The 72,089-nt window shown below is 43.6% G+C and overlaps 1 protein-coding gene across 1 annotated transcript; it reads left to right on the top strand.

Annotated features, from left to right (window-relative positions):
* The first annotated feature begins 16,539 nt into the window (after positions 1–16,539).
* Positions 16,540–70,388, top strand: VCL1 (vacuoleless1 (VCL1)). The gene is made up of 15 exons (XM_086820196.1): positions 16,540–17,582; positions 52,453–52,743; positions 54,937–55,076; positions 62,957–63,062; positions 63,148–63,240; positions 63,338–63,427; positions 63,532–63,645; positions 64,196–64,303; positions 64,388–64,461; positions 64,570–64,624; positions 68,904–69,118; positions 69,207–69,336; positions 69,435–69,537; positions 69,640–69,737; positions 69,894–70,388. Exons 1-15 carry the CDS (start codon positions 16,809–16,811, stop codon positions 70,053–70,055), a joined length of 2,553 nt encoding a protein of 850 aa, XP_086676322.1. The 5' UTR covers positions 16,540–16,808; the 3' UTR covers positions 70,056–70,388.
* Positions 70,389–72,089: the final 1,701 nt, after the last annotated feature.

Raw genomic sequence — 72,089 nt, 5'->3', positions numbered from 1 at the left:
ATATACAATCAAAACATGGAAGAACACTTAGAACCTATGATCCAAAAGAGGAAACAGAATTGCACTGGTAGAACCATGAACCCATGTGCGGAAAACCGATCACCAACAAACAGAAGACTGCCACTATGTAGTATGCACACCACCATACTTAGAGATATCTTGAAGGCGAGATATGCGTGCATGCACAAGGGGGAGCAATGTGATGAGAGCCTTCTCCAAGCCAGGAAGATGAGGATGAAACAGACACCCCAGACCCCATGTAGTAAGCGCACAAGGAGATGAGACATACACGGCCATGCAAAAGAGAGGATACAAATACTCTTGTAACACAATAGATTTGGTGACATCACCAAGCCATGAGAACAACGACAGCCAACAAAGTCGACGATGCAACTAATGCATGATATGTAGGTGGAGCAACATGCTCAGAGATTGTTCGTCGACAAAAAAAAATGAAAAAGAAGAGAAGGATGCAAACACTCATCAAAGAACAAGAGGCCGGAGTCCCTCAAATGATTCAAAACCATTAACGCGAGTTCAACCATAGTGATGAATACACTCAACACATTTATATAATTAATCGACGGCCAAAATTTTGGTTTCACGTGCATTCAAGAAAAATATTCGTTATCTATACAGGATTAACCACAACCCCACCTCCCTACACATGGGCAAAGGAGGTGGGACTATTTCAAAATAACCACTCCTCCTGCAAGCGTGAGGAGGAGCCAAATCTCACATCTTCCAATGCAATTTTGAATTTGAATCTAAGAAGATCTTCTCTCACATCTTTCAATGAAATCTTTGTATACACGCTTACATACCTATAGATACACACACATATATATATTATGTATCTATGTGTATCTATAGGTATGTAAGCATGTATATATAAATAGTGTGCATGTGCATGTGTGTGTGTGTGTGTGTGTGAGGGGGAGAGAGAGAGAGAGAGAGAGAGAGAGAGAGATTACATGTAAGATGCATTTATTTGAGAGTGAGCGCACCTCACCACTCATCCCTACCATTAAAATTTAATCTAAAATTTAATTAATTAAAATTATATATATGTGTGTAAATCTATTTAAGTGTGTGTGTGTGTGTGTGTGAGAGAGAGAGAGAGAGAGAGAGAGAGAGAGAGAGTTTCTATGTGAGAGAGTGTGCGTGAAGAGAGAGAGAGAGAGTGTGTGTGTATGTGTGTGTGTGTGTGTACATGAGAGAGAGAGAGAGAGAGAGAGAGAGAGAGTGAGAATTTCTATGTAGGAGATAGTGTGTGTTTTCATTAGTGTATGTGCAATGTGTACATGTGTGTGTGTGTGTGTGTGTGAGAGAGAGAGAGAGAGAGAGAGAGAGAGAGAGAGATGACATATAATTTCTACGTAGGAGATAGTTTGTGTGGGAGGAGAGAGTGTGCATTTAGATTAGTGTATGTGCGGTGTGTACATGTGTGTGTGTGTATGTGTGTGTGTGTGTGAGAGAGAGAGAGTATATGCATGCATGTGTGTACATCTGCATCTATGTGTAGAATGTGCGAGAGAGTGAGCACACCTCACCACTCATCCCTACCATTAAAATTTAATTAATTAAAATTATATATATGTGTGTAAATCTATTTAAGTGTGTGTGTGAGAGAGAGAGAGAGAGAGAGGCTGAGAATTTCTATGTAGGAGATAGTTTGTGTGGGAGGAGATAGTGTGTGTTTTCATTAGTGTATGTGCGGTGTGTACATGTGTGTGTGTGTGTGTGTGTGTGTGTGTGTGTGAGAGAGAGAGAGAGAGAGAGAGAGAGAGAGAGAGAGAGTTTCTATGTGAGAGTGTGCGTGAAGAGAGAGAGAGTGTGTGTATGTGTGTGTGTGTGTGTACATGAGAGAGAGAGAGAGAGAGAGAGAGAGAGAGAGAGGCTGAGAATTTCTATGTAGGTGATAGTTTGTGTGGGAGGAGATAGTGTGTGTTTTCATTAGTGTATGTGCAGTGTGTACATGTGTGTGTGTGTGTGTGTGAGAGAGAGAGAGAGAGAGAGAGAGAGAGAGAGAGACGACATATAATTTCTACGTAGGAGATAGTTTGTGTGGGAGGAGAGAGTGTGCATTTAGATTAGTGTATGTGCGGTGTGTACATGTGTGTGTGTGTGTGTGTGTGTGTGTGAGAGAGAGAGAGAGAGAGAGAGAGAGTATATGCATGCATGTGTATACATCTGCATCTATGTGTAGAATGTGCGAGAGAGTGAGCACACCTCACCACTCATCCCTACCATTAAAATTTAATTAATTAAAATTATATATATGTGTGTAAATCTATTTAAGTGAGTGTGTGTGTGTGTGTGTGTGTGAGAGAGAGAGAGAGAGAGAGAGAGAGAGAGGCTGAGAATTTCTATGTAGGAGATAGTTTGTGTGGAAGGAGATAGTGTGTGTTTTCATTAGTGTATGTGCGGTGTGTACATGTGTGTGTGTGTGTGTGTGTAAGAGAGAGAGAGAGAGAGAGAGTTTCTATGTGAGAGAGTGTGCGTGAAGAGAGAGAGAGTGTGTATGTGTGTGTGTGTGTGTGTGTAAGAGAGAGAGAGAGAGAGAGAGAGAGAGAGAGAGAGGCTGAGAATTTCTATGTAGGAGATAGTTTGTGTGGGAGGAGATAGTGTGTGTTTTCATTAGTGTATGTGCAGTGTGTACATGTGTGTGTGTGTGTGTGTGTGTGTGAGAGAGAGAGAGAGAGAGAGAGAGAGAGACGACATATAATTTCTACGTAGGAGATAGTTTGTGTGGGAGAAGAGAGTGTGCATTTAGATTAGTGTATGTGCGGTGTGTACATGTGTGTGTGTGTGTGTGTGAGAGAGAGAGAGAGAGAGAGAGAGAGTATATGCATGCATGTGTGTACATCTGCATCTATGTGTAGAATGTGCGAGAGAGTGAGCACACCTCACCACTCATCCCTTCCATTAAAATTTAATTAATTAAAATTATATATATGTGTGTAAATCTATTTAAGTGTGTGTGTGTGAGAGAGAGAGAGACAGAGAGAGAGAGAGAGGTTGAGAATTTCTATGTAGGAGATAGTTTGTGTGGGAGGAGATAGTGTGTGTTTTCATTAGTGTATGTGCGGTGTGTACATGTGTGTGTGTGTGTGTGTGAGAGAGAGAGAGAGAGAGAGAGAGAGAGACGACAGATAATTTCTACGTAGGAGATAGTTTGTGTGGGAGGAGAGAGTGTGCGTTTAGATTAGTGTATGTGCGGTGTGTACATGTGTGTGTGTGTGTGTGTGTGTGAGAGAGAGAGAGAGAGAGAGAGAGAGTATATGCATGCATGTGTGTACATCTGCATCTATGTGTAGAATGTGCGAGAGAGAGAGAGAGTGAGATGGGGCAGACCTAGAGAGAGAGAGAGAGAGAGAGAGAGAGAGAGAGAGAGAGAGATGTAATGAGGGAGTGTGAGATCCCTGTTCCCCACCGATCAACGGATTCGGGGTACTAGCAGCGGAAGTAGCACATCATGCGTGGGTAGGGGTCTCACACTCGGGGCCTCGCCCACGGATATCCGGACAAGAGACTAATCCGTCGGTTTGTCCAAAACCGAAACTGGAAAAACTTCCTTTACTCGGAAAGCATGGGCGATTCCACCAGGATAACTCTTTACTCTAACGTAGTCAAGATCATTACGGATCAACTGATCTGACTGCACCTTTAACGGTACTTGGTCAATTCAAGGTAGAAACTTGCACTTGGATCATTGGGATCAACGCTTTTTTCCCCATCAAGAGGCACAGCCGTTGATTCCTATCCATAGAACAATTTCTATCCGAGATTTACTTTATCTATCGTAAAAACAAAGTTGAGTCTCGATTTATGGATCCATCAGTCCAGCCTAACCCCATCCGATCCCATGGGTTAGCCAACCGCCCAACCACTGTAGTGATGGGATCCAATTTGGAATTTGGTTAGGTTTTGTCCCGGGTACCAAGGAAAAGAGTTCCAAGGCCCCCTAGCCGGAATTTCATGCAAACATAAAACTAGCCACACCACTTACACACCCAATATGAAAATTGCCTTTTTCTTAGCATCAGCTAACTTTAAAACAATCCTTTAATGAAACCATAGTACCACTGATCACAATCTCCCAATTTATCCAGTTGATTCATAATTTCCCATCATTCCTTCATCAGAGTATCTATGGCATCATTGGCAACTAGAACGCTCACCACCTGTCCACACAGAGGCCGTTTCCATAGTTCCTAGCCCATAATACTCGGCAATATAATCACTTATCAAGATGGACTCTCGTTGAAGATCAGCAAGATCAACCAACAGATCCATATAAAAGAGCCATGGACTCATCCGTTGAGGACTAGCAAGGTCAGTCAACCAGATCCATGCCCGGTTTCACAAAACAACTCTTACTCCTTGTTCCAATATCTTCCTCGACGCACGCGTGGGTATCCTAGGCGACCCAGAGCCCAAGCACCGTATGGTCAGCACCCTCTAGGATCCTTCGCAGGTGACCTAGCGCTTCACTCATAGGCCGCTTCCTTGGTCCCTCATCCACCGTACCGGAAGCTCACCATTTTAATCGAACCGAGGCTGGTCAAGACCTCGGTCGACCTTGCTACGCGAGACGTCCTCCATTGACTCTCCGTCAGCAGTTGCAACTTTATCAGTTAGGTCTCCACGACCTTAATCACAAGACGGTCAAAATGCTTCCCCAGCATTCTTGACATAAAACAGCCATTTACAAACAGCATTTACAAACAGTTTACAAATACAGTTTCTATATTAACTCTCATTTTTCCACATTATCCCTCATTAATCCACATTACTTATTCCACATTCCATGTATATGTGTACTCATCCAATCACCTCCTTTTCCATCTCTTCACTTCAGGTTCCTTCACATCACATATCATATATTCACATCCATATCCACATCCATACATCCACATCCACATCCACATTCACATCCATACATCCACATCTACATGCTTATCTCCATTTTCACATCCTCATTTATACATCCACATCCCATATCCACATTCATACATACACATCCATATATCCACATCTACATCCACATACATACATACATCCACATCCACATTCCACATTCACATCTATACATCCACATCTACATTCACATTCACATACATCCACATCCACATTCCCATACATCCACATCTATACATCCACATTCCACATTCACATCTACATCCACATCTACATCCACATTTACATCTATGCATATTCATCTTCATGCATATATCCATTTTCATGTTCATACATCCACACTCCCATCTCCATATCCACACATCCACATACATACATCCATTTTCACATTCCCATTTATATAACCCCATATACTTTCACATCTAATCTTTTACATCACATCCATTCTCGCCCTATCACAACCCATATATATCTTATCCTATCACATACACTTCTTACCTCATCCCCCCATACACATCTTAATTCATCTTATCACATCCTAACTTATTTCATAAGCATCTTATCACCTCTTATCACACCTCTTATCACATCCTATCACTTTCCATACGCATCTTATCAATTCTTATCACATCTCATACACCTCTTATCACATCTTATCACATTTCATATCTTTTTTTTTTTTAAAGAGAATTCTTTTATTTGATATAAGATTTCTCTACACATTTATTTATACATAAATTCCATTTAAGGAGACTAACACTTTCAAAATTAAAATCAATCTTTTATGCATCTTCTTATGCATGATTTCAATTTGGTAGGGAATTATACTTTTAGAATAAAAGAATTTCTCTTATGCATCTAAGTTAAGCATAAAATCCATTTATGAGGAAAATCATACTTTTAGTATAAAAAGAATATCTTTTATGCATACCTATATGCATGAAATCCAATATGATAAAAGTAACACTTTTGATATAAAATTTTTTCCTTTATGCATACTTCTATGCATGAAAATTAAAAATGATAAAAGTAACACTTTTGATATAAAAATTTTTCTTTATGTATACTTCTATGCATGAAAATTAAAAATGATAAAAGTAACACTTTTGATATAAAAATTTTCTTTTATGCATACTTTTATGTATGAAATAAAAATGATAAAAGTAACACTTTTGATATAAAAATTTATCCATTATGCATACTTCTATGCATGAAAATAAAAATGGTAAAAATAACACTTTTGATATAAAAATTTATCCTTTATGCATACTTCTATGCATGAAAGTAAAAATGATAAAAGTAACACTTTTGATATAAAAATTTATCCATTATGCATACTTCTATGCATGAAAATAAAAATGGTAAAAATAACACTTTTGATATAAAAATTTATCCTTTATGCATAATATTAAAATTTAATTTCTCCATGATTATAATGAAATTCTTTCAATTAATCTAGGATGATGATTCCTAGAATATGGTAGGAAGTCCTCTTTTTATGCTTTGAATGAAAATTTTTTATGCATAATTTTTATAAAAATTTTGCCATAGCTCCGCTGCTATGACTGATAAATCTCAATTTTTCTAAGGGATAAAGCTTATCATTAAGAAAATAATTAAAATGATTCTCTAATTGGATCCTTAATCCATAATGGATTGAATCATCAATATACATAAACTAAAAGCATAAGAAAAAGCCATTAATTTGGCCTCAAGCATAGCTTTATCTTGGGTTAAGGAAAAGCTTTATGAAAAGCTTGATTTGGATTGAGAATGGGTCATGAGTATGACCATTTCTTGAGTGAGAGAGAGAATTTACATAAGAATCATTAGAATTTAAACATAAATGAAAATTAACTTCAATAGCATTTATTAAATTATGTAACTCTTCACTACTATTCAAACTTCAATAGCATTTAAAAAAAAACCATACCAATTAAACTTCTCAAGCTTGAGAGGGGTTGAGAAGAGAGAAACATTGAGAAATTATAGAAAGATGAATATTCACTAATTACCTTACAACTTGCTTGATTCTTTGTTCACGGTAGAGGCCCCCAACCAATCAATTGGTTAAGTATGTTGATGGAGCCACTAATGGGGATTGAAGAAAGAGGGAAGCTCCAAAAACTAGTGAATTATTAAATGAATTCACAGTTCTTGGCTTAGGTGGAGTAGAGTAACGATGCATAAACACTATATATTTTTCAACAAGGGTGAGGCTTCTATTTATAGGAAAAATTGAGCTCCTAACCAAAACAAACTGATTCTAGAATTTTCTAAATCAGTTTGGTCAATATTTGACCATTTTTAGGTCAGTTAAGCTAACTTTTTGGAACTAGACTTGAATGAGGAGAGAGGAGAGATGAAATATCTCAATTTTTATGAGTTTAAAACTCATTCAAGCATGTGAAATATGCACCTCCTTTAAAGAACTCCCCTTCCTTACATATGTCATATTTTTAATATTGCTCATAGTTTTTTACTAATAAACCTTGTACATTTTCAACTCTTCATCTTATGTGAAATATGCACCTCCTTTAAAGAACTCCCCTTCCTTACATATGTCATACTTTTAATATTGCTCATAATTTTTTATTAATAAACCTTGTACATTTTCAACTCTTCATCTTATGTGAAATATGCACCTCCTTTAAAGAACTCCTCTTCCTTACATATGTCATACTTTTAATATTGCTCATAATTTTTTATTAATAAGCCTTGTACATTTTCAACTCTTCATCTTATGTGAAATATGCACCTCCTTTAAAGAACTCCTCTTCCTTACATATGTCATACTTTTAATATTGCTCATAGTTTTTTTACTAATAAACCTTGTACATTTTCAACTCTTCACCTCATGTGAGCATTTACTCATTTTTGGGTATTTTCTTTTTACAAGTTGGATTTATCTCCTCCCTACACATGGATTGATGCTATTGGTCCATAGGAACCTTAATTGGACCATAGTCTAAAGATTTCTGAAAATCTAGACCCTTAGGCTAAGGTTCTTTATAGCTATTTTCAATTAATTCCAATTGCACATTGGAAAATTCTTTTCGAATTTCTGTTTCAGGGGAACTCATCTGAATTAGAAGAGATATTTTTCTATCCAAAAACATTCAAAATCTGAATATTCTCTCTCTAGAATATTTTTCTCTCTCTAGGCTAAAACAGATAGAAACAAGGTCTTTATATTTCTGAAGAGGGATTGATTACAGGGAAAGATACTAGACATCAAAAAGGGGGTGGGGGAGGAATCTTACATTCTACCCCACTTAAAAAAATGCGAGATGTCCTCATCTCGCAAACTGGGATAATTTCGCAAGATGCACGAATATGAGACTTAGAGAAAAATTTTAATCAAGATTAACCACCAAGATAAGTCTTAAAGAGAGCAAGATTCAAAATACGAACAAGATTTAAACTTTATTCATTCTCGGAACTTATACAGTAAAGATAGAGGAACTCTTTACACTTCCATAAGCCCGTCCATCATATGGTCACAAAAGCAGTCCTCACAAGCTGCACAAGTATAAGGTAACTCATCTATGGGAATGATTCTGTGGGTTATTGCTGCGCCTATCTCAGTGGTATGAGGTGTTCTAAGAAAAGGACCTCTGAGAGGCAAGCCAAAAACGGGGTAAAGGCATATCTTCTCATGAGGAAGAAAATACGCCAGTAAGAAGACCCGCTCAGAAAACCCAGGATGCCTTGATCTCATGACGCAGTAGTATCGGGGACCCAAACCCAAAGCTTCAATAACCATGGCCAAGCGGACATTGTTACGAAAGTGCTGCTGACCCCAGGGTGTTACCCTAGTTATGTCTTGATAGGTCCGCCATTTTGTCTGCGCTACAGAAGTTCCCAAGTGAGGGAAAAGTGAGCGCTCATACTGCTCTATAAAATCTTTCTTCACAGACTCCCTTGCGTCTTGAAGGTGAGAAATCATCATGGATAAAACTAATTCTTGTTGCCAAGCCACGAAGGAGATTAAGAAAGAAAGGAGATCGATGGAAGTAAGATTACTGTGAACGACAAGTAAAAGTTACGACTTATATAAAGGAAGGAGCTAGCGTAACTTAGAAGCCAACGATAACTTGCCACTGAAGTTTTACCGTCTTTCCATGATTTGGGTTTGGCACATTTTTCTATAGAAGGCATTCAAACTTTGAGATGAGGAGATAAAAGAAGCTCGTAAGCTAAATCACCTACTTTCTTTGGTCCACAATATCTGGGAGATAACTTCTTCCCAAGAGATAAAGAACTTCTTTTGGCGAATGAAGACCAAAACCTTGATATCCAAAACATCGATTCTCCTTCTGAACTCATTGTTCTGAATCTTAAAACAGGTGGGACTCTTGAGAAGTATTCAGGAAAAAGGTTCTTCCTTTTTTAAACAGAATCTTTCTTTTATTTTAGAGAGAGAATAATTATAAGATCAGAAAGAGAGATTCTTACTCCTGTATACCTCTAAGGCTGGGGGAGAATCTTACATTCTACCCCACTTGAAAAGTGCGAGATGTCCTCATCTCGCAAGGTAGAGGACAACTCTTTTTCTTAAGATCCAATTTATTCTGGGGTTCCTTATATTCTGGTCAACCCAACAGAATACGGGGATAATTATCCCTTATATAGAACTCATCATTAAATAACAATTCATTCAGATCATATCATTCATATCTTTAACACGATAATGGTCCATTAGTCTGAAAATTTTCCTTCTGAACATTCCTCCACAGGAATTTTAGTTAAGCAAGTTCTCAATCTGTCATCCCTTAACTTAATCTACCGTCTCAAGTGTTAACAGTAGCAATCTGACAGCACAATCCACTAATCTCATAGTGATTTGCTGAAATCATTATCATCATTCCAGTTATGAATATCATCACTGGGACTCGTCCCATTCATCCTCATTGTGGTTTCGCTCAGCTTATTACATTTCAACTAAATTTCGAAAATCGTCATTTTTCAATCAGAATCCAATTCAATTCATCAATTCTCAAACAGAATTAAAAATCATATCAACCACATTCGAAATCATCATCTGGATAGCATTAACGCTTATAATTTCAAGTCTTAGATTTACTCGTATATACTATCGGTAAAGAGCTGCAGTTATACCCTCGGTATATACGGATAGTCATGATACTCGAAACTATAAGGTAAATACCATCATGTCTAGGTCTCAAGCAAGTCAGGGTTCCATACAATTGCGGTACTTCCAATTGAAGACCCAATTACTAATTTACGAATTTCAATTTGAATTAACAATTTGTATGAATTATATCAAACAATTACAACCTTTTTGTGCGTCTTGATAAACTTTTGACATAATTTGCTCCTCAGTTGATCTTATTGGAGATCTATGACTTAAGTCTGATAAATAGATTTTTCTTTATCCGATCGTCCGTAAAAAAAAACATTTGTATATTTATATACAAGTTGCAATAATTACATAGAGTGGTTCGGCTCCAAAATTCAAAATCTCTTCGAGAGACGTATAAGACGACGGTACTGGGCCATAGTCATGCCCTGTTACATAAGTTCTCTAACTGCGAAGGAAATTATTATTTTCTCCTTAGGGATAAATCGACTAAGGAGTCTATAAATTTGACATGAAAGTCTGAAATTTCGAGGTGTCGAATGATATAGAATGACACCACGCACCATTTTCAGCTTTAACAGGATCATAGTCAATGAGAGATTCTGCCACAGCATTGTACGGCGGTTGCAATGAGCGTGGACATATTGCCCTGCAACCCACTTATGTTGTATTCTCTCCACTGGGGTAGGAAAATATAAATCCTTGAAATGGCGTGCAAGTCTTACTCGGCTTGTTTGAGTTGAAGCGGAAGAGATGAGATGCTCGAAGGCAAATGCAATCATATCTTGAGACTGGGTGAGGTCGGGAATACCAGATAAATGTGGAACTTCCATCTATAAAAACAATTTCTTTGATTAAAATTTCTTCATTAAAGAAGCTTACGGGATGAAAATACATTATGAAAATGCTGTTTCTGAATTCTTATTACCAATTTCAGATAAGAATTTAATTATCTTTATTAGCTTTCAAAAGCGGCTCTGATACCAACTGTGAGATCCCTGTTCCCCACCGATCAACGGATTCGGGGTACTAGCAGCGGAAGTAGCACATCATGCGTGGGTAGGGGTCTCACACTCGGGGCCTCGCCCACGGATATCCGGACAAGAGACTAATCCGTCGGTTTGTCCAAAACCGAAACTGGAAAAACTTCCTTTACTCGGAAAGCATGGGCGATTCCACCAGGATAACTCTTTACTCTAACGTAGTCAAGATCATTACGGATCAACTGATCTGACTGCACCTTTAACGGTACTTGGTCAATTCAAGGTAGAAACTTGCACTTGGATCATTGGGATCAACGCTTTTTTCCCCATCAAGAGGCACAGCCGTTGATTCCTATCCATAGAACAATTTCTATCCGAGATTTACTTTATCTATCGTAAAAACAAAGTTGAGTCTCGATTTATGGATCCATCAGTCCAGCCTAACCCCATCCGATCCCATGGGTTAGCCAACCGCCCAACCACTGTAGTGATGGGATCCAATTTGGAATTTGGTTAGGTTTTGTCCCGGGTACCAAGGAAAAGAGTTCCAAGGCCCCCTAGCCGGAATTTCATGCAAACATAAAACTAGCCACACCACTTACACACCCAATATGAAAATTGCCTTTTTCTTAGCATCAGCTAACTTTAAAACAATCCTTTAATGAAACCATAGTACCACTGATCACAATCTCCCAATTTATCCAGTTGATTCATAATTTCCCATCATTCCTTCATCAGAGTATCTATGGCATCATTGGCAACTAGAACGCTCACCACCTGTCCACACAGAGGCCGTTTCCATAGTTCCTAGCCCATAATACTCGGCAATATAATCACTTATCAAGATGGACTCTCGTTGAAGATCAGCAAGATCAACCAACAGATCCATATAAAAGAGCCATGGACTCATCCGTTGAGGACCAGCAAGGTCAGTCAACCAGATCCATGCCCGGTTTCACAAAACAACTCTTACTCCTTGTTCCAATATCTTCCTCGACGCACGCGTGGGTATCCTAGGCGACCCAGAGCCCGAGCACCGTATGGTCAGCACCCTCTAGGATCCTTCGCAGGTAACCTAGCGCTTCACTCATAGGCCGCTTCCTTGGTCCCTCATCCACCGTACCGGAAGCTCACCATTTTAATCGAACCGAGGCTGGTCAAGACCTCGGTCGACCTTGCTACGCGAGACGTCCTCCATTGACTCTCCGTCAGCAGTTGCAACTTTATCAGTTAGGTCTCCACGACCTTAATCACAAGACGGTCAAAATGCTTCCCCAGCATTCTTGACATAAAACAGCCATTTACAAACAGCATTTACAAACAGTTTACAAATACAGTTTCTATATTAACTCTCATTTTTCCACATTATCCCTCATTAATCCACATTACTTATTCCACATTCCATGTATATGTGTACTCATCCAATCACCTCCTTTTCCATCTCTTCACTTCAGGTTCCTTCACATCACATATCATATATTCACATCCATATCCACATCCATACATCCACATCCACATCCACATTCACATCCATACATCCACATCTACATGCTTATCTCCATTTTCACATCCTCATTTATACATCCACATCCCATATCCACATTCATACATACACATCCATATATCCACATCTACATCCACATACATACATACATCCACATCCACATTCCACATTCACATCTATACATCCACATCTACATTCACATTCACATACATCCACATCCACATTCCCATACATCCACATCTATACATCCACATTCCACATTCACATCTACATCCACATCTACATCCACATTTACATCTATGCATATTCATCTTCATGCATATATCCATTTTCATGTTCATACATCCACACTCCCATCTCCATATCCACACATCCACATACATACATCCATTTTCACATTCCCATTTATATAACCCCATATACTTTCACATCTAATCTTTTACATCACATCCATTCTCGCCCTATCACAACCCATATATATCTTATCCTATCACATACACTTCTTACCTCATCCCCCCATACACATCTTAATTCATCTTATCACATCCTAACTTATTTCATAAGCATCTTATCACCTCTTATCACACCTCTTATCACATCCTATCACTTTCCATACGCATCTTATCAATTCTTATCACATCTCATACACCTCTTATCACATCTTATCACATTTCATATCTTTTTTTTTTTTAAAGAGAATTCTTTTATTTGATATAAGATTTCTCTACACATTTATTTATACATAAATTCCATTTAAGGAGACTAACACTTTCAAAATTAAAATCAATCTTTTATGCATCTTCTTATGCATGATTTCAATTTGGTAGGGAATTATACTTTTAGAATAAAAGAATTTCTCTTATGCATCTAAGTTAAGCATAAAATCCATTTATGAGAAAAATCATACTTTTAGTATAAAAAGAATATCTTTTATGCATACCTATATGCATGAAATCCAATATGATAAAAGTAACACTTTTGATATAAAATTTTTTCCTTTATGCATACTTCTATGCATGAAAATTAAAAATGATAAAAGTAACACTTTTGATATAAAAATTTTTCTTTATGTATACTTCTATGCATGAAAATTAAAAATGATAAAAGTAACACTTTTGATATAAAAATTTTCTTTTATGCATACTTTTATGTATGAAATAAAAATGATAAAAGTAACACTTTTGATATAAAAATTTATCCATTATGCATACTTCTATGCATGAAAATAAAAATGGTAAAAATAACACTTTTGATATAAAAATTTATCCTTTATGCATACTTCTATGCATGAAAGTAAAAATGATAAAAGTAACACTTTTGATATAAAAATTTATCCATTATGCATACTTCTATGCATGAAAATAAAAATGGTAAAAATAACACTTTTGATATAAAAATTTATCCTTTATGCATAATATTAAAATTTAATTTCTCCATGATTATAATGAAATTCTTTCAATTAATCTAGGATGATGATTCCTAGAATATGGTAGGAAGTCCTCTTTTTATGCTTTGAATGAAAATTTTTTATGCATAATTTTTATAAAAATTTTGCCATAGCTCCGCTGCTATGACTGATAAATCTCAATTTTTCTAAGGGATAAAGCTTATCATTAAGAAAATAATTAAAATGATTCTCTAATTGGATCCTTAATCCATAATGGATTGAATCATCAATATACATAAACTAAAAGCATAAGAAAAAGCCATTAATTTGGCCTCAAGCATAGCTTTATCTTGGGTTAAGGAAAAGCTTTATGAAAAGCTTGATTTGGATTGAGAATGGGTCATGAGTATGACCATTTCTTGAGTGAGAGAGAGAATTTACATAAGAATCATTAGAATTTAAACATAAATGAAAATTAACTTCAATAGCATTTATTAAATTATGTAACTCTTCACTACTATTCAAACTTCAATAGCATTTAAAAAAAAACCATACCAATTAAACTTCTCAAGCTTGAGAGGGGTTGAGAAGAGAGAAACATTGAGAAATTATAGAAAGATGAATATTCACTAATTACCTTACAACTTGCTTGATTCTTTGTTCACGGTAGAGGCCCCCAACCAATCAATTGGTTAAGTATGTTGATGGAGCCACTAATGGGGATTGAAGAAAGAGGGAAGCTCCAAAAACTAGTGAATTATTAAATGAATTCACAGTTCTTGGCTTAGGTGGAGTAGAGTAACGATGCATAAACACTATATATTTTTCAACAAGGGTGAGGCTTCTATTTATAGGAAAAATTGAGCTCCTAACCAAAACAAACTGATTCTAGAATTTTCTAAATCAGTTTGGTCAATATTTGACCATTTTTAGGTCAGTTAAGCTAACTTTTTGGAACTAGACTTGAATGAGGAGAGAGGAGAGATGAAATATCTCAATTTTTATGAGTTTAAAACTCATTCAAGCATGTGAAATATGCACCTCCTTTAAAGAACTCCCCTTCCTTACATATGTCATATTTTTAATATTGCTCATAGTTTTTTACTAATAAACCTTGTACATTTTCAACTCTTCATCTTATGTGAAATATGCACCTCCTTTAAAGAACTCCCCTTCCTTACATATGTCATACTTTTAATATTGCTCATAATTTTTTATTAATAAACCTTGTACATTTTCAACTCTTCATCTTATGTGAAATATGCACCTCCTTTAAAGAACTCCTCTTCCTTACATATGTCATACTTTTAATATTGCTCATAATTTTTTATTAATAAGCCTTGTACATTTTCAACTCTTCATCTTATGTGAAATATGCACCTCCTTTAAAGAACTCCTCTTCTTTACATATGTCATACTTTTAATATTGCTCATAGTTTTTTTACTAATAAACCTTGTACATTTTCAACTCTTCACCTCATGTGAGCATTTACTCATTTTTGGGTATTTTCTTTTTACAAGTTGGATTTATCTCCTCCCTACACATGGATTGATGCTATTGGTCCATAGGAACCTTAATTGGACCATAGTCTAAAGATTTCTGAAAATCTAGACCCTTAGGCTAAGGTTCTTTATAGCTATTTTCAATTAATTCCAATTGCACATTGGAAAATTCTTTTCGAATTTCTGTTTCAGGGGAACTCATCTGAATTAGAAGAGATATTTTTCTATCCAAAAATATTCAAAATTTGAATATTCTCTCTCTAGAATATTTTTCTCTCTCTAGGCTAAAACAGATAGAAACAAGGTCTTTATATTTCTGAAGAGGGATTGATTACAGGGAAAGATACTAGACATCAAAAAGGGGGTGGGGGAGGAATCTTACAGGGAGGGTGAAAAGAGAGAGAAAGAGAGTGAGAGATAGAGAATAAAAAGTATCTTTTAATAAAATATAAATTAAATAGAAAACATATATGTATATGTGTGTATAAATGTGTGTGTGTGTGTGTGTGTGTTTCTATTTACATTTATATATACATACATACATATGTATATATATATATATGTTTGTGTGTGTGTGTGTGTGTTTAGATGTGTGTATGATATATCTATCTATATATTTAAAAGTGACCACAACGCACATTAAAATTTAATCAAAATTAATTAAATTATGTCGATGTTTGTATTTATATTTTTAAATACATGTATATATGTATAAGTATATGTGTCTATGTATAGGTTTATGTATCTAAAACATAATATTGTATATACTATATATTTACATGTGTATGTGTGCATGAGTGAGAGAGAGAGAGAGAGAGAGAGAGAGAGATTGAAAGAGAAAGAAAGAAAGATTTTATTAACGTCTTCCAAAAGACCAAACTCGGCCTATGAGACAAATCGGAGTACCTGTATGAGAGAGAGAGAGAGAGAGAGAGAGAGAGAACGCTTCTATGTGTGGGAGAGTGTTAGAAGAGAGAGAGAGTGTATGCATGTGTGTGTGTGTATGTGTGTGTGCGTGAGAGAGAGAGAGAGAGAGAGAGAGAGAGCAGGTGTGTATATGTGTGTGCATGTGTGTGTGTGAGAGAGAGAGAGAGCAGGTGTGTATATGTGTGTGCATGTGTGTGTGTGTGTGAGAGAGAGAGAGAGTTTCGACATTTGAGAGTGTGTGTACGTGACAGAGAGAGGGAGAGGGTCATGTGCATGTGCATGTGCATGTGTGTGTGTGAGAGAGAGAGAGGGTTGTAGAGAGGGAATAGTTCTTTTGTGGAACCTTGGTGGGCAGCAGCAAAGCGCGGGTGCAATACTAGTTAGCTATTAAATTAATATCGTCCCCGGGAAAAAGCAACAGCCTGGAGTCGGGAATCGGGATCACTCGGGCTGGTCGATTGACCCGAAGCAGTATCGATGGCAGTCTCCATAGCTGCAGAATGGCAGACCATGGGCAACAAGTTCTACCGGAAGCAGGAAGTTTACACTATGTGTTGGCAGAATGTAGACCTGAGCAGGCACAAGGTAGCCTGCTCTCGCTTTGGAGGTCCCATAGCCATCATCAGAGACGAGTCCAAGATCGTGCAGTTGCGCGCAGAGTCTGCTAGACCCCGCCTCCTTATTTTCTCTGCATCAGGTACCCTCCTCGCCTCTGCACCATGGGACCGCCCCGGTGGTAGACTCATAGGCCTTGGCTGGACAGACGATGAAACCCTGATCTGTATTGTCCAAGACGGTACCATCTTTCAATACAACATACATGGTGAGCTTCAAGACCAGCACATCACCATGGGTAAAGAATGCTGGGACCAAGGAGTTGCACAGTGTATCATATGGGGCCATGGCTTGGTCTGCCTTACAGAGAATAACCAGCTGTTTTCTATCCCAGATTTGCATTCTCCTCAGGTACAGAAGCTTGTAAACCCTAACCTCGATGAAGAGCCCCTTTGTATGCTTGTCGTTGAGCCCCAGCACACACAGACAGGCTATCTCGAAGTGCTCCTTGCAGGAACCTCATCTGTCCTCAGAGTAGACATAGATTCTGTCCAAGAACATGCTGTCAACTACGGACCTATTCAGAAGATGGCCCTGAATCCTAATGGTTCCCTTTTGGCTTGCTTCACATATGATGGACGATTGTTGGTTGTGAGAAGTGATTTTTCTCAGGTGTTGTCAGAATTCAATACAGAGGTGTGTGATCTCCCCCTCAGACATGAAATCCACATACTCAAACCCTTATCTCAATCTTGAAGTGAAAAGGAATGTATTATACATAAAAGAATGCATCATCATCCCGACTTTTCTTAAAAAGATGCAATTATTGACTGTTTTGCTGCAATCTATGATACTTGCGATTCTTCCCATTTTTTTGAAGTAGAAGATACTCCTGAAACCTGTAACCAATTTGTTTTCACAAGCAAACTGATGCATCTCATACTCATGCACGAGACCTTGAAACAATGAAGGTTTAGTGCATCCAATCTTATCCTTTGTGTGGCTTGCATAACATCCTTAGAAGGCACACATACACTAATTGTTGCATAGATATCTTGGTTTATACTGTATTAGGTAAACTGCCTCATTCTAAGCCGAGCATTCGTAAAGTCTAGATGATAGCCTTCTTGTCCCTGTCTTAAAACTGAGATTGCAATGTTTGTGTGCAGAAGTAGCCTTGATGGCTGCACATGTAACTTGCTGCAGGTGGTCACTTGTTGCTTGCTAGAGAGGGTGTTTGCAATACAGTTGGAGTTTGAGGATGAAGTAGGAAAGGGGGAGGTATTTTTAGCATCCCCAAATGACAGCCCAACCAGCCCTACTGTTTACTGCTCGCATGTATTGTATCCTCAATGTCTTGAATGATGGTTGACCTGTGTCATATGGGCAGCCGACCTCAGCCCCTGCTGATGTGGAAAAATTTACCCGAGCGATTGCAGATTGATGAGGGGCTTGTGCGGATAGTGATAGATGACCTTGATGTGCTTTGTGCCAGTGCATTGACTGCTTGGATAGGTTAGAGCCCCTAGATTCCAGAAGTACACAAGGTTGGATTTGGGAAACGTCACTATGTTGGTTCTTTTTGGTATTTTTGGTGTAGGGTTGCCCCCCGTTCTATGCACCGTTCCTCGGTGTGAAGGGCTGCAACCCTCGCCATCTCTTTGATCACTCGTTACCAGTGGTTCATATGGATACAAAAAGTTGACACCACAGTTGGCCAGGACAGGTAGCATGAGGGACGTTCGAAAGATCGCCATGCCTATTGTCGTGAAGATTCTTCTTGATATTATTATGGCTACATTAGGGAAAAGTGTCACTAGAGCAGCATCGAAGCCCTTGAGACAATCATCATCAGCTGTGCAAAAGTATGGATAGTCACACACGATTTTGACTACTATAAGTAAGACCCCTTCTAGTGGGGGAGTGATGTCGACCTTCGAGGAATTCAAGGAGTTGAAGGCTCTATTGTAGGATTTCTGTCACGCAATAGAGGATTAGCAGCAGGCTTCCTAAGAGGATTCTTCACAGCCATCGAGAGAGTTGGTCGTAGCAACAGAGGTGATTTCTCCATTGATAGCACCACATGAGGACATGTTAGTAGTTGTGGCTTCAGCATTGGAGGGAGGCTGAGAGGATGGAGTATTTTCTTAGTTGTATCACAGGGTGTATTATATATGCTTATATGTAGTGCTACATGTGAACATGCACTAACTCCAGGGGTGCTTTTGTCCTACGGGTTTTCCCCCTTGGACATTTGGTGTGAAAGGACACCTAGACTAATTTTATTTATATGCTTTGTACTTGTGGTTGTGTACACACAATCTTATCATTCTGATACATTCAGCATCGTGTGGCTCTCCCATCTCTCTCTCTCTCTCTCTGTGCCATACTGAGTATCCCTGTGCTTGACATAATTGAGAGAGGTGTACCCTCTATTAGAGGATGATGTGCTCCACATGCTTCATATTCTCATGTACTTCATGATGAGACTCACTTGTGCTAGTGCTTATCTGATGATCATTGTATCAGCCTCTACTTTGAGAGAGCTACGTTATTTGTACTTGTTTTGTTTTTCTTTTCCATGATGAGACATACCATGGATAGCATTGTATCACTTTGGTCTCATAGACCCATTGGGTCTTTAGGAGATGTTTAATATAACTTTCTTTCTTTGTTGTTTTCTATCTCCATTTCTTGCATGTTAGGATTAAGCCTAACTCAACAGTGGTATCAAAGCCCAAGGTTTGTCTTGCCTTGTTTGAGACCAATTTTTACATACAGAGTACACTCGTGCAATGCCCATACATGTCCGTATGTACTTGTGTGTCGTCCACACCCGACCATTCATCCTCGTGAGGCAGCTGTACCTGCCATTTGTACTACCTATAATGCCACGTTAGTACCTGTAGAATATGTACACGATTGCACTTGTAGAATCTGTACCAGCTATACCTATTGTGCCTTCACATTTTTGCAAATTTGGGGTTTTTGTGCGATTTCAGCACATATTGGGGCATTCAAACTTAGAGGTAACGGAATTACTTGTCAATTTTGCTTTTAGCTGTCAATTTCTCTTCCTATAGGACTTTCCTGCAATCAACTGCTGTGAAAAAGGCATCTTACAGCTTTGTGTGGTTTCCCAAGGGAAATTTGGCAAAAGTAGTAGAGACATTATGTTGTTGCCCAAACACATAAAGTAATGGCACAAAATGTAGGGATGTATTTGGAGTCTTGTCTCAAGAGGACAAGCTTGATGGTAGCAACTACTCCTTGTTCTATGGTTAAATTTTTTTTGGTGGATGGCCAATGGTCTATGGGGTTTTGTTGACAGTGATGATGCGCGTCTTGTAGCTATTGCACTTGCTATCCTAGACAAGGTGCACAACAGGCTCTAGCACTTACTCCTGCTACTCAAAGAATTAGTGGGTTTGTTATTACAGGAAGAGCAGCCAAGGAAGAACAAGTCTTCCGTTGTCATGTGCAGGCTATTCTCAGAGCTATGTTCTTGAAGGGCAACAAGATAAAAAACTAAAGAACCAGTGTAGAGCGAGATCGGGAGCATAAGTTGCTATTGTGGGTAGGGAAGGACTGGTGGAGGACAAGGGAGGGCTGTCGGCCAACGCATATTAGCTTTATGACGAGTAGGTTGCAACAACTCCACGAGTTTTGTCTAGGACCTGGCCGACTAGCAGTCGGCCAGTTCACGGGTAAATGCCAAGGCCTATAAAAGGCATGGATGCTCATCATTTTTGGTATTCAGTCCAGCCTTGGATTGAGTCCTAGATTTAGAGATAGATTAGGTATCATTACCTTTTCCAAGACAGCCTATGGTTGTAGGACTTGTACTACCTCTTTGTACTGAATGAATATACCGAATAGTCAGCTATCTCTCTCCTCTCTCTTCTCTCACTTCTATATGCGTTTTGCATCAGCATGTTCCAAGATGGTGTTTAGGGCTGAAAGAAGACTGCCAAAGCTTTTGCATGTGACATTGGTATCAGAGCAGTGCAACCGTGTCTTGATCTTTGGTGATGTTGTGACCAAGCAACATTCTTTCAACATCAGGCTTGGCAAGGATAAACACTGATTCAGTCCCAAAGGAAGGTGCACAGTCCAAGGAAAGGAACACAAGACATGGAAGAGATTCCCAGGAGGTTGGTTGGTGGTGTTCCACAACACCCAAGGGAGTGGCAATCCTGTGAGTTGGGTGTCACTTGGGGCACACCAGGAAAGGCTCTCAAGCAACAGTTTCAAGGGAGGGTGATCCTCCAAGGGGTGGAGTGAATTGTGAGAGTGCTAGGCTCAATACTCAAGAAAGAAGACCAGAGAAAGTGTTCAGGGATAGGGTAGGAATGGAAAGGGGACATGATGGAATAGATGCACAGATCTTCATAGAGTTGGAGAGGATTTGGAGATTGGGCCGGGTTGTCAGTGAAAAGGTTGCTAGGAAGGGAAGGATGACAGGTATAGGACTACGTGAATAGACAATGGGATGATGACAATCATCCAAGAACGGAGATTGGAATCTCGTCATCAAGTTTAGCAGAGGAGGATGCCATGTGCAAGACATTTAGACCTATGTCCTTAAAGGGCAACAAGATAAAGAACCAGATAAAACTAGTTTAGAGCGAGATCAGGAGTATAAGTTGCTATTGTGGGTAGGGTAGGATTGGTGGAGGATAGGGGAGGGCTGTAAGCCAGCGCATACCAGCTTTATGACTAGTCGGCTGCAGCAACTCCACTAGTTTTGTCCAGGACTTGGACGACTAGTAGTCGGCCAGTTTACGAGTAAATCCCAAGGCCTATAAAAGGCATGGATGCTCATCGTTTTTGGTATTCAGTCCAGCCTTGGACTAAGTCCTAGATTTAGAGATAGATTAGGTATCATTACCTTTTCCAAGACAGCCTCTGGCTATAGCCTGTAGGACTACTGCCTTTTTGTACTATATGAATATACTAAATACTCAGGTATCTCTCTCTCTCCCTCTCCTCTCTCTTTTGTATGCGTTTTGCATCAGCATGTTCCAAGATGGTGTTTAGGGCTGAAAGAAGACTCCTATAGCTTCCGCATGTGACATCCGTTATGCGCGGCAACGATTAGGCCTTTGCTGCAAATGACAAAGGCAAGGGCAAGGCAAAGGGAGGCTACTATCAGTCTAAGGCTGATTCTGGACAACCATCAAGCAAAGCAAAGAATGATGCAGATCAGCCCAAGAAGAAGGGCAAGTGTCATTATTGCAAAATCGAGGGCACTACATCAGTGAGTGCAGAAAGAGAGGCCAAGGAGAAGGTGAAATAATCTTGTTTGGCAATGGACTCTTCTAATGCTCGTGCAAGCAAAGATGATGATTCAATTAACTTTGTGCAGGATGATTGGGCTTTTTTGGTTTGCAGTTATGTCCCTCAACATTAATGAGAAACATGTTATATGGTATTTTGACAATGAAGCCTCGAGATATATCACCTCTAAGAGGGATTTGTTTAATTCATTGAGGGCTGTCCTAGAAGGCAAGAAAGTCGCACGTGAAAATAACTCTTCTTTTCCTGTTAAGGTATTGGGAGATCATTCTCACAGCTGCAAATGGTTTAAACGTATGCATTTCAGATGTACTTTATGTGCCAGGGATAAAGAAGAATCTGCTGTCATTTTGCCAAAACAGGTTATGTGGTTAACTTTGATAGATGTATAGTGAGAGATGGAGAGAAAGATTGTGGTAGCCACTTTTGGGACTTTGTACCAGTGGTGCCTGTATCACTTGGACTCATATGAGAAGAGAGCGCAGGATGTATGTTTGGCCACTGCTTGTACATCTGGCATGCAAGAGGCAGAGTTATGGCATGCCAGATTCGGGCATAAGCGAGCCTAATCCGGGTGCTGGGATTAGGAGATAGTAGGCAGATACACAGGACTAAGGGTCATAATTAATAAACTAGGCTACTGGCTATCTATAGTAGTTATCAAGCCTTGGGTTATTATTTTGCAGTAAGTTGTGCGGTGCACTTCTAATGGGTTTGTGTGTGGACTAGATTTTCTACTCCCGTTGTGGACATGGCATATTGCAGATAGTGTTGTCGAGGTTCCTTGTGGGCAGGCACTGGTGGTATGGGATGCCAGTGCTGATTGGCATGTAGCTGTGGAGTGAAACCTTAGCCCTTGGCTTTGGGGTGGATCGAAGTATCGATCCTATGGTTGGGTGGTGAGCTTGCCTGCATCCCTTTTATTTGGTTTCTCTAGTCTTGTGCTGGATTGTGTTTAGGAGATCTTGGTTAGATGGGCGTGGGATTCCTCTTACACTTGGTATCAAAGTGACCTAAACGCAGAGTGTGCAAAGGTTTGTGTGTCTTTCATGGTTTATCTTGCGTCTGGATTCCTAGGTATTTCTCTTAGCACCACAATTGATTTTGTCTTGTCAACATGTATGCTTTCTAGGGTTACTTCTAGGTAGATGTATGTGGATTATAAGAGAGCGGGAAGAGGAGACTCAAGCATATTAGGGGATGTGCAGAAATCTGGAACTCTTGTTCATCTTGGGTTGACTCACTGAGGGCTGTGTTTCTAGGGTTTTGGTACCCTTGACATGTGGTAGAGACATGTGGGCAAGGGAACTTGAGTGTGCAGCCAAGGTTGTACTCAGCCTGTGCGAATTATGACAGCAGGGCTGTAGGCACATAAGCATGGCATGGGACTGGTTGTGCAGCCACACAGTGGGACTGGTTGGCACAGCAGCACAGGACCAGAGTGGTGCAGCAAAAAAACAGTCAGACTGTTGGTGCAGCACAGAGGACTGGTCAGTGCAGCAGAGAGGGAATTGACCAGTCAGCCAGCAGAGGGGTTAGTGCAGTGATAGAGCGGGCTGTGCGCTGGAAAGCCAGATAGCCAGATGCTTCTGGGTGGTGACAGAAGCAGGCCGCTAGGCAGCCAGAAAGGGCATGTAGTTCTTGGGGGTTTTTCTAAAAAAAGATTAAAACTAAAAACATATTGTTTTTTTAGTGAAACCTTCTAAAAAAGAGAACTTGGCCACTTTTGGGGGGTTCTAGGAGGTGCCCAGTTTTTAATGGGAAAAAAGCATTGTATGTAAAAAAAAAAGAAAAAGCTTGGGTAACAACCTATATAATAGTGCACATGGTCCTTATCAAACCATCAAATAGCGATACTTCCTTACATTTGGTGTGGGACAAAACAGTGAGGAGCAGACTTCGCACGTCTCTTCTTGCACACGGATCTTGGGAAGACTTGGGTGAGTGGTTTTACGTGATAGTCTCAGATTTGAACCTACAGTTTGTAGTTTTTTCCCTTGCTTTTCTGAAAATTCAGAATGTTCTTTTTTTTGCAATGCTGAAAGTAGATATGATTTGCCCAATTTTGGCTGATTCGGGAAAATTCCCCACTTTTATATTGTCAGAAGCGTCAATTAACTCTAAAATTGAAAAGCCCTAATTATTTGTTGATGCAGGGGCTTCAATTTGAGCTAATTTCTCCAATTTTTGAGAAATTCCCAAATGTTTGGCTTGCTGCAGACTTTAATTTTGAGGTAGAAGTGATAATGTAGAAAAGCCCCAAATATTTACTAGGTGAATTTTTTGCTTTTGGAGTCAAGATTTTTGTTGAAGTCAATTTGATAGCATCAGATTGCTGATACGAAGAGCAGGGCGTCGGCCTTATAAGGCTTAATAAGCCTTACCACTAAGGCTACGTGGCTGGCAAGTGCTCGTGGAAGAAGTCGTGGACAGCCACGCACAGGTGGGAAAAAGGCGAAGGTGAATGTGGCGTTGGGGTAGAGCACGAGAAGGCACTGAGAGCTGGCCCTTGAGGCACCAGCTGCACAATTGCAAGTGGTATGCACAGTATTGCAAAGTGCAAGGTGGTGAAGGAGCAGTAGAGCGCGGAGCTAGAGAAGGCAGGGAGGAGCGAAGGGAGTAGCAATAGCAAACGACAATCCTCCTGAACACAGGCAGCGACCGGTAAATGCAGCAGGTCCTGGCAGCAGCGTAGTGATGGCGCTTACAGACCACAGGCAATTGTTGGCGGAGCAATTATTGATGGCGTCTAAACGACGATGGGTGTTTAGCTGTGCACAGAAATGGAAATGTATGGATGGGTTGTCTGTGGAACTGTTGGGCAGCAGAGTGAGGACAAGTGGCGGGCTCTGATACCAATTGTAAGTCCAGCCTGCTAGGGTTTCATCACTGACAAGCTATGGTGGGTGAAATCTCTCTATGGTTGAGAAATGAAATGAAATGAAATGTTATATTAACGTCTTCAAAAGGCCATAATGACCTATGAGACCAAAAGTTACATCATGGTGGATCTGATACAATGTCTGGATAAAAAAACCCAAAAAATGAAAAATAAAGATGATACTACTGGCACCTAGAAAAAGAAACTGGAACTGGAATATAGTGAGGGGGGGTACGCTATGGAGGTGAGTGGAATATAGTGAGGGGATACAATATCGTGTGGGACGGAGGGGTACACTATGGAGGTGCCTCCATCTCATAATATGTGCCGCATCGGACACTGGCGGATCTCCTCAATATCCTCTGTGGTCAGCACCCTGACTGGGTGTCCCGCATGCCTCGCAAGAATAATCCGAATCCGCCGCTGCAACCTCCGTCTATGCTGGGATGCCCTCCTCCGTGGTCGTGGGCGTCTGGACCACCCAAGCTCAATCGCACGATCAATCAGTGTACCCCTGGTGTGGGCGGTATCCATGTCCTGCTGCTGCTGTGGTCCATCTGGCGCAATGATGGCTGGACTAAAGAAGTCTGTAATGTGCCTCTGAGTCTGGCTCTCTGTGCGCCTAAGCAGGCTATCTCTATGTCTCCGCAGCTCAAGCAAGAACAATCCCAAACACCTCTGGTCCTGGTACCCCATGACTCTGGAAAGTGGTCCAAAACCCTCTCTGAATAAACAGTGGAAACGACCACGTATCTCATAGTATGCAGTACAATGGCATATATAATGCAGCTCTGTCTCTGGCTCCCCATGGCATACTCGGCATATCCTGGCCTCAGCTGGTATACCTCTATATCGGCCAATCTCAATCTCGAGCTGGTGTGAGGATGTGCGAATCTGACCAATAGCACATCGTACTGCATGAGACAAGTGTACATCCATGTAACTGGGTCTGATCACAAAACCATCTGCTGTGAGTTGAAGAAAATGCTCTCTGTAGAAAGCCATCTTCGTGCCCAGCTCCTCAGTCGGCTGTATCCATGTCCTCCTAATGTCCAGCTGAACTAAATCCTGACGGATGAGTCTGGTAATCTCTGTCCATGTGAGAGTGAGAGAGGGTGCCTCCAGAGAATACTGGAAGGGAGGCAATTTGTCCATGCTAAAACCATGTGCCTGGAACCAAGATGTCATCTGTCCATACCAACAAGCCGTGTCTCCCTGTAAAGCTAACTGTCGGGAGGACTCCAGGGCGAGGCGTGCATATCTGTCTCGGGGGAGATCCCACAAGCCATGTATGTAGGAGACTGATCTCGTAAGAGCCTCAATCACCAGAGGGGCAGCCGCCAGCTCTGCTCGAATAATCTCATGAGGTACCACGGCCTTGGCTCTAATAATCCTAGCAATCATAGATACCAAAGGCCTCTCCATACCTCTCCACCTGCTTGTGCTGTGATGGCCCACTGAAGGTCCCCATATCTGCACTCCATAAAGCATAGCTGATGTCAGTAGAGTGTCGAAAAGCCAAAGTTTCGTTCGAGGTTCCTGAAACTGAACCTGCGAACACATCCTCTCCAAACCACCCAGGGCTGCATGTGCTCTAGTCAATCTAGTCTCTGCTGCTCTCCTCTATCGAAAACACTGGCCCACTGAATACTACCCCAAGATATGTATATGCATCTGTATACTCCACAATCTCTTCCCCATATGTAAATGTGGAAGCTGATCGCCTAACCCACTGGGGCGTGGTGTTAAACACCATAACCTTGGTTTTGCCAAGGTTGACAGACAATCCACTATCATGTGCAAACTCATGTAAAGCATCCAGATGACGCTGCATACCCTCAGGGGAGTCAGAGATCAACACAATATCATCAGCATATAACAATACTGGGATCCATGTACCTGCTAGTTGGGCTCCTCTGTCCCCCAATCTCTCAATGTAGTCAGAAGCCTCATCCACATACATACCAAACAATGAAGGAGATAACAGGCAACCTTGCTTCACTCCTATAGTGGAGTGAACCAAAGTAGCGACCCCCTCTGGGGTGCGTACCTGTCCTGCAACTGATCTATATAAAGCCATAATCCCCCATATGAGCTCTGTGGGTACCCCCATCTCCTGTAATCGCCTCATCAATCTGGCTCTGGGCACTGTATCAAATGCTTTGCGGAAGTCCACAAAGCTACAATAAATCCGTCGCCCATGCGACCTGCCCTCCTCAATAATGGCCCGCAGAGTCAAGATGTGGTCAAGAGTAGAGAAACCTCTCCTGAACCCTGCCTGTCTCTCTGCTCGAATGCCAACTCTCTCTGCCCATCTACTCAACTGCTGCTCAAGAATGGATGCATACAATCGTGCTAGTGTGTGACCAATCATAATAGTGCGATAATTCCCTGGCTCCATAGGGTCCCCTGACTTGAAGATAGGCACGATGGTGGACCTACTCCAAGTCTCGGGTAAGCCTTCGCACATAGCACGATTGAACATCACTGCTAGAAGCTCTGCCAGCATGTCTCTCGCATGAATAAAGTGCTCAGCGACCAATCCATCATGATTATATGCTCTCCCAGTCTTCATCCTATCAATGGCCTTCCTTACCATCTCTGCGGTAAAGAAAGTACATGTCTGTGGGCATGGTGCTGGCGGGTCAGGAAAAGGTGTCTGTCCAGGAACTGTGTATAGAGATGCTGCATAACTACCCCAGACCTCTGTAGAAGTGATGGCCAAAGCAGGGGAGGACTCATGAAACAGACGCCAAGCCTCCCTCGAATCCTGGCTCAAGAACAGCTGGTATAATTCCTGCTCTAGCTGAGCAAGGAAGGCCCGCTTCTTCCTTCGCACAAGGCGTCGGAAGGCAATACGTGACTGTCGGTGAGTAGTGACTCCCAAAGCAACCTCCCGCTGTAGTCGGGCTCTGGTCTCTCTACACTCCTCATCATACCAGCTGTTTTGGGGCATACATCTAGAACGCTGTCTCTGTCCAGGCTGAGTATGTGGATATGCCTCTCTCGCTGCATCATGTAAAGTCTCTGTCAGTATATGGGTCAACTCCTCCAAAGGTCTCCCTGGCTCCTCTGTGTACAGACGTCTATAAATCCCATCTGTGTAGACAGCATCAGTCTCTGAGGTAAAAGTATATCGATGTGATCCGCCCCTCGTGTCCTCTGAGCTGTGGTAAAGTGAAAAGAGATAGTCAATGTCAACAATGCATGATCCACTACTACCCCAATGGGCCGAGATCCAACTGTGAAGTCCTCAATGCATGAAACAAAGCTGGGCATAGCCATAACATAATCCACTGTGCTAGCACCATGTCTATGTGGAAAGCAAGTAAATCCAGCTGCTGACGAAAACCTCTGCAAGCCATTAAGTATGGCCAACCCATGTGCAGTCCCCATATCTACCAAATATCTCCCATACTCTGTGCACTCCACATCCTGTGAGCGTCTGTCTAATCCCATATCCAGAGTGTCGAGGTATCATAAAAGGCTGTCTGGCGGTTGCCCATCCGGGCATTAAAGTCCCCTAATAGGATGATGTCTCCATCCCTAGAGAACTCCCATATATCATCATCTAGCACAGAGAAAGGAGACTGCCCTCTAGGTGCTGCATATGTCGATGTACTAGGAGCAAAATAGCATATGGCAATATACAGGAATCTGCCTGTGTCGGCCCTCAGTCTCACCCACATATATCTGGCCTGATCATCTCTCCGAATGGCGTGTAGAAGCGGTTGCAGCTCCTCCCTGAAAAGAACTGCCACCCCTCCTGATCCTCTACTACTGTGTACCGATCTCGTCCCTACTCTGCAAGCTGTCTCCCATCTGTATCCTGTCACCTGTGGCATCATCTGACCAGGGGCGTGGTGAGTCTCCGAGTAGAAGACTATATCTCTATCCCTAAAGCTGTCCTCAAAGGCACCTACATCAAGTCTGAGGGATCCATTGCAGTTCCAGGTTGCCAGCTTTAATTTGGTCCCATAGGTCTCGCACCGTCATGTAGAGCGTCGCTCCACGATGACCACCCTCCCTTCTCTATAAAAAGCTATCTTTCCCTTTTCTCTTGCCGCTCTAATCTCTGGCATGACTTCCTTCATATGTGCAAGCTGTGAAAGAGTAAGATCATCACCAAGAAAATGCCTGTATTCTTTAAAGTTGGTCGTCTCTTCAAGAACTCCTTCTTCGCCTCAATAGAGGGGAAGCGAAGTATGAGAGCTCTTTCCTTTGATGTTTCCCCGTTGCCTCCGCTTTTTTTGCCCACTCTCCAGGCTTTTGCGTGTGCCGGACTGTCAATCCCCATCAACCCCATAAGCTCTTTCACCTCCTCTTCAACTTTATCCCCGTCTTTAAGGCCGGTAATCCTCACATGCAAAGCATGTGTACGACTTCGTTGTTCCTCTTCCAAAGTCATGTTAGGTGTAGGGGTTGTTATCTCCTTACCTTTACCCTTCTTGGCGACCTCTATCCACTTCTCCGCTTCATCCATCTTCTTTTGAGTCTTGGTGATGACTTCCACCCATGAGGAAGTCTTTGCTTCGTGTTGCTTCTCTTCTTCCTTAATTGTCCGTACTTGTTCCTTGATAACCTTGAGCTCTTCTATCATGGATGGCTGAATTTCACCTTCTTCAAGTCCACCATTTGCCTTGGCCTCTGCAAGCTCCCTCTGAAGAGCTGAAATTACGCCTTTGAGCGTGTTGACTTCCCCGTGAAGGTCTTTGACTTCCGCTATGAGGTCCTCCTTCTCCTCTTTCCACCGCTTACCCTCATTGAATACCATTTGGAGAAAGTTGGCTTTCTCCTTCCACCATCCCTCCATCTCTGCCTTCCATTCCTTCATCTCCTTTTCCACATTTGTTATCCTCTTGTTTGTGACCATAAAGGTCGCCTTCGTCGGGTTGCGCAAGGGGGAAGCCATGGAAGAAGCGAGAGAGAGAGAGAGAGAGTTATGCTGTTGCCTTGGGGGCCTGAGCAAGGGTGGGTGGGAAAAGGCAGGCACACAGCCTAACGGATAGATAGACTGGCCAGCATATTGCCAGCAGAACTGTGCGGCGTACAGCGAACAGGGCAGCAGGCGGGGGGGGGGTGACAGAAAGTTCGAACAGAGAGGGGGCGGCGAACAGCAGGCGGGAGGGAAGGCGGCGGAAGCGAAGCAGGCGGCGCTAACAAGGCGGTGGCGGTGAGCAGGGGGGACAGCAGGCAGGAGGGAAGGCGGCGGAAGCGAGCAAGGCGGCGGCAGCGAGAGAGAGAGGGAGAGGGAGAGGGAGAGAAACCTGCTGTATGACCAGCTCTGAGAGAGAGAGAGAGAGAGAGAGAGAGAGAGGGGGAGAGAGAGCAAGCGGGGCAGTAGGCGGGAGAGGGAGGCGACACAAGTTCGAAGAGAGAGAGGGATGCGACACAAGTTCGAAGAGAGAGAGAGAGAGAGAGAGAGAGAGAGAGAGAGAGCGAGAGAGAGGCCCACAACTCAATGTAGATTTGTGATAATCTTGATTGAGAGAGAGAGAGAGAGAAATGAAATGAAATTGGCATGACTCAATGAATACTTGATTGATGAGTACAATACCTTTTTGTAGGTATAAAACCTTATCTTATGACTCGAACACAATCACACACACACACACACACACACACACACACACACACACATATGTGTTGCCACATGGCACACTTATCTCCTGATAAGAGGTGGTTCACATGCATACACACACAATAACACATATAAGTGCTGTATCACATGGATGAGGCTCCGAATATCCCGACACCAGGTATGTGATTCTTTGCAAATTAGAGATTTTTGCATTTAGTCGTTCACGCTTTAGAATCCCCAAGACGTGCTTGAGGTGCTTTGCATGCTCCTCCAAGGAATGACTATATTCCGGATCCTTTACCTTTCTCAATGGGGACTCGCAAGAAGAAGTGTATGCGAGTCAACCCATTGGTTTTGTGGTGCCTGGCTAAGAAGGCAAAGTACGTAAGCTCGTGAAGGCTCTCCATGGTCTCAAATGAGCTTATAGTGCTTGGTATGAGAAGATACACTCTTATTTGGCCAGCTAGGGTTTGAGAAACAGTCCAACTGAGAGCACCCTCTATATTAAAGAGGATCATTGGGTTTTACTTGTGCTCTTACTTTATGTGGATGACATGCTGCTGATGGGGAACAACGAGGATGCAATTTTAGCTTTCAAATCTGAATTAAAGACCTCACTTGAGATGCTAGATTTGGGTCTCTTGCGCTACTACTTGGGCATATAGTTTGTGCAGATAGATGACGACATTATGATGCTTTAATCCAAGTACATACATAAGGTCTTGCATAAGTTTGGCTTTCAGGATTGTAAGCCTATTTCTACCCCAGTAGAACCAAGGCTTAAATTGAGCTTGTATGATGCAGGAGAGGTTTATGATATGAGTATGTACAATCAAGAAGTTGGTTGTCTCATATATCTGTGCAAGACAAGATCAAATATTCAGCTTGGTGTTTCCCAGTACAACAAATTTATGCATAGTCCAAGTACCAAGCATTGGCAAGCAGTTAAGCTTATCTTCTTATGTCTTCAGGGCACCCTAGATCTTCGCTTGGGGGGGGGGAGGGGGGGTGCAACTTGCAGTTATATGCTTATAGTGATCAAACCAAGTTGAGACTACGACAACCAGCAATCAATCAGTGGGTACTGTCTTTTTCTTGGCAACTCATGCATATCTTGGTTGAGTAAGAAACAACCCATTGTTGCTACATCTACCTGCGGACCGAGTACAAGGCAGCCTTTGATAGATTGTGTATGGCTATGGAGAGTACTTGTAGAGCTTTGTGAGTGTCAACAAACACCCACTACCATACTCACTGACAGCCAAAGTGCTATGGCCATGGCAGGGAATCTAGTTTTTCATGCATGTACAAAGCACATAGAGATACATTATCAGTATGTCAAGGAGAGGCTTCATGCAAGGGAGATGCACTTTAATCTATTGCGCTACACAGTATAACATTGTAGATTTGTTTACAAAGGGATTGCCACGAGAGAAGTCTGAATCTTTCTGCAAAGCTTTAGTTTTACTCTTCTAAAGATAGTGATCTGCATCCTTGTACAGGTTCACTTTACCACTAAGGGGGGATTTTAGGGCATATGCACGAAAGAAACCGGCAATTGATGCATCTTACTTTAGTAGACATGGGGAAGATGTACACTTGGGAGATAGACAACAGAATGGAGGACTTGGGAGCTTTGCATTTTCCCAAGATTCGCAGTCTATGGGTGCGAGCTCCGGCAAGCAGCAAACCTTGGGAGCGGCTTGAGATCCCCGCAAGAAAGAGAGGGTAGATGCAGCTGTTGCAAGGTTCTTTTATCATGATCATGTAGCATTCAATGTTGCCAGGTCTCCATATTTCATTGAAATGGTCCAGGAGATTGCACGGTATGGCCCAACATACAAGCCTCCTTCGTATGAGACACTACGCACCACCTTGTTGCAAAAGGAGAAAGCTGCAATTGAATGTGCTTTAGAGTCTGTGCATGAAAGTTGGGCAAAGAATGGTGTGTCACTTATTGCAGATGGCTGGAGTGACACTCGAAAAAGGTCCATTCATGGCATGGTTGCTTATTCTCGAGGAAGAATGCAATTCATTTTCTCACATGATGCTTTTGGGACTGGAAAAACTGCAGATTAGCTTGTGGAAGAGTGGGCCGAAGGTATTGAGAAAGTTGGACCAGAGAATGTTATTTAGTTCCTAGCTGATGGTGAGGCAACAAATAGAGCAGCTGGTCTTAAGCTTGAAGACAGGTATCCGCATATCACATTTAGTCCATGCTTTCCTCATTGTTTGAGCAACTTATTGAAGGATGTTGGTAGCTTGCCATGGGTTGATCCCCACATTCAAAAAGACAAGGAGATAATAAGCTTCATTCAAAACCATCATTTTATTTTGAATGAATTCCGCAAGAGATTGCCCAAAAAGGATCTTTTGAAGTACTCAGAGACACGCTTTGGTTATAACTTTCTCATGATGAAGAGGTTATCCAAAGTGCACTTGCCTTTGAAGCAGTTGGTTGTATGCAATGAGTGGATGGGATGGGCTCTTTCTCGGTCAAGAGCCGGCATAGAGGTTGCAAGAACCATACAAGACTTCACATTTTGGGATGAAGTCAACACTATCAATGCTATGATGAATCCGATCATGCGCTTGATGCGGATTGCAGATGGACGGGAGCCATGCATTGGCAAGGTTTATGAGGGGGCTGACCGAATGATCGAGGAAACAGGGGAAATGGGCTTGTTTGATGAGAAATATGCAGAGGTTCGAGAATTATGTGAAGCACGATGGAATGGTTATCATTCTCCTATGCATGCTGCTGCATATGTCTTGGATCTCGAGTTCCAAGGATGTGGACAAGAGGCCGATGATGAGGTGATGGATGGTTGGGAGATAGTGCTTTCTAGGCGGGTTCGTGATGCAGATAAACGAAGGTTGGTGAAAGACCAACTTGGATTTTATCGCAGCAAGTTGGGAAGGTTTGGATTGGCTGATGCACATAGAGATAGGTTTAAGATAGGGGCTGCTTTATGGTGGGAGGATTATAGGGCTCGTACACCACAGCTTCAATCATTGGCAGTAAGGATCTTGTCTCAAGCTGCAAGCTCCTCTTCGATTGAGCAACTATGGAGTGTGTTCGGCCATGTTGCATCCAAGAAGAGGAACAAATTTGGGACAAAACAAGTCAATGACTTGATTTTTGTAAGTGCTAATTTGCGCTTGCTTGGTGATATGGCTTCTCCCAAACCAGAGAAGTTTATATTGCTTGATGAGGAGTCCTCGGATGATGAGGAGACACATGGACATGCAGATCCTGGTTAGGATGGGGTTGAAGATTTGGATGCTGGGTCAGGATGGGGTTGAAGATTTGGATGCTGCAGATGTTGGTCTTGATGATATAGCTTTCTTGGATGACATAGATGACAGTCTCCTTGATGGCATCACTGGCAGTAGCCATGCATGATATCTCCTTACTATTTGCATGTCACCTTGACACTTGGACTCTGGACTTGGGTTGTTTCTTTTATCTAGGCCATGGACCACATTTTGTGCTTTTTGTCACTTATGACATGTATGATGTGGGCTAATTTATTTTGACTTGTGAGATCTGTTTAGTGTTAGTATCTAGCCATGCAAATTGTGGTGCACTAGACTTTAGTGTGTCTCTGATTTGGTTGTATAAATGAGCATTGTATGTTAAGATTTATTGTCATTTCTAGGAATTATCTAGGTCGTTCCCTGTTTCCGTTCCCCCTCGTTCCCGTTCCCCCTTTTTCCCGTTCCCGTTCCCCCGGTGGTGCTTTCGTTCCGGTCTCATTCCCGTTCCGTTGCTACTATACTGGGACTGCTTCCCACTCCTGGCCGACTGGCTGGTTAGGGCTTGTAGCCCTGCCGGTTGTATGGCCAGGCCCCTAGGGCTGGCCGACAGTCTGCCCGGCCCACAGTAGGGCTGGTGGGCAAGGCCTGGGGCCTTCTTGGCCCCCTAGGGGTGGCTCATAGCCTTCCCCATACCCATACTCAAAGTAAACCTAAGTTCTACATAGAGGTCTGGCATCCAGTATCATACCAGATACACAGAACCACTGACATCATTCCAGAGGGAGACTCACAGTGCGGATTCGCACTGCTTCATGTGCAAGATAATGCACACCTGACCTCGGACGCATGTGCAGGACAATGCACACCTGACCTCGAACGCATGGAGTAGAACCCTGGCTGACTGGTCTCGGACTGGGTTCACATGAGACCAGTTTTCCACTCCAAGTCCTGCACCTTCTTGTTCAGCTATGTTCGCGTGGCATTCAAGTGCGGGATGCACGTGACATCCCCTTCTGCTTAACTTGACGGAAGTTGCATAGCCTCCAAATAGTCCGTCAATAAAGCCAGATAGTCGTCGAAGAACTCTTTGTCAAGCCATATTGCTTCGTGGGTCCCTCGGTCCTGAAACTTTGTGAGGACTTGTCTTTGTCTTCGGCCTGAGCCATGCTTGAAGCGGTGCAAAAGGATCTATTCTGGAGCCATCACTTCAGCTTTATCAATGATAATCTGATTCCGCTTCGTCTTTCATCTCTCAAGGGATCATGCCTGCGAATGGTTTCAACCAACTGACATGGAACACGTCGTGCATAGTCCAGCTCGGAGGTAGCTTCAACTTCATTGAAACCTCGTTAATCTTTCTCTGGATGGGAAAAGGTCTGAAGCTCTTGAATCACAACCTTGGGCATCGCTTGCCCACTTGTTTCAACCTTTGCTTCATAATCCGAAGATAAACGCAATCACCTTTTGAAAACTTCATATCCCTTCGGTCTTTGTTGGCCTGTTGAGTGTAGGCCTCTTGCGCTTTAGCCAACCTGTCTTTTACTGACTCCAAAATCTCTTGGTAAGACTTCGTCAATCTGTTCGCTTCGAGGTTCTGGTCAATAGTGACTGGAATGGTCTTCCAAACATTGCTTCATATGGAGTCCTGCTAATAGCTGAAGAAAAAGAATCATTCAAAATAACTTGAACTAAAGGCAAATATGATTCCCACTTACCTTGGTGATTGTGGACATAACACTTGAGCACATAAAAATCTAAGGCCAACTGGTTGTAGATTTCTGTCTGGCCGTCCGTCTGTGGGTGAAATGCATTGGAAAAATTCAATTTAGTACCAAAGTTATCAAACAATGCTCTCAAAAAATGACTGGTAATTTTGGCATCTCGGTTTGACACTATGGCATAGTTACCGCGGAACGGCGTTCCGCCTTTTTAGAACGCCGAAACGCCGGTCTGGAAGATGCCGCGTTCCCGGAACGCGCAATCGGAGCGCGGAACGCCCAGGAAACTCGGAACATGGCGGAACGTTTCCCGGAATGTAGGGCGGAACGCGCGTTCCGAGCGTTCCGGCCTAACTGTCTCTGCGCGGCGGCGACGGCAACGTGTTTTGTTGTTGCTACGGCTGTTTTTTTGCCATTTGCTGAAGCCCGAGTGCTCTCCCCTTTGCTGAGTTGCAACTTGCTCTCCCCTACCAGTCCACCCTTCCTCTTGGCTGCCCCACACTCTCCCTACCTCCTCTTGGCCCCTCCTCATATGACGTGGCATTCCCTGACGTTCCCGATCCGCTCCCGTTCCCGTTCCTGCTCCTGTTCTAGCATCCGATGTTCCCAGAACGTTCCCGTTCCGCGGTAACTATGCACTATGGTCCTAGGGATCCTGCCAATTGGGTACCAAAGCCGAATGAACAAATGGGCAACATGTTCGGCAGTCACATTGGCCCTGCATGGAATAAGCATAACAAATTTGCTGAATCTATCAACTATAGTCAAGAACTGAGTATTACGATTACCCGGATTGGGAGGCAGGTTCGTGACAAAATCCATTGATATATCTTGGAAAGGTCCTTCAGAAATAGGTAAGGGCTGTAACAACCCTATCTTCTTCTCACGAGGAGCTTTCACCTTTTGACAAATATCACATTGTTTGGGCAGTCTGGATGTAAATCATCGCACAATGTGCGCCTTTCTTGATTGCTCGTTTAACTTGCAAGTGGCTTATGAGCGGAAAGTTCGAGATTCTTGGCTCACACTTAATGGTCGTTGGGGCGTTGGACACATTCTGGCTAATCTGGAAAGTGTGCTCGTCCCACTGGACATCAGGAAGGAACTTGTGAAACCACTGAATGTCCAAGATTATGTTTGCTTCTACAAGAGGGGCAACCATAAAATCACGCACAAACTCTATGCCCTGAATGACTAATTTAGCACATAGAGCTTCATACTTGACGCTTGTCGTCATGCCTGTGCTAAAACCCTCAACTTGCTTGTCCACCGAAGTCAGGACGAAACGGGCACGCCGAGCGGCCTGTTCCGTGAGCACATCTTCCGTGTTGCCACTGTCAAACAAGATGACGACTCTTTGGCCACCTATGTAGCCAAAGGTTTTGAGCAATTCGTTGCGCTCATACTCTTGGTCATGGGCACCCTTCTGCGCTCTCGGCGGCTAATGATTACTCCACCCGAAGCATTTGGATTTGAAGAACTAGGGACAACCACTGGGGTCTGTGTGGAAGCTAGGCACACCAATGAAGCCGTGGAGGTTGGGGCAATGGTCTTTGGAGTGGTAGTCTTCTTAGGACACTCCTGAGAAGTGTCCTTTTTTGTATGACAAAAGAAACACCTACCGTCCTTGTACTGAGCAATCTCCTCAGCACTCACCTTGCCATTGGTCTTGCTTGCCTCCGTTTTCTGGTCTGGAGTAAGCTTGGGCGCGTTGGTTAAGTTCTTGGAGCCAGAGGCTCCCATGCTCTGTCTTGGGGAAGACCCCGTCTAGTTCTGGCCCTTTCTCCCGAGGTGTTAGCCTTGGGAGTAGCCTGCTGGGAAGTCTTGGGCTTTCTGCCATTGTGCTTCATTTCAGCACTCTGCGCAAGCGATAGTGCGTCTCCGAAGGTGGCTGGCCTAAACATACGCACCCCCCACTGGATTTGCCTGTCAAGGCCATAAAGGAATTTTCCTTTCTTGTCTGTATCAGCTAAGCTCAACTGCAAACATAAGCCTTGCATCTCCGGAGGTTTGACAGAAACTTAGTACGAAGGGCTTTGTGTGAATATATGCTCGTGTGTGTGTGTGTGTGTGTGTGTGTGTTTGGAGTGCGTGTGTGAGAGCATATCTTGATACAGAGTTCTACACCCACTATTGGGCACTGATGACGTTAGTGGGGATGTCGTAGTATCTAGTCCATACTATGCATAATGGAGTTGATAGTTATATAGTCTTGTGGATTGACTACCATCACCATGAGTATATAACATGCACGTTTCTAAAAGGTGAATTTGGGCATGTTTCTGGATTCATCTAGGTATATAAGTTTGAAATTTTATTGGCAAACTGAAGGACTGGTTGCGTGTTTTGACGCGCTTTCCTAAACTCTATGAGTTGCTCAAGGTAATGGGGCGGTAGAAACCGCTGCTTAAGGTCTCAAACAAACTCATCCCAAACATAAGCTGCCATACCTAATAAGGAATGGCCTCACCTTCCAAGTACCAACTAGCTAAGATTACCTTGTCAGTATCACTTTTTCGAACTGCGGCAAAGTAAGCTTCAAATTGATGCAGCCATGAATAAAGAGTTGTGGGGTTGAGTTTACCATTATACTTACTGAAATTAATTTTCTCGGGAAAATGATTTGAGGAAGCCGCTGGTGTCAATCTTGCGTCCAAAGCCGTAGGTATCGTTCATGTTCCACGTGTCGCATGGCGTTGTCTTCATGTTGTCGAATCTCCATTGCATGTATCTGCAACTCAAGCATCGAACTCGGCTGCGGTCGTGACCCTTCGAAAGGGTCACTTTGTAGAGGATTTGGAATATGGGAAATGGAAGGAGAGGGAGGAGGAGATGGAAAACGTGGAGGTGCGCTGTTCCAGAGCCAGTATCTATGCCTTTAGCTCTTCCAATTTGGTACTCTGTTCAGCTATTGCTTGCATCATCTTTTGGAACATCTCTGGTACACTCATGCTTGATGCCCTAGATGGACTGCCTAGTGCGCTTCGGTCCCAAGGTTCTTGTTCTCTCTCGTCGTCGTAGCTCGCTATAGTAGGAAAATGCACTACCTTTCCGGAGCGCAATCTGACCATCCACTATGTGTGGGAGACTTCCGGAGGTTGAAACCAACCGTCCTTGGAGGGACAAGAGTCACTCCGAAAGGGGTGGTCCACCGGAGTCTGAAAACCAACCACACAAGCGAGAAAAAAAATTTCTGGTTTCTTGCTGAATCTTTACACTTGAAGTAGGCTTTGATACCACTGTGACATGCGGAAGCTTCGGGGGAGATCGGTAACTTCAATGCTAAGAAATCAGCAAACGTTTCACGACGAGAATAATGCACAAAACTGAAAATAGATGTGCAGAAAATAGAGAGAGAGAGGGGGAGAAGAGGATACAATATTGGGTACCGAATACCCTCTGTAGGGCCCCCACCACGAATGGTGTATTTGCTTTTATTCGAATGATGCAAAATCTGAAAATAAAAGACTGGCTGAACCTGTTTTGGCTAAGATAGATCTCTACCCTTGACCTTCAAACCTTCACCCTTGCGTTAGCTTCTCCCTTGGTTGTCCTGGCCCTTGAGTAGCTGCAGTACCTTGTGAATTATGAGATAGAATGTCATGTGCACAGTGTGTATCTACCGTGTGCTATACGCACGCAAGACTAGTTTCGAGGCTTGGGGAAGCTTGGAACTAGGCAGGCTGATTGACGAGCTGAGTTAGGGAAATACTAACGGGCGGGCACCCAAGTATGGACGGGCGGGCACCCAAGTGTGGACGCCCGATGACCGGCCAAGAGCCTATAAAAGGGTGGCCAAGGTTAGTTATTGTATTATAGAGAGTCTCGCGAGTTTGTGAGAGCTCTATGGTCTTGGAGCCTGGATCTAGTGGGGTGCAGACGTGCACCTGCTTTGTGCAGCCGAGGCCGGCAGTAGTCTTGAGGCCCGCGAGGACAGCTTCGTGGCGGTATGGGACGTCGTGAGGAGGAGATTGGTCGGTACGTCAACCTAGTTAGCTCAGCTCGTGGCTCTGGAAACCAAGACTGTGGGCTCGCCCACGGCTGTCATGGTTGGGAGGTGAGTCAGGCCTGCACCCCCTTGCTTGTTTGTTTGTTTGTTTGTTTGCAGGATTCGAGTTTCGAACCAAGATCGATCACGAGGGGATTCGTGGGGATTTGATAGTGGTATCAGAGCATACCTCGTGAACGAGCAAGTCGGTAGGTAGAGAAGAAGAGGTCGAAGAACGGTATGTGTTAAAAAGCTTGCTGTTTTTTCTGTGCATACTGCAGATTTCAGATTTAGTATGTGTTTTCCTTCATCAAATAAACCCATGTTGATGGGGGGGATGGTGGTTAAGTAGGGTCTTTTTGCTTTGCAAGGAAGAGGTGAATTGTTGTGCAGTCACATAAACTGCAAGGAGAGAAACAGAAAAAAGAAAAAAGCAAGTTTGCTTTTCGTTGAATGTTTGAGAGAGAGAGCGGTTGTGAGACGGAGGCACTGGCGGGGCTGGCGGAGGCACTGGCGGCTGGCGGATTTGTGCGTTGGCAAGTTGCAGACGGTGGCTACCGGCGGCGGCTGGCGCCTAAGGCTAGCCAAGCAGGCGGCCAAGCAGCCAGGCCAGGCCGGCACCCAGGCCACGTGGCCTTGTGGCCAGGCTTGCGCCTCCAGCCCAGGCGGCGCCTAGGCCAGGCCGGCAGGCGCCCAGGGCTACACTGCCGTGCTGCGCAGGCCTACGCAGGCTGGCGCAGGCAGCACTGGCCGCCGACAGCAGCACGTATGACACACGCAAGCGCCGGCAGTGCAGCACTCGACGTCAGCATCCACCGGAGGAAAAGCATGCGCCGGCAGCTCACCGACTGGCGAATCCAGGGGGGGGAAAAAGACCCCCCCTCTCCAAGGTTTCCAAGGTGTTTATTTTTTTAAGAAAAAAAAATAATAAAAAAAAAATATATATATATATATATATATATATATTCAAGAAAAAAAAACACAAAAGCAAAGCAAAAGCTAAGCCTAGCTTTTGGAGATTTTTGGCTTTTGGGAAACCTTTATAAACCCCTCAAGTGGGCTTCTTGCCACACATCTCTCAAGCTCTCAAGTTCGCTCGCACTTTTGTTGTGCAAAGATCGAATTTTCTCTCCATGTATCCTCTTCACGATGTCGACCCAAGAATCAGAGTTGGAGCCCCTTGTGGAACGCGAACGCTTGCCGGCTACGGAAGGTACCAATGCCGATCTTTTTGACGATTTTGTGTCAAAATCAGATTTCCAAGAGTTCAAAGTAGCTCTCGAAGCTTCTTCGACGGAACGTCAGGCATAAATCGCAGCCCAGATGCAAGCTTTGCAGAACTCCATCGCTCTATTGACCACTACCCTGTCGACTTTCTCGGGTATGGATACCTTGGCTTCAGCTTTAGGCCCCAACATTACTCTGGAACCGTTCGGGGGCGAGCAAAAGCAGCGAACCAAGGAGATCGTGGACACGTGGCTACATAAGTGGCAAGTTCACTTTCAGTTTCATCCATATGATGATGGAAAGAAGATCCAGTTAGCAGCAGGTTTCCTGTCCGGCAAAGCTTTGCTTTGGTGGAAGGAACTCAACCCTAAGCCAACAACGTGGGCACAATTTGAAGATATCTTCAAGAAAGAATTCCTCAAGAAAGAGGATGACTACGATGTTGTTGCCCGGTTTTCAGCTTTGACCATGACCTCGCAGCACCTCACTTATGAGGTCTACCTCCAGAAGTTTCGTGACTTGCAGATGAAAGCTACAAAGATGGATCCCACTACTCTTTTGGGGTTTTTCGTAGCTGGTTTACCAGACTCGTATCGATTACAGGTTAAAAATAACAAATGTAAAACTTTGGACGAGGCCATTCATTCAGCTCGTATCTATGATGATACGATGGTCTCTTCCAAATCGAAACCCGTTACCGAGCAGGGGAACAAGCATAAAAGAAAGTTCTCCGCACCTATGGCTAAGACGACTGAAGGCAAGTCTTCGGACCAACCTTCGAAGAATACAAGTTCGACACCAGCCAAGAAGAAACGACTCCTTAGGGCTTTGAAGCTCAAGAAGGAAGAACGTTGTTTTATCTGCGAAGAAAAAGGACACATGCGTAACGAGTGCCCGAAGCAAAAGGGTACCAAGTCAAATGCAGGACCCAAACCAAAGGCAGCTAACCAGTTGTCTCTGACAGGTACATCAATTACTGTACTTTCTCGCCTGAGTACTTGTTCTGATTGTCTGTTCAATTCTAAGGTATTTGACTTGCATGATCTTCTCCGAGTTTATGGAGAAGTGAATGGCCATAAGATTCACATTCTTTTAGACCCTGGCAGTTCGCATAACTTTGTTAACAAACTTGTGCAGAAATTGAGTCTTGATACGACACTCAGCGACCATACCTATGAGGTACGTCTACCTGTGGGCAGACAAGTTTGGGATCGCAAGGTGGAGATGCTTCCAATCCAGATTCAGGACTACAAAGATATTCTGGAATGCTATGTCATGCATCTGGAAAAAGTAGACTTGTTATTAGGGATTGAGTGGTTTAAGACTCTTGACATCCAGATAGATTGGTCTAGTCATATTTTTTCTTTTCAGCATAGGGACACCAAGTATAGTATTTTAGGTGATTGTATTCATCCCTCTCAGGGACCTCTTGTAAATACAATTGATTTTGGAAATATAATGGATTCTTCTTTGTATACCGCTTTCCATTGTGTATTGATTCCACTTTCTTCTTTTCTCATCCCTTCCATGGATGTGAATGAATTAAGTGTGTTTGAAAGCAAAGAATTACAGAAGATTCTTGATTCATTTCGAGATGTATTTCCTAAACAACTACCATCGGGTTTACCACCTGAACGGGCAGTAGATCATCGTATTGACTTGATCCCTGGTGCTCATCCTGTGAGTATTCCACCTTATAGGATGAGCCAAGCCGAGGAAGATGAGTTGGCTAAACAACTCGAAGATTATTTGAGGATGGGCCAGATCCGTCCAAGTAAATCACCTTGGGGTGCACCTGTGTTGCTTAGGAGAAAGAAGGACAATACCTGGAGAATGTGTATAGATTACAAGAGATTGAACAAGCTGACAATTAAGAACCGTTATCCTCTCCCTAGATCAGATGACCTGATTGACCGGTTATGTCGTGCACAGTGGGTATCTACCGTGTGCTATACGCATGCAAGACTAGTTTCGAGGCTTGGGAAAGCTTGGAACTAGGCAGGCTGATTGACGAGCTGAGTTAGGGAAATACTAACGGGCGGGCACCTAAGTATGGACGGGCGGGCGGCTAAGTGTGGACGCCCGATGACCGGCCAAGAGCCTATAAAAGGGTGGCCAAGGTTAGTTATTGGATATAGAGAGTCTTGCGAGTTTGTGAGAGCTCTATGGTCTTGGAGCCTGGATCTAGTGCAGACGTGCACCTGCTTTATGCAGTCGAGGCCCGCGAGGGCAGCTTCGTGGCGGTATGGGACGTCGCGAGGAGGAGATTGGTGTGTACGTCATCCTAGTTAGCTCAGCTCGTGGCTCGGTGGGGACAGCCAAGACTGTGGGCTCGCCCACGGCTGTCATGGTTGGGAGGTGAGTCAGGCCTGCACCCCCTTGCTTGTTTGTTTGTTTGTTTGTTTGCAGGATTCGAGTTTCGAACCAAGATCGATCACGAGGGGATCCGTGGGGATTTGACAGTGGTATCAGAGCATACCTCGTGAACGAGCAAGTCGGTAGGTAGAGAAGAAGAGGTCGAAGTACGGTATGTGTTAAAAAACTTGCTGTTTTTTTTTTCTGTACATACTACAGTTTTCAGATTTGGTATGTGTTTTTTCTTCATCAAAGAACCCCATGTTGAGGGGAGATGGTAGGTTTAGAAGGGTTGATTGCTTTTGCAAAGAAGAAGCATGTTTGTGTGTGCAGTCACATAAACTGCAGGGAGAGAAACAGAAAAACGAAAAAGCAAGTTTGCTTTTCGTTGATTGAACGAGAGAGAGAGAGCAAGAGAAGTGCTGGATCAATTAATCGCTGACGAGTGGGTTGGCAGGCGGGAGTCTTGTTGACGTGTTGCAGGCGGCTAGACTTGCAGCCGGCCAAGCATGTGAAGGCACCTAGGCCAAGCGGGCAGCGCCCAAGCCTACGCCAGGCGGCCAGGCAGCCAAGCCACATAGGCGCCTAGGCTACGCCAGGCAGGCTGGTGCCCAGGCTAGGCGGGCTGGTACCCATGCCAGGCGGGCAGCGCCCAGGCCTACGCAGGCGCCCAGCCAGGCCCTGTAGGAGGCCCAGTGCAGGAATCTCATCCGGCTAGTGTAGGCGCACACGCAGGTTGGTGTGAAGGTCCTGGCGCCGGCAGCAATGACGACAGCAGCGACGGCCAGCACTCCACGTCAGCAGCAAGCGCCGGCTAATCCAGGAGGTTGAGAAAAAAAAACACGTAAGGAAAGCATTCGTTTTTAGTGCTTTCGTTTTTTGTTTTTTTTAGGGGAGTTTAAATTTTTTTTAAAAGGTTTAAAAGTCCTCCCCACTCCAAGGTTTCCAAAGGTGTTTTTTTAATAAGAAAAGCGAATATATATATATATATATATACATATATATATATATATATATTTATTTATTCCCAAAAAAAAAACACAAAAGCTAAGCCCCCTGAAGTGGGCTTTTGGGAAACCTTTATAAACCCCCTGAAGTGGGCTTCTTGCCACACATCTCTCAAGTTCTCAAGTTTTCAAGCTCTCAAGCTCTCGAGTTCGCTCGCACTTTCATTGTGCAAAGATTGAATTTTCTCTCCACGTACCCTCTTCACGATGTCGACCCAAGAATCAGAGTTGGAGCCCCTCGTGGAACGCGAAGGCTTGCCGGCTACGGAAGGTACCGATGCCGATCTTTTTGACGAGTTTGTGTCAAAATCAGATTTCCAAGAGTTCAAAGTAGCTCTCGAAGCTTCTTCGACGGAACGTCAGGCACAAATCGCAGCCCAGATGCAGGCTTTGCAGAACTCCATCGCTCTATTGACCACTACCCTCTCTACTTTCTCGGGAATGGATACCTTGGCTTTTGCTTTAGGCCCCAATATTACTCCGGAACCATTCGGGGGCGAGCAAAAGCAGCAAACCAAGGAGATCGTGGACACTTGGCTACATAAGTGGCAAGTTCACTTTCAGTTTCATCCATATGATGATGGAAAGAAGATTCAATTAGCAGCAGGTTTCCTGTCCGGCAAAGCTTTGCTTTGGTGGAAGGAACTGAACCCAAAGCCAACGACTTGGGCACAATTTGAAGATATCTTCAAGAAAGAATTCCTCAAGAAAGAGGATGACTACGATGCTGTTGCCCGGTTTTCAGCTTTGACCATGACCTCGCAGCACCTCACTTATGAGGTCTACCTCCAGAAGTTTCTGACTTGCAGATGAAAGCTACAAAGATGGATCCCACTACTCTTTTGGGGTTTTCCGTAGCTGGTTTACCAGACTCGTACCGATTACAGGTTAAAAATAACAAATGTAAAACATTGGACGAGGCCATTCATTCAGCTCGTATCTATGATGATACGATGGTCTCTTCCAAGTCGAAACCGAACAAGCATAAAAGAAAGTTCTTCGCACCTATGGCTAACACGACTGAAGGCAAGTCTTCGGACCAACCTTCGAAGAACTCCAGTTCGACACCAGCGAAGAAGAAACGCCTCCTTCGGGCTTTAAAGCTCAAGAAAAAAGGACGTTGTTTTATCTGCGAAGAAAAAGGACACATGCGTAATGAGTGCCCAAAGCAAAAGGGTACCAAGACAAACGCAGGACCCAAGCCAAAGGCAGCTAACCAGTTGTCTTTGACAGGTAAGTCAATTACTGTACTTTCTCGCCCTAGTACTTGTTCTGATTGTCTGTTCAATTCTAAGGTATTTGGCATACATGATCTTCTCCGAGTTTATGGAGAAGTGAATGGCCATAAAATTCACATTCTGTTAGACCCTGGGAGTTCGCATAACTTTGTTAACTACAAACTTGTGCAAAAATTGAGTCTTGACACGACACTCAGCGACCATACCTATGAGGTACGTCTACCTGCGGGCAGACAAGTTTGGGATCGCAAGGTGGAGATGATTCCAATCCAGATTCAGGACTACAAAGATACTCTGGAATGCTATGTCATGCATCTGGAAAATGTAGACTTGTTATTAGGGATTGAGTGGTTTAAGACTCTTGACGTCCAGATAGATTGGTCTAGTTATATTTTTTCTTTTCAGCATAGGGACACCAAGTATAGTATTTTAGGTGATTGTATCCATCCCTCTCAGGGACCTCTTGTAAATACAATTGATTTTGGAAATATAATGGATTCTTCTTTGTATACCGCTTTCCATTGTGTATTGATTCCACTTTCTTCTTTTCTCATCCCTTCCATGGATGTGAATGAATTAAGTGTGTTTGAAAGCAAAGAATTACAGAAGATACTTGATTCGTTTCAAGATGTATTTCCTAAGGAACTGCCATCGGGTTTACCACCTGAACGGGCAGTAGATCATCGTATTGACTTGATCCCTGGTGCTCATCCTGTGAGTATTCCACCTTATAGGATGAGCCAAGCTGAGGAAGATGAGTTGGCTAAACAACTCGAAGATTATTTGAGGATGGGCCAGATCCGTCCAAGTAAATCACCTTGGGGTGCACCTGTGTTGCTTAGGAGAAAGAAGGACAATACTTGGAGAATGTGTATAGATTACAAAAGATTGAACAAGCTGACTATTAAGAACCGTTATCCTCTCCCTAGATCAGATGACCTAATTGACCAGTTAGCAGGAGCGAAATATTTCACGAAGATAGATTTACGTACTGGCTATCACCAGATACGTATTCATGAAAGGCATGTCGAAAGAACCGCCTTTCGGACTAGGTATGGCCATTACGAGTTTCTCGTATTACCTTTTGGGTTAACCAATGCTCCAGCCACTTTCCAGCAAATGATGAACGATCTTTTTCGTGAACATTTGGGAAAATTTGTGGTGGTGTTCCTGGATGATATTTTGATATATAGCCGTACTCTTGAGGATCATGTCAGACACCTTATGATTGTCTTATCTATTTTGAGACAGAATCGACTATATGCTAAATTGAGTAAATGTGAGTTCTTTATGACCGACATCATTTACTTGGGACACAAGATCACTAGAGATGGATTGAGCATTGACTATGACCGAGTTCATAAGGTTTTGGACTGGCCTATACCACGAACAGTGAAACAACTTCGTTCTTTTCTCGGTTTTGTAGTTTTTCTTCGGAAATCTGTATGGGAGTACTCTCAGCTCACACTACCGATGACCGACTTATTGAAAGGTCGTGGACGTAAGTCCAATCAGCCTATCACTTGGAATAACGATTTGGATATGGCCTCCAGACTTTTGAAAGATAAAGTCAAGGAAGCACCTATCTTAGCATTGCCTGATCCTAGTCGGCCTTATGTTCTTGAAACTGATGCCAGTGACTATGCTATCGGGTTTGCTTTATTTCAAGATGGTAGACCGGTTGCTTTTGAAAGTAAAAAGCTAGACGACACTCAATCTTGTTGGCCAACCCTTGAGAAGGAGCTTTATGCTGTGATTCATGCTCTCAAGGTTTGGAGACATTATTTATATGGCTCCAAGTTTGTGGTATTGACTGATCATCAGTCAATCAAGTATGTGTGTGATGCGGATGATTTGAGAGGCAGGAAAGCTCGTTGGGCAGAGTTAATGCAAGATTTTGATTTTGAGATCCGTTATCGGAAAGGGTCCATGAATGGTATCGCAGATGCGCTTAGTCGGATTAGAGAGGTGAATTCTTTGTCGTTCACCGAGATTTCTACTGACTTATTTCAGTCATTGAGAGGGCTTTGTAGGACTGATAGTTATTTTGGTCCATTTTGGCAGAAGACTAGGACGGGAGCTCATTGATTGACCAAGACTCGGTGACTGCGCAGTCTACCATTCAGGCTGCAGGAGATCAGTGGATGATTCGGAATGGTTTACTATTCCGTAATGACAAAATTTGTGTACCACAGATCTCGGACATTAGGTCCAAGATTCTGAGGGAGTGTCACGACGCCCCTTCTGCTGGACACCCTGGGGTACACAGGACACTATCTTTAGTGAAACACACTTTTTATTGGCCGAAGATGAAAGGATATGTAGAAGATTATGTTCTCAAGTGTCAGATTTGTCAGGCAAATAAAGCTGAACGCTTTAGACAGGCTGGGTTGTTGCATCCTTTGCAAATCCCAGGTAATAAATGGGAAAGTATTTCCATGGATTTTATTACCGGATTGCCAAGAACACATCAAGGCCATGATTCTATTTGGGTTGTGGTAGATCGCTTGACAAAAATGGCTAGATTTTTACCGACCCGGAAGACTATTACAGCTACGCAATTAGCTCGGCAGTTTATCGAGCAATTGTTTAGACTGTACGGGTTACCGCAGGACATAGTTAGTGATAGGGACTCTAAGTTTACGAGTGAATTTTGGAAACTTGTTTTTGAGAAGTTGGAAACAACTTTGAATTTGAGTTCCTCAGATCATCCTCAATCTGATGGCCAGACTGAAAGAGTGAATCAGATTTTGGAGGATATGCTTCGAGCATATGTATCCAAAAGACAGAGTTCATGGGAGGATTATCTTCCTATGTTAGAATTTGCATATAACAGTACTAAGCATACGAGTACAGGGTTTAGTCCTTTCATGCTTATGTATGGTTTTCAACCTAGATCACCTGTTACAGAAGGATTCTCCGGACTTCAGCATGATGCAGCACGTAATTTTTTGCAAGATATGCAGGAAATGTTACAAGTTGCGAAGGAATCTATTAGAAGTGCTCAAGACCGAGACAGGTTTTATTCTAATAGACATCGTTCACCTAGAGAGTTCTCTGAAGGAACGATGGTGTATTTGCGAGTTCCGAAAGATTTCGAGACTTTACGGACAGGTAGATCTCCGAAATTATCCCCTAGATACTGTGGACCATTTCGTGTTACACGAAGGATTGGTTCAGTTGCATATGAATTGGATTTGCCGGATCCGTGGGGATTTGACAGGTTAGCAAGAGCGAAATATTTCACGAAGATAGATTTGCGTACTGGCTATCACCAGATACGTATTCATGAAAGGCATGTCGAAAGAACCGCCTTTCGGACTAGGTATGGCCATTACGAGTTTCTCGTATTACCTTTTGGGTTAACCAATGCTCCAGCCACTTTCCAGCAAATGATGAACGATCTTTTTCGTGAACATTTGGGAAAATTTGTGGTGGTGTTCCTGGATGATATTTTGATTTATAGTCGTACTCTTGAGGATCATGTCAGACACCTTACGATTGTCTTATCTATTTTAAGACAGAATCGACTATATGCTAAGTTGAGTAAATGTGAGTTCTTTATGACCGACATCATTTACTTGGGACACAAGATCACTAGAGATGGATTGAGCATTGACTATGACCGAGTTCAGAAGGTTTTGGACTGGCCTATACCGTGAAACAACTTCGTTCTTTTCTCGGTTTTGTTGTTTTTCTTCGAAAATCTGTACGGGAGTACTCTCAGCTCACACTACCGATGATCGACTTATTGAAAGGTCGTAGACGTAAGTCAAATCAGCCTATCACTTGGAATAACGATTTGGATATGGCCTTCAGACTTTTGAAAGATAAAGTCAAGGAAGCACCTATCTTAGCATTGCCTGATCCTAGTCGGCCTTATGTTCTTGAAACTGATGCCAGTGACTATGCTATCGGGGCTGCTTTATTTCAAGATGGTAGACCGGTTGCTTTTGAAAGTAAAAAGCTAGACGACACTCAATCTCGTTGGCCAACCCTTGAGAAGGAGCTTTATGTTGTGATTCATGCTCTCAAGGTTTGGAGACATTATTTATATGGCTCCAAGTTTGTGGTATTGACTGATCATCAGTCAATCAAGTATGTGTGTGATGCGGATGATTTGAGAGGCAGGAAAGCTCGTTGGGCAAAGTTAATGCAAGATTTTGATTTTGAGATCCGTTATCGGAAAGGGTCCATGAATAATATTGCAGATAATAATATTACAGATGCGCTTAGTCGGATTAGAGAGGTGAATACTTTGTCGTTCACCGAGATTTCTACTGACTTATTTCAGTCATTGAGAGGGCTTTGCAGGATTGATAGTTATTTTGGTCCATTTTGGCAGAAGATCCAGGACGGGAGCTCATTGATTGACCAAGACTCAATGACTGAGCAGTCTACCATTCAGGCTGCAGGAGGCCAGTGGATGATTCGGAATGGTTTACTATTCCGTAATGACAAAATTTGTGTACCACAGATCCCGGACATTAGGTCCAAGATTCTTAAGGAGTGTCACGACGCCCCTTCTGCTGGACACCCTGGGGTACATAGGACGCTATCATTAGTGAAACACACTTTTTATTGGCCGAAGATGAAAGGGTATGTAGAAGATTATGTTCTCAAGTGTCAAATTTGTCAGGCAAATAAAGCTGAACGCTTTAGACAAGCTGGGTTGTTGCATCCTTTGCAAATCCCAGGTAATAAATGGGAAAGTATTTCTATGGATTTTATTACCGGATTACCAAGAACACATCAAGGCCACGATTCTATTTGGGTTGTGGTAGATCGCTTGACAAAAATGGCTAGATTTTTACCGACCCGGAAGACTATTACAGCTACGCAATTAGCTCGGCAGTTTATCGAGCAATTGTTTAGACTGTACGGGTTACCGCAAGAGATAGTCAGTGATAGGGAGTTTACGAGTGATTTTTGGAAACTTGTTTTTGAGAAGTTGGAAACAACTTTGAATTTGAGTTCCTCTGATCATTCTCAATCTGATGGCCAGACTGAAAGAGTGAATCAGATTTTGGAGGATATGCTTCAAGTATATGTATCCAAAAGACAGAGTTCATGGGAGGATTATCTTCCTATGTTAGAATTTGCATATAACAATACTAAGCATACGAGTACAGGTTTTAGTCCTTTCATGCTTATGTATGGTTTTCAACCTAGATCACCTGTTACAGTAGGATTCTCAAGACTTCAGCATGATGCAACACGTAATTTTTTGCAAGATATGCAGGAAATGTTACAAGTTGCGAAGGAATCTATTAGAAGTGCTCAAGACCGAGACAGGTTTTATTCTAATAGACATCGTTCACCGAGAGAGTTCTCTGAAGGAACGATGGTGTATTTGCGAGTTCTGAAAGATTCCGAGACTTTACGGACAGGTAGATCTCCGAAATTATCTCCTAGATACTGTGGACCATTTCGTGTTACACGACGGATTGGTTCAGTTGCATATGAATTGGATTTGCCTTCTCATGTGAAAGTTCATCCTGTATTTCATGTCAGTAGACTTAAGGAAGTACTGGGTGGAGCAAATTAGTTAGTTACTCCTCAAGAAATTATAAATGTCGAGGACATGACATTTGTTCCGCACGAACCTGAAAAGATTCTTGGATTTCGTGAACGAAGACTGCGTAATACGCTTATCACGGAATACAAGATCAAGTGGAAGGATCGTGTTGAGGAGGACGCTACATGGGAGACATTGACTACTCTTCAGAGAGATTACCCTGGCTTTTTAGTGAGCTCAGGAGTGAGCTCTTAGAGGAAGGGGAGTATGTCATGTGTAGAAAGCCATTTTCCTTTGCATTGTCATTTTTTTTTTGTTTCTCTGTTGCAAATCACTTTGTGACAAGTGGGTTGTGGGAACCCTTTGCACTATCATGGCATCTATCCGTGAATTTGTTAACCCAATCAGGCAACTTCATGGGAGAGCTACCACTTCCTAAAATTAGTTACCAAATAAGGGCTAGCCAACCATTAGCACTTGTGATTACAGATTTAGTTGGGTCCATGAATACACCAGTTCAGCTGGACGTTTTACTGCTTTCTGGACCCCTTACTGCTTTCTCTATGGGCTATACATAAGAGGGCAAGGTGGAAAGGTACGGTAAGGTAAGGTAAGGTATGGTAAGGTAAGCATTCAGGTACGGGTTGAGATTTTGAGGCATGTTAAATACGTAAGGTTTGTAAAAACATAAAAAATATACTATATACTCTACATATGTATACGAAAAAATGAATGAAAAAACAATTCATTTCTGAACATTCAACAACAACACAATTACCAAAATGAGAGTTCCATCTGTCAACATGTTTCCTTCGCTATCATACTCTCAGCTCTAGCTCTGCAATGGTGGTGACCGCAAGGGCTGACACCGCATCATCATCATCATCTCTCGTTGCAATGTCTGTATCAATGAGAGGAATGGCTATGTTCGCACTTTGCATAAGTCAACTAAAATCAGCGACAACAGTCGGCCTAGGGTTTTTTTTGGACCAAAATGTTTTTAAAACTGCCACGTACTTGCCAATGAGGTGATAGCTCAAGTGGTGAAGGTGTTTGCCTAGGACCGAGAAGAGGTCTTGGGTTCAAAACCCCCTTGGTGCTTCCTTGGCGGCATTGCCTATGGGTGGATAAATAAGTAACTATAGGTGGGCGCCTACAGGCAGTGAAACATCGGTAACTATGGGGGAATCTTGGACCAAAGGTCAATCGCGCGCACGCGTGCCGGGGGGGACAGCCATGTACAGATCCGTACATAACGGTACTGAACACAAAAACGTACCTTATAATAAGGTACGTACGTACTGATGCAACCTTGTAAGAGGGTGCTGATATATGTTCAACTTTTACTCATGTTGTATTTCTTTTAATTGTGCTAATTTCTTTGCAAAGCATACGTTTTTTTGGGGGGGTACAGTTTGACTTCTTATGTTCTGTTTTGTTCTTTCTGAGCATCATGCGATCAACAAATTAAATGTTTGTTTTTGGTTATGGCAGTCTGCATTGCCTCCTGAGCAGGTTATATGGTGTGGACTTGATAGTGTCCTACTCTATTGGGAAGAAACATTGTTAATGGTGGGCCCTCATGGCGGTTCAATAAGGTATGAATATGAGGAGCCACTTGTTCTTGTTCCTGAATGTGATGGGGTCCGCATTGTATCAAATTTGTGTACGGAATTCTTACAACGTGTCCCAGACTCAACAGTTTCAGTATTCAAGATTGGAAGCACATCACCTGCAGCAATGTTATATGATGCTCTTGATCATTTCGATAGACGCAGTGCCAAAGTAAGAGTTTATCATTTTTATGTTCCTTAACAGCCAGTATTTAGTGCTAAGTTATAAATAACATGCCAAGCTGGCAGCAAGCTATCGGTTTATTATGCCATTTGTTAGCTGGTTTTTTTGTTTGCATTTCCATTTTTATGATGTACAATGCTGCAGCTGTTGATACTTCTTGGAGAGCAAGGTAAGATGAAAGTAAGCGCTTACAATGTCATACAAGCTATGGTGGCTCAGCTTTTGAGGACATCAGGTGCATCAAATTGCATGCTCTAAGCCAGGATAGCCAAGTGAAGTCAAGTTCGGTTCATTTAATGAGAGAAAGAGACCTTGGTTTATGTCCAAAAAAGGCAGCTACATTTAATATTCCTAATCATTGATTATTTGTCCAGGAAGTTTAAATAGACCCTCCATGATAGTGGAACAAACTCAATGAGTCTTTAGTTGGATGTCAAACGATCAAGCACTACCCATACAGAGTTGTGCCTCTTCTCATTTGCTAGATGAGATTTTAAATGTCCTTAAGCCTTCAGCCTGTCTCTTACTGCTGCTCTCGCTGGGGGGTTGACTCTGGTCCATGGATTTTGGGGGGAAGGGCAGGGGGAGATGGAAGGGGGCTAAGGGGATGAAGTGTGACTTGGGTCTCTGTTGTCCCCGAATGGTTGGGGGCATGGCATGAGAGGGGGTGAGTCGATTGTCCTGCACCTAAGTGGCGGCGAGGACAAGATTGTGCAATCTGTCTATCTCTAGACAGATTGCAGCCGGACAGGCTGGAGAACTAAATCGGCTATAGGAACAGAGAGCCATCCAGACGAGGGATCGTGGGATGTTCTTTGGGGAAGCAATGAGCACTCGAAGGGTAGGGAGGTCCGCTGCCCAAGCAATGGTTGCCGCAGCCATCTAGGGGGGACCATAGTCACTGTGAAACGCGTTTCAGGCAGCTTGAAACGTGAAACCTCTGAAACGTGTGAAACGTTTCTATGTTTCAGTGAAACGTCCACTGAAACCTTCAAAGTGAAACGTTTAAATTTTTGAAACTTTGAGATTTGAAGGTTAAATATTAATAATAGAGATGTCTTTAATACTTATGTTATCCACTCATGGTAATGTATTATGTGAGTAATTTTGAGATTTTTATACTAACAAATAGTAGACCTAGCATCTATCTCTCTTGACTTTATATATCTATAGGCGTTTCGGTCTGGTGTTTCAGTTGGCGCCTGTCAAAGAGTGAAACGTTTCGGGTTGAAACTCTGCGTTTCAGGGTGAAACGTTTCGGACTTGAAACGTTTCGTGGTAATGCTTTGGGGGGGGGGGGAGGGGCTCTAAAACTTGGTTGAGTGGGTGCCCAATGGCAGGGAGGAGCTTGAAGTACCTTTTACGCAGGCCCAAGAAGCATAAGGTGACTGGGAAGCAGACTGTGGCTGAGCAGCAAGTCACCCTAGCCATTGGGTCTTAGTCCGGTGAGAAACCATGCCTCCACCTAGTACTGCAATGGGGCTCTACAGCGACTTTCTCCGGGAGGAAGGTCAAGTCGAACTCAATCCAGATGTAATTGTTGCTGAGGAACTGGATATTTTAAATGCAGCCTTGCTCACCAACGAGAGCAGCTTGCAGGAGGTCCTGAATCTAGCCTCATGCAGGTTTTCTACCAATGAACTCGGACACCATTGTCTCGTAGCCTCCTAGGAGGCAACTGAAGTGGATAAGAGCTGGAGGTATGCATCTGCAAATTTGCAGTCGAGGGAAGGCAGGAGGGGTGGAGAGGGCAGAGGCACAGGGCATACAGGAGAGTGGTGGATAAGGTGGGAGACAGAAGCAAAGACGGAGAGGGTGGAGGTCCACGCGAAGGTAGAAGAATGGAAGGGGGGGTAGCATGAGGAGGAAAAGTGCAATGGAGGGGGTAGGTGGAGAGAAGGGAGGGGGGTGCAGGTGGGGTGAAGAAGGGGGGAGCACAGTCACAAAAAAGGGAGGGGGGGTGGCTGGCTGCACAAAAGTCGTGAGGTTCTCCAGCTTTATTTACCTGTAGCCAATTTTTTGAGATGATGTTTTGAAAGATGTTTAAATCTGTAGATTTTATTATGTTTGAAAGATGTTGATGTTTGTTTCATTCATATATGTGGAATGCTTTTCATTTCAAACACAAAATCTAAGTGGGTGCTTTTTTCTTGAACTGGTGTTGACTGTTCATGTTTGCAGGCTGATGAAAATCTGAGGTTAATCCGCCCAGCACTAGTAGAGGCTGTCGATTCTTGTATTGATGCAGCTGGTCATGAGTATGATGTTACCCAACAGCGAACTTTATTGCGTGCCGCAGCTTATGGACTGGCTTTCTGCAGGTTTCCTAAGTTTCCAAAGCTTCAATAAAGTGCATGACTAAAACCAGCATAACTTACCTCTAATTAAGCAGATTATTATGACTGAGTGATCATCTATTTTTTATTAATTTGTGCTAGAGTTTGAGAGGCAATCTTTGCGTAAAGGGTAGAAATTGTTAACTTTTAGTTCTCGAATACAGCTTTAAAGAGGGGTTTTCCATATAGAATGGCTGCTGTATCGTGATAACAACTGTGCCATGAATGCAAATCAATTATGCACCCTTACAACATAAGTGTAACTAATCTGGGGGTTCACACATGACTATTGATGCAATTAAACACTTAAAATAAAATAAAGGCACACAGTTTATCCTATTAAAATCACACGCATACTTAAATATTGGGCACCACACTAGGGGCCGGAAAGATAAGCGAATCCCCCCCCCCCTGCAGGCTCCTCCTCCTCCTCCTCAAGGATTTTATTCCAAAAGGACTTTGCTCCATGTACAATATCATGGGTGCTTGAGATCCCTCACCAGTCTCCCTCACGGGTTTGCACCTGATTATTCCGAGTACAACAAATGAATACAAATCAAACAAGCAAGCCTCGGTGATTCCCATCACTTCGCCTATCAACTTCTTGTCCCATATAGGAATCACCTCAGAATCCTCCCACCTTGTGCGAGAATTCCCAAAGATGCTTTCCTAGACTCTTCTGCCCTGCGTGTAAGAGTCCAGGGATCAAACCTCCACGTTGAAAGTGGATTCTTCACAAAGTCTTCCTGAGAATACCACTCCCACAAGTGTTTGGGTAGACTGGGAAACTTTCTTCACGCGATCCAATGCCCTAGATGATAGCTACCACTCCTCACATGGCAGAAATACGAGAGGAGATGGGTAAAGATGAAAGTGTCAAAAATGACAACGCTCGGAAGCACAATAGATGACACGTGAAACATGAGAGTGAGAGAGGTTTTGAGCCGAACAAGCTTGACTTGATTAGCAATGGATAGGTGAGTTTACAATGGGGTCAGGGGTCACTTATATATATCCAGAAAAGGGAATTGACCGACCGTAGGCCAATAAAATAAAATGTCAAATGGACAAATTATCCCATATGAGATAAAATAACTCTTAACACCCCCTCTGTAGCGCATAGTGGGCATAGATGAGTAAGCCACGTCGATGAAGATGCAACCATGGACACTCCAGCACTGTAGATACTGGATACACCTCGGAAAATGCACCAATCAACCTGTCTCCACAAGAAAATGCCATCTAGAGCTTCAGCTGCCACATAGAACAATGAACTGTAGACACCTCCATGTCCATGGTTCCCCATTCGTTGAACTGTGAACCCATCACGTCCAAAAAATCCTCTAACAATGAACGCGGAACACATTCTGTCCATAGTCTGCTAACAATGAACTTTGAACACATCACGTCCATAGTGTTGTCAAGCTGTTTCGTGCCAGATGCATGTGCTTTTAACTCCGACACACGGGTACAATGCACCTTACGGGAGCTTCGATTAGCCCCCTCTCCCACTCACGTGCCTCTCTTTGGCTGAAGCATGTGAGGGGATTCCTGCCAATAGATTAGAAAGTTGCCATCCAAGCCGTGGTGGCTTGAGCCACTTTGGTTTGGTGAGTCTCCTCCGAATCCTTGGTGGAATCACTATCACTGCTATTGTCCTCCTACGTGCCTTTCTTGGAAGTGTCCTTGCCTTTGCTCTTTGAGGAGCTCTTGTCCTTTTGTTTTGAAGTACAATCCCGTGACAAATGACCTCGCTTGCCACATTTAAAGCAATGACTCTTACCCTTCTTTGCTACCTACGTAGCAAGTGCTTGAGCTGAATCCTCGGTTGAACTTGAGACACGCACTTTGCCTTGGGAGAGCAAGACTGTTTCTTCTTCTATGAGAAAGGAACTAAGGTCATCGAAGTCCAACTTGTTCTTTGTAACTTGAAGCCGCAACGCTTTAGAGACCACGCCATACTCTACCGGTAACTTTGTAAGAACCAAGGCAGCTAGTTGGGTACTGGACAATGCACTATTCATAGCCAAAAGTTGATCATGGATAAGCTTTGCCTTCATAAAAAATGATTGCATGGAACTGCGAGCTTGGAATTTGAGGTTGAACAATTGTCCGAGCAATGTGATCGCATGCATAGTTGAATCTCGATCAAAGAGATCCGCCAACTTGGACCATACTGCATGGGCAGTTTCCAACGTTTGAATGGCCGGAGACACGTCCTTTGTTAGTGCCTGCACAATTGCGGATAAGGCCTTGGAATTATGAATATCCTAGTTGACTACAGACTTAAGATATTCTTCCTCTTGGAGCTGGGTCCATTGGTTGTTGCCGGCAGGGCGTTGGGGTGTATACAGTCTCATTGCTGTCCACGATATCTCATAAGCCCTTTTGCTGAAACCATATTTTCATCGTCAATTTCCAATGGGAAAAATTTGTCCCGTCAAGCTTGTCATCCTTGTTTGTACACGGTGGTGCCATTTTGAAAGGAAGAATGTTTCAGCCACACTGATTTGCCGAGGATAGAAGCACAGCCACTCTTAGCGCTGTCGGACTTGTGGACGAGGCCTGCGACACTCCCCACGCTCTCTACTGCTCGTCTCTCTCTCCTCGCTTGGCTGCACGCTTGCTGCTCTTGCGTCCCTTGCCGCCTATTGCCTTGCTGCAGATGCTTGCCGCCTAATGCAGCCGACACTCCTCGCCTTTCCAACGGTCCTACCCACCACGGATAGCTGCTCTTCCTTTACAGCCGAATGGGCTACCAGCCTGCCTGCTTGCAAGAAGGCACAGCCCCCACAGTAGAAGCCGCTCCATGAGATTGACTTCAAAAAGAAAACAAACGCAAACTTCCTTGTCTTGTTGGGGACGAGCCACACGGGCCGGCTTCCTCCTCTACTCTCCTTTGCGCAACACGCTTGTCCAAGGATCGTTAATGAGCCTTCAGCTCTGATACCATGTTAGAAATGACAACGCGCGGAAGGACAACAGATGACATGTGAAACACGAGAGTGAGAGAGAGATTGAGCCGAACAAGCTTGACTTGATTCACAATGAATAGGTAAGTTTACAATGGGGGCAGGGGTCACTTATATATCCACAAAAGGGAATTGACCGACCGTAGGCCAATAAAATAAAATGTCAAATGGACAAATTATCCCATATGAGATACAATAATTGTAACAGAAAGAACAACATGCTAGATAGGTAGATGGAATGGAAAAAGAGATTGCGAGGCTGAATGGAGAAATACAAGACTGCAAGAAGGAAAACGGAGAAATCAATCCCTCTATCCTCTCTGAAGTTGCAGACCTCAAGGTGAAGCTCAGGAGGACATTGTGGAGACCAAAGGGAGATTGAACGAGGGTGGGCAGTAGTAGTGAAGAAAGAAGTTGAGAAGGAATGGAGAGAGGTCACCAAGAGATGCAGGACACCACACACGTTGTCACTATTTGGGCATTCTCTGTGCTTCGGGCTCATGGACAAGTTCCATAAGATGGACTGGCATGATCGAGGACTTGTCAACACTAAGAGCCAGTAGGCTTGTTATGTAGGCTAGGGATATTGATCCGTGCCCATATCCAGAATATGGTACTATGGGTTACTAGTTAAATGAAATGGGAAATTGTTCCATGGTGCGTTCTTGCATTGCATCTATGCGTGTAAGGTTTTGAACCTATTTTCGCATGAACTATTTTGTTGCATGCGTGAATTGTGTGTGTAGTTCATGAGTTGGGGGACACCCTCTTGTGAACCGTGCGAGTGAAACTGTCTTTTGACCTCGCTTGTGGGATGTAGATAGGTGGTAAGTATACTACTCTACTCTATCTTGCTCATTTTATGAGCGAATGACAAATTTTTTTGTTTTGTAGGTTCACACTTTAATGAGTGTGTCCACCCAAGTTATAAGTGAGTTTGGGCGTCCACACTTCATTAAAGTTTGGGTGGACAATTCATAAAGAACCAGTTTCCACTTCCAGTTGGCCAGCCACATCTTTAGTGTCCTTTTCTGCATGTTATGAGCTTTAAGTGGCCTCCCACATGTCAAGAGGAGGGATGGTTTGGAGGACGGGTGGCCCAATAGACACCCTCCACTCATCCTCTACATGTTGGGAAAGCTTATCTTTTCTCTCCCTTCTCTCTCTAGAAGTGGGCGCCAACCATATGGGGGCTTCTCTTTTCATTTTTGGACACACACACTTATGGAAAAGATGATTTTCTTCTTTTTCATGATTCCCATAGCCATGAAAGCTTGAGAAATCTTGTCTTCTACTTATATAGTCTCCATATGATCACCAATTTGCAAAATTCTTCTTCTATTCATGAATATGGAGCCTCCTAAGTATTCTATCGCCCCTAAATTTTTTGTAAGCCCTAATTTATAGAAACCCTAATTTTGTTAAAAATCCTAATTTTGGGGCAACCATAATACATCTACAACCCTCTGCTTTGGGCATCTTTTGCACCCAAAAGCCCCAATTTTGGAGTCCGAATACTTCTTGAAAACCCTGATTTACAAAAACCCTAATTTCAGCCAAGAGTGGAAATGGACTTCGGAAGCGTGGACATCAACCATATGATGGTTGTACTCAAATGCAAGAAGCAGAATTGCGGTAAGAGCTCGTTTAAGCTCTCTTTCACTTACTCAAGATCTGAATACTAGTCATTATGGTTCTCTCTCTCGGTCTTGGCACACACAATGTTTGTGTATGGATGCCAATGGATCATAGTTGCATTTGGTTAGCTATGAGGGATCGAGGAGTGAGACCGTGAAATCAAATGGAAGCTATGGAAGCAATCAACCGCATTAACAACCATGTTTGCAATGATGTTTTCATTTGCATGAATGCCTAAGGACAGTTTGGCATGTGAATGTCTGTGGAGCTTGTAACCGGAACCTTGATAATACAATCTATTACCAAGGGGATGTCGTAGTATCTAGTCCATACTGTGCATAATGGAGTTGATAGTTATATAGTCTTGTGGGTTGACTACCATGAGTATATAACATGCACGTTCTTAAAAGGTGAGTTTGGGCATGTTCCTGGATTCATCTAGATATATAAATTGGCCCTTTCCAACTCTAGTGGAGTGTTCAAGTAATTTCAATTTTCAACTTTGTTAAGCTTCATTTTGTGGTGCCATTTTCAACTTGTTTAATTGTGTTAATTGCTTAAGTGTAAGGCAAGATTGTGCTCAACCCCGAATGGAAGAGTCTCACACGCCGACTCTTATTCATGACACGATTGAGGAGAATAAAAGAATAGAGATTTGGGCATTACATGTGCGGGTGGTTGGGCTGCAAGAAGGGGAGTCTACCAAGGTAGACGCCATCACACACCGTTGGAAAATGGGCATAGAAGGCATACCATATATGGATGCATGGAGAGCAGGCAAGGACACCACACGTGCGCACCCCTACTCCTCAAATTAAAGGACACCACCAGCCGGCAAGCATTCTTGGGGCATATAGGGTAGCCCTCAAAGGCGAGGAAATTTATCTTGGTGATGACCTCATTTCCACATAGGTGGATCATAGGAAAATGAGCTTGCTGCAGGTGCTTGAAGCGCGTAAGGTGGGAAAGTGGGCAATGGTATCATCATAGACAGACATCCCAAATAGGGACACGGGGTCTATGGGAACACACATGTGAGGATGGCAGTCTGGAACTGTAGCGGGACTTTGTGGTTAGACATTGGGAGATTCAGGGAGACTTTCACAGGACGGGACATCATCTTCTACATAGAGATGTACCAGAGCTAGGAGAGGGGACTACCACATGTATGGGGATACTAGTGAGAGTTGGCTTACCGGGGGGAGACCTGAACAACTGGAGAGGTGAGGGAATCAGGAGTAGCAGTTTTATTTAGAACACACTTACAACCCATGCTTAGCATAGTCAGGAGGGATGAGGAGGCCCGCTACATGTGGGTTCGGTTACAGATTACAGCCTCCAGATGCATCTGTGGCAATAGGCTATTTCGTCTCGGATTCTTTAGTGTTAAGTCTTTTTAATCATGTCCTAAATCACTAATAGACTAAGAAGTTCTCACAACCTTTCTCAAAGTCTAAGAGTAGCACTATGAGGTCTTGTTGCCGCATCCTGGCCGAAGCTGTCGCCTGCCAGAAGGTGAAGATGTTGTCCATAATGATCCGATCTTGAACAAAGCCTGTCTGAGTGTCATGAATCGATTCAGGGAGGAAAGGTTGAAGTCTTCTGTTGATGGCCTTGACCAAAATCTTATAGGTGGTCCCTAGAAGAGTGATGGGTCTCCATTGTTGAATCTCCAATCTATCACCACCCTCCTTAGGAATCAAGTGTATCAAATCCTTTGAGAGCCTCTCTGGCATGGCACCTATGAGCATAATCTCAGTGAAGGCAGCTCAAAGGCCGCCTTCCATGAGGTCCCAGTGAGGAAGAAAGAAAGAGACTGGAAGCCCGTTCACCCCCCGGGCATTTGCCCCTGGGAAGTGCCATCAGTGCCTCCGCTAGCTCCTCAGCAGTAAATGGAGTCAATAAGAAGGACCGAAGAGAGGGGGGAACCACCTCTCTCATGTGCTGCTAGACCCTCTCGCGGGCGTCCATCACGTGTGGGGATAATGGGGCACCAGTGAGAAGAGATCGAAAAAAATCTGTGGCGATGGCTCTCACATGGGGGGATCAGAAACAATAGCTCCATCTTGGCTACACAACTTGCGAATGCCGTCTCTCCTCCTCTAGGGGCCGGCTATCTCAAAGAAATCCCCTGTGACTCTGTCGCCGGCTTGGGTCCAGAAGGAAGCTCGAGCATGGTACCTGTACTCCACCCTTCTCTCCTCTATGGATCTAATCTCCGTGCGGGCGGCAGCAAGCTGACTCTCAATCCATGGCCTATCTGGGGAACTCTCCTGAAGCTGCTGTAAAGAAGCCAGACCCCTCCTCAAACTCCTCTCCCCTTGATATATATATATGAGCATAAATCGTTCATGAGATATGGGCGCCTTATTTTTTGTGTGTCCGTACAAGAATTAAAATTCTGGTCCACCCAATGTGTATGCTCTCAATTACAAAGCCCATAAAATGTCCACCCACTTAAATAAGTGTGAGCAGATAGCCTCATAAATTATTCATAAGAGAAAAAGTCCTGCAACACACACATCTAGTGTCCAAATCCCTCGCAGAAACTTTCTGAGTAATGCCCTGATAGTCCTTAATCCAATCCCGGCTTAATACAGGTGTCCGTCACCCTGTAATCCCCTGTTCTCATCTCTCCCTTCTGATGTGTCTGGTGTCCGCCAGACATTGGTTACAGTAGAAGAAAGGACCAAATGGTGACAAGCACTGTCTTCAAGCTTCTGGATTCACCAGGGAGGAAGAAATTGCTGAAGCTTTCTAGAAAACAGGCCTCAAAGTAAAACGGATATTGCCCCTCCTCATAAGTGCACTTTGACTCAAAGTGCAAACACCAATTAACTGCTTGGCCTATGAACTGGATAGACACTTGGAGCACCTTGCCTTATCTTATTTAATTCGTGCGGCACGAGCAAGAGACGCCAGTCTTTAGATTTGGTTGAGGTTTTGATGCTCTTATGCTGATCAATTTTTGGCACTGGAGCAGGGAGAACTTAGCCGACTATTGCTAGCGTGAAGCTTTTACCTGATTTGTTGCTCAAATAAAAGCTAGTTGATGGGCATGGGATCTATTTTGGTTGGTGGGCAAATTGCTGTCCGTTTCACTTTGCAATGAAAAGAGTGGATGATCACCTCTAAATGTATGCTAAATAATATGATGTTTGCTTATGTGTGCTAGTTAGCATGGATGTTGCACTACTTCTGTGATGAGTTGAAACACTGACAATAATCTCTGCATTCAACTTGTTGTTGAGACAGCCATTTCCCCCGAAATCGATTCCGTGAGATGTGTAAAACACTACGAGTTCTCAATGCAGTCCGTAATTTCGAGATTGGTATCCCGCTCAGCATACAGCAATTGAAAGTGAGTACATAGCCACCTTGTTCTCTTTTGTGAAGTCGCCACCTTAGTGCTCTTTGTCGGTGATAACCTGATGATGTTTCTGCAGGTTCTTACTGCACCAGTACTGATCTCCAGGTTGGTGAATGCTGACCGACACTTGCTGGCTCTTAGAGTATCAGAGTATCTCAATCTCAGCCAGGTTTGTTTCTGACCACATTTTCTAGATCAAATCAGCATGTGGTGTTGGTGTGGGCGGGTAGAACTTAGGTGGCCCTTTTCTTTTCTGCTAAAAACAGGAGAAGGTTCTGACTAATTGGGCGTCTGCAAAAATCGATCTTGCTTTCAATGTACCTGATGCCACTCTACTGGATTTGATTGTTGTCAAGGTAGTTTGTTCTTAATTCAATTTCTGCAGATTTTGTCTGCATTTTTGACTTGGCTTGATAGAATATGCTTTACGTTTCTAACCAGATTTTCTGCTGCTCTCCAGCTGAAGGCTTGTTCAGGGATTTCCTATGCTGCAGTAGCTGCAAATGCACACCAGAAGGGGAGGCATAAACTTGCTGCGCTGCTCTTGGATTATGAGCCCCAATCCTCTGAACAGGTTTTATTTCCACAACACTTCTAGCTGTTTAATGATCAAAATCATAAGATATTTCTGCTTTATCAACTCGTAACTGGAGGTTTGTCTTCTTGTAGTGAACACATGCAGGCACACACGCACACACTGGGGTGCGTAGACATACCCGCATGCATGCACAGATGCATACACGCATACCTACATATGCACATGCATACATACATATATGCTTGCACACAAATATGCATACATGGTTGTATATATACGTATATATAAGCATGCATGCATGTGAACGTGCATACATCCATGTGGACACGCACGCATGCAGGTGCATGTGTGCATATGCACATACATGCATAGCGTGCATGCATGCATACATGCATACATGCATGTGCGTGCCATGGATATATCCATCCATGCATCCATACATATGTCCCTCAAATTAATCATGCTGTGGTTTTGCCTGCTTCAAGGATTTGAGGAAGCTTTTTTCTTGTTAGTTGAATAGGTTGGAGTTAAGAGAATGTTGTGTGAAGACTCTCTCGGTACTTAGCCTTTATGTCTGAAATCTCAGATCCCTCTTCTGATCAACATGGGAGAAGAAGAACGGGCCTTATTGAAGGCAGTTGAAAGTGGAGATACAGATCTGGTGTACTGTGTCATCTTTCAGATACTGGGCCAAGTATGTATAATCATATCATTATGTAAAGCTTTTGTTTTATAGGTTCTACAACTTGATGTCTCTTGTTTTTGTTTTGTGACTCAGAAATCCCGTGAAGAGTTTAATCGTATTATTTTAGCAAAACCACTTGCCCGAGATCTTTTCATATCCTTTGCAAGGTAAGTGCAACTAACTTTGACAAGAGTATGTTTTTATATTAAACTAACAGTGTGGTCTTGTGAAAGTGAAAAGCTCCTAAAGGTTCCTTATATTTCCCCACTTCGCAGGCAAAATGACCTGGAAGTTCTAAGACTCTTTTACATCTCTACTGGACAGCCCCAGGTTAGAGACTCAAATTTCCTCCTCACATCTCTCTCTCTCTCTCTCTCTCTCTCTCATGTACTCCATGATGAGACTGTCTTGTACTCCATGTACTTCCCCATTGTATCAGCCTCTACTCTGAGAGAGCTATGTTATTTCTACTTGTTCTGTTTTTCTTTTCCATGATGAGACATACCATGGATATCATCGTATCACTTTGGTCTCACAGACCCATTGGGCCTTTAGGAGATGTTTAATATAACTTTCTTTCTTTATTTCTGTCCTATTGGTGCGGATCACACGTACCTCTTACGGTCACTGGCGAGCTCCACACCAGCACCCACAGGCATCGCATACAACTTTCTACTTCACCCATGACTTGGCAGACATATATGAGCATCATGTATATGATGGGCTATTCCAGATGGATCCCCTGTCACCTCTAGACACACTCACCCCCCAACTGTCGTCTCTACTACATACGGCCGCCACCCGCAGCTTCCCCCATCATACACACATTGCACACACAGATAGATCTGGGAGCATGCCCTAGAATCGGTGGTATGATGATGAGTGCAAAGTGCTATATAGACACCTCCGTGCCCAGAGAGCACTAGGGACCATTACACAGAGACAGGCGAGCCGACAGATGAGGACCCTCACACGCCATAAGAGGTGTGCATACGAGGCACAGTACTGAGATATATATAATATACCACCTACTCATGAGCAGAGATGCAGCCACTGCATGGCGCAAGATGAGAGAGCCTCGCCCTCGTACCCCGATTGAGGATCCACACACATGGTACACACATGCAAAGAGCCTCTACCATATCCCTCAGCAGCCGCCCATACCACAGCCACAGGAATCCCGCCCTACCACCTCTACTTTCTTTACTGCCTCGATGGTAGAGAGAGCTATCCGCCGGTTACAGCATGGGAGATCGGCTAACCACACAGGTATACAGAGTGAGCATCTTATTTATGCAGCTGACACACTGGGACCCTTTGTTGCTCACCTCTTTAATAGGGCACTAGTGGAGGGCCTAGTGGACTATGCACACCATCGTGCCTCTCCACAAAGCGGGAGACATGCTAGACCCCAACAACTACAGGACTATCATGATTGGTCATACATTGGCCAAACTTTATGGCGCAGTGCTCGAGGCAGAGTTGAGCTCATATGCACAGAAGGAGGGACTGCGAGCACCAGGGCAGGCTGGATTCCGACGAGCTTTCTCCACTATTGACCATATATTCACTTTGAGATGTCTAATTGACCAGGCTAGGGCGCGGGAGAAGAGATTATACTGCTGCTTTGTGGATTTCCGCAAAGCATTTGACACGGTGCCACGAGAGACTCTTCCAGCGCCTACAGTCATTGGGGATCCCATCAGAGATGGTTTGGGGCATCTATGCTTTATATGAGCAGGTCCTCGGGCACATACGATGCCCTGGGGGGCTATCTGATGTTATTGCTAGCACCATAGGTGTGAAGCAAGGATGCCCACTCTCTCCTACACTATTTGGGCTAAACATCGATGAGGTGGCTGACTTCATTGGTCACAGTGGTGGGGACGGGGTAGACATCTCAAGTACCACACAGTCCACATTATGCTATATGCAGATGCCCTCCCTCCCCCCCCCCCCCCATACTAGCTGACCACGCATTACTTTCTTTCACGATCTCATCCTCCATCTTACTGCCCGCATCCACACCCCCTGTCACCACCTTCACCCGGATTCATTTCCATCATGATCTTGACCACATCTATGAGGACCACCTCTCCCGCCACATTTCAGCTCTCAACTTATCCCTCCCTATCTCCACCATCACATCCCAACTTTCCTCCATCATTCATGACTCCCCCCACGCTAGATTCCCCTACACCACATGCTCCACAACAAGTTTGCCAATGGGATCCCAACCCCAGAATGGATGGTATGATGAAGAGTGCAAAACCACTAGGCTTCACCTCTTACGCGAGAGGGAACATGGGCTGATTTCAGCACATAAGATGCAATGCATCTTCCGTACATTCACTTGCCGAAAGAAATGGGCATTTCTCGCTAGACAAGAACAAGAGTTATACCAGCTCTTTTTGAGCGAGGACAACTCAGAAGCTTGGCACATTCTAGAAGAAAAAAGAGCACCTACACCTATCACAGATCCTAGCCTTTGGGAAGCCTATGCACGACAGCTGTATGATGTGCCAAACCTGCCTATACCACAAATGTCACACATCCCTAGGCCTATATCATCTTATCTATTTGATTCCCCCAATGTCACTAGGGCTCTTAAAAAGCTGCATAATGGGAGAGCAAAAGATCATGAGGCCCATATTTGGCCTACACTCTTTGGCCTATACATTGTGCAGTATTTGTGGATAGTAGTGCCCATATTGCTATATGCTGACGACATTGTCTTGATCTCAGATTCAGCCAAGGGCTTACAGAAACACTTAAATGCATTGGATAGATTTTGCAGGGAGAGAGACCTTAGAGTCAATTTGCAAAACCAAGGTTATGGTCTTCAACACATCTTATGCAGTCGCCTCACGATTTTCTTTCATATATAGAGATGCTCCAGTGGAGATTGTGCAGAAGTATGTGTATCTAGGAGTCACATTTACTTGTTTTGCATGACCACAGCTGCCATTGATCGACTTGCAAGGGGGCATGCCTCCCTAGCCCGTATGGAGAGACAGTGTTTCCAGGCACATTTCCAAGAACCCTGCACTAAGTGCTGACTCTTTGATACTCTAGTACGACCAGCGGTTATGTATGGTGTAGCCCTTTGGGGGCCAAGCCTAGGGAAGGATCACTGGAGGAGCATAGAGAGGCTACAAGTGATGTTGTTGTCATGCATGATCAGGAGTAAGCCATCTGTACCACATGACATGCTACATGCAGAGTTTGGGTTGGCCCCATTGGTTACAAATGCCCTTTTTCAAACTGTCACTTATATTCAGCATGTATACACACTTGACAGAGATCGCCTCCCACGACTTGCACTGAGGGATTAAGACGAGCTGGACTGCCCTCCTCCTCCGCAATACGGCCACCACCATTACCGACACATGCATGGTACTTTGAGGTAGTCGAGTGGTTTCATGCACATGGCATACAGATGGACCGTCTCCCCCTTTTTCAGTATAGCTTGGATTCCCCATACCTTGATCTCTCACGTCAGGAGATCAACCGGATCATCCGGTTAGATCTACTCGGGCTACACATACACCAAACATGGGTGTTTCTGTCAGAGATTGGTAAGAAGTGTGAGTTCTATAGAGATCACTTCTTGAGACTCTCTGAGGATAGATTCTTTGAGATCCCAGGATACATACAGAAACACATGTCACATGCAATGCGTATCATGATCGGCCAGCTCAGGCTATCCTCCCACTGCCTTAGAGTAGAGACTAGCAGAGCTGAGGATATCCCACATGAGGAGAGGACATGCACAATATGCATCACAGGAACAGTAGAGGATGAGGCCCATTATATGCTCAGTTGCCCAACTTACTATGAGATACGGGGGAGATTCCACTGCCTCTTCCGAGAGGGATTCGGACCACTCACACGGGTGATACAGTTTGAGGATCAGAGGTGCTCGGGCATGTACTTGATGGAGCTCAGACGACATAGGGATGTATTGTTGAGGTAGCATGTTGAGAGACAGCCCCAGCTCCGACAGGACACCTCAGAGAGCCATCACAGATTTCTTTGTGGTACATACATCCACATCGAAATCCACTATCCACAACAGTTCCTCTACTACGACATCAGAGCCCACCACCGTACCCACGCTCCAACTCCACGCCCCAGAGGAGTTCTTAGTGAGAGAGCTCAATCCATTCTGTGAGCCAAACGTCCCCGACCCACTGCATCAGGACCCTCCACCACGTAGAGACAGATTCGTGAGGTTCTCCGCCGACATGTTACGCTCCCATCACAGAGGCTTGAGATTCACTTCACCATCAGATCGGTTCTGGCCGAGGTGGGTATCATCATTAGCTGATCACAACATATCTCACTCTACACAGGATCATCTGCTGATCACATGTACTGTCAGATGTTTTCATTTTACTTTTTCTTTCGGTTTTCCATGGCTCAGTATATCTATGGTACCATTGTATTACTTTTGGTCTCATAGGCCCTTGGGTCTTCCGTAGACATGAATATAACTTTCTTTCTTTTCTCTCTCTCTTGGGGAAATAGCCCATCCACTCCCTTTGTTGTATTTATATCACAGTTCATCTTGATCTGCCTCATCAGAAACTGTTTTTTGTCCTCATAGGGAGCAGCAGAGGCGATTATAAGGGAATCTTGGGAGCAAGTCCGGAAAAAAAAGAAAGAATCTCGGGAGCTTGTGGTTAGTCCCTCCTCACGACAGGGTCCTCCATTTCAGGGGCCTCGTGTGAAGCTGCTTGAACAAGCTGAGCTGCAATACTCTCAAACCAAGGAGCATAATCTTGAAGCAAAATGTGTAGAGGAACATATCAAGCTGTTAAGGTATGCTTGCACGCTCTCATTGGCAGCATCCCTGATGAAGTCTGCTAAGATCTCAAGCTGATAACTATCAAGCTTTTTTGATCCATAGGATACAGCATGAGCTAGAGGCTGCTACGGGACAAGCTATCTTTGTAGATTCAAGTGTGAGTGACACCATCTGCACATGTCTTGTTTTGGGGAACAATCGTGCTGCTGAAAAATTAAGGAGTGATTTCAAGGTATTCGTCTTCTCCCTTTGGACCAAATGCAGCATCGCCCTAAGCTATGCTTGTCGTGTCTTGACCCTAAAGCTTGAAAACTTCTTGCTGGTAAGCAGGTTCCTGAAAAGCGGTTTTATTGGCTCAAAATCAAAGCTTTGTCTACAACTACAAACTGGACTGCACTTGAGAAGTTTTCAAAGGAAAAGAAGCCTCCGATTGGTAAGCTTGAAGCTTGTTATATACTAATAGAAGGATGCGATGAAGGGATCCATTTGTCACAAGTTTCTGAATTGAGGGATTTTTTTGTGCCGTTCCCATCAGGTTTTAAACCTTTTGTGGAGGCTTGCATTGAGGGAGGTGAAAATGGTGAAGCATTGAAGTATATTGTGAAGCTTCCAAACCCGCAAGACAGAGCGGATGTAAGTGTTTGAACAGTTTTGAATCATGATTAGACCTTTCTCTCATTGTAGATATAGCAAGCTTGTTGCTTTGTGTGTTTGTCTGCGTGCAGCCACGTTCTTAATGCATTTTTTGAATGTCCGTTTACTCGAGTGCTGTGCAATGGCTTCTTGCAGGCATATAAACGCATTGGTTTGCACAATGAAGCGGCAGAGGCCGAGTCTCAAAAAGAGAATGGCGAATTGTTGGGTAGACTTAGATTCTTCGGGCAAAGTTCTTCAGCTGGGAACCTCTTCGATAACATACGAGATCGTCTTTCATTTCAAGGAGGTGCTTAATGATCACATCATTCTAGAATTTGTTGTGTTGCCACACTCGGGAAAAGTCATGTAGAGAATAGGGAGTTCCAATGGTTATTTGTATTATAGAGGCTGCTTATTGTTCTTCTATCTCCCTGTTCAATGGTGTGCTTCTCTTATCCTGTTCAAAGGCACGTTTATCACAGAATCAAGAGTGCATCATAGAAACCCCTCGTGTACAGACAGAAATCAATGCTTTCTGTCATGAAGCTAAAGCCTATTTGAGCAATTATTGTTGATAACCTTTTTGGTTTTCCACACACAGTTAAGTAATTTGCAAGTGGGTGATCTTGTCACCCCGACTCTATGCTAGTATGCTGTGTATGTTCCAGTTGAAGGGCCTCTTTCTTACTAACATTTCAACCAATGATACACCTCTTATGGTGGGTCTATGAGACTGTTTCTAACTGCAATGGCACTTTTGGTGAGATCTTGGTGAGATTCAGGAAGGGGGAAGATTATCTTCAATACAGAGACACCAAAGCCAGGAATGAGGATTGCAAAATTTGACAAGATGTAGTTGGACCTCATCCTTGATTCAAGAGATTTGTACATCAGGTGGAGTTCAAGTATCAAGGGAGTTTCCATGTTATTTGGTTCTCATATTTCAAATATATTGTCTGCAGTAAAGGAAGAGAGAGGCACAGTACATATGGGTGAAAAGGAGCCCAACTGGTCTCGTTGTGCTATGTGCTACTTTCCCCTTGGTGGTTCACCATCCATTAGATAAAGGGAGTAAAGAGGTTGCATCCTCTTTACTAGGATATTATAGGCTTCTCACAACAAGGGCATGTCATATTGTCGGGAGATTGCAATGCTAGGACTGGTAGCCAACAAGGATGCAAAAGTCTCCTTTGCTCATGAGGAAATCAGGACTACCAGTTTTTCAGCAGATAAGGGGATTGTTATTGCCTAGGCCCATCATTTAATGGATCTAAGGCATGCTTGGAGATTGATGGTTTACAATGGGATGCCCTAGCCACCAAATTCACGAGGCCTTGCTTTGCACATGGCAGAGGCTCTTTTACAATTGAGTGTCTCATGGGGTCCCTAGTCTTTATCTCTAATATCATAGACCTTACTATCAATCATCCTCTATTGGGACCTGATCATAGTTAAGTAGGTTTTTGCCTCTTCCGAAGCATCCCACTGTTATAGTTGGAGGGTGTTTACAATGACCACCTTTCTTTTTTCCTGGGAAACAGATCCTTCTATTAGTTACCAAGCAAAACAGCCGTGTTGGTTAAGTACAAGCTCAGCTCCATGGAGGGGAGCAATAATCAAGAAAACTGCAAAACAGCCATGGAGGCCAAGTACAAGCTCAGCTCCATGGAGGGGAGCAATAATCAAGAAAACTGCAAAAACAGCCGTGGAGGCCAAGTACAAGCTCAGCTCCATGGAGGGGAGGCATAATCAAGAAAACTGCAAAAAAAGGGGAAATGGTGCGCTCTTCTCCCCCGGCTGGCCGCTTTGGGAGGAGAAGGCTACCCCATACAATTGGTGTTTTTTTTTTTTTTGGGGGGGGGGGGGGGGGGGGGGGGGGTGCGCAACCACAAAGGTGGTCTACAATGCCAAGTGGGCTCACCGCCCCTGGCAGTGAGAAAAGGACCGTGATGCCAAAGCCGTAGAAAGGCCTTGCGGTGCTTCCACATGCGATCGGAGCCACCCTGAAGCTTCCCACATGCGATTGAGCCAGATGCTCCGGATGGACTCTGCTAGTGGGGTGAGGGTGCTCTCAATGGCCTCGCTACAACGAGCTCTCCAAATATGCCACATAGCAATAGTGCTGCAAATCTTGCATCTCTGGCAGGAACCAGGAGTCCAATGATGTGCAGTGGGAGCTGGTACTGGAATTGCGGAGATACGACGATGAGAGACCTATGAGGCAAGGCTCCTCCTATCCTCCTCATATGCCATGACGGCCTCAGCCTCAGCAGCCCAAGCAATTGTGCCCCAAGTAACTGTGTTGGGGGGTGGGGGGGGTGCTGTCCATAGTGAAAATGCAGACAATCC

The sequence above is a fragment of the Cibotium barometz genome, chromosome 26, assembly GCF_041138505.1.
Source record: "Cibotium barometz isolate CiBa-2024 chromosome 26, ASM4113850v1, whole genome shotgun sequence".
In the NCBI taxonomy this organism is placed as follows: domain Eukaryota; kingdom Viridiplantae; phylum Streptophyta; class Polypodiopsida; order Cyatheales; family Cibotiaceae; genus Cibotium; species Cibotium barometz.
Note: the sequence above shows the minus strand (reverse complement) of the source record. Positions and strands in the feature narration are given on the sequence as shown.

Bases quoted from the DNA above. Each gene is read 5' to 3' on its own strand.
- VCL1 (XM_086820196.1), top strand. From the start codon at position 16,809: ATGGCAGTCTCCATAGCTGCAGAATGGCAGACCATGGGCAACAAGTTC. The intron at 63,241-63,337 runs GTTTGTTTCTGA...TGCTAAAAACAG, and splicing joins AGTATCTCAATCTCAGCCAG to GAGAAGGTTCTGACTAATTG. The intron at 64,304-64,387 runs GTATGTATAATC...TTTGTGACTCAG, and splicing joins TCTTTCAGATACTGGGCCAA to AAATCCCGTGAAGAGTTTAA.